General features: G+C 32.8%; 1 protein-coding gene and 1 non-coding gene across 2 annotated transcripts; one reads left to right on the plus strand and one right to left on the minus strand.

Moving 5' to 3' along the window:
• The first annotated feature begins 13058 nt into the window (after nucleotides 1-13058).
• LOC107893924 (alpha-1,4 glucan phosphorylase L-2 isozyme, chloroplastic/amyloplastic) lies at nucleotides 13059-19941 on the plus strand. The gene is made up of 15 exons (XM_016819070.2): nucleotides 13059-13802; nucleotides 14122-14351; nucleotides 14461-14562; nucleotides 14815-14991; nucleotides 15188-15463; nucleotides 16031-16302; nucleotides 16449-16566; nucleotides 16665-17060; nucleotides 17166-17318; nucleotides 17585-17713; nucleotides 18053-18289; nucleotides 18437-18513; nucleotides 18805-18991; nucleotides 19081-19281; nucleotides 19578-19941. The coding sequence occupies exons 1-15, from the start codon at nucleotides 13607-13609 to the stop codon at nucleotides 19692-19694; spliced, it is 2868 nt and encodes a 955-aa protein (XP_016674559.2). The 5' UTR covers nucleotides 13059-13606; the 3' UTR covers nucleotides 19695-19941.
• A 5606-nt stretch (nucleotides 19942-25547) lies between these two features.
• LOC121225872 (small nucleolar RNA R71) lies at nucleotides 25548-25654 on the minus strand. The gene has a single exon (XR_005923775.1). It is a non-coding gene; the product is annotated as a small nucleolar RNA R71 (small nucleolar RNA).
• Nucleotides 25655-72089: the final 46435 nt, after the last annotated feature.

Consider the following 72089-nt stretch of genomic DNA (forward strand, 5'->3'; position numbering starts at 1 on the left):
TCCTTTGCATGTGGCAGCATCTGTTTAAGTTCCTCCACCTTGACGAGAATATCCATGCCCCCCCTTGCAGCTTCCTCTTTTGCTTGTTTGGCAGCTGCCTCTTGAAGTTCAACTTCTTTCATCAAGTTCATAATCGATTGCATGGTCTGAAACAAAATTTTCTGAACCAAAATCTCATAAGTTAGCAGTTCATCCTCCCAAAATAGCAACAAAAAAACACATTAGAAGTTCAAAATTTCAAAGATCAATTCATTCATCATGCTGCGATCAACGATATAAGGGACTAAGTTCTAGTATTATTAGCATTGCATAGGATCATTCTCAAACCCAAACAGCCTCCAAAGTTGACAAAAGAAAGTAACAAGTTTAGAGCAAAGAGTACCTTGTTATCTTTAGCATCTTCAATGTTCTCTTCAAGTAGATCAATTCTACATGTTTGACTTGATCTACTAACAACAGTGTTGAAGGTCTCATCCTCAACATCACTCATTTCACCAATGCAACCCTGCTGGGATTTAAGCCCTACAAAAATTTCTGGCAATTGTTCTTGAGAGTATGACGGAACCAACATGCTCACAACATTTTCTTCACCGACCATGGTTCCATTGAATGAACTGTTTCTGCATAAATCTTCATTAAAATCCATGGGTCCATCAAAATTTAACTTATCATCACTGCTGCCATTCTCCAAAAGCGGGGTCGTATCATCAGCCGAGGTGAATGGGGCAACCTGTGGCGTCCTCGGAAACCCATCTTCAATGTCTCTGGTTTGGTCTTGACTTGATGAACATGAGAAATCAAGAACCAAAAGTCAAGGAAAAAACATTAGAAGCTATAGTAAGATCCATTAAGGTTCATGATAACTAGTTTTAGAATCAACTTAGAGAAATTTCCATTGAAATAGAAGAAATAACATACAGTTCACCCCTTTTTTAAACTCAGAAACAATAAACTATATTATAATCCTTACTGAAGTTTGATAGTTAAGTAAGTGAAAGCATTTGATAATTCCAAAGCCCAGAACCCAAAAGATCACATAAAAGAATTACATACAGCTCATTTGACTGCATTTATCTTTCTTCCTCAATAAAAATGGAAAAGCAAAGAAATTCTGATCAGTCCTCTCATAAAAATTTTAACTCCTAACATAGTACTAGATTCATCAAGATGATGATCATGACAGTTTTCCCAGAGACTTCCACTTTAACACCAGAAATCAAGTAACAATAAATTGAATTCCAAAAAAATAACAGAAATAAGGGCATGGGTATTGACAATTAAAGGGTAAAGAGAAAACCAAAATCAAAATTTGACCCAACAAAATAGAAGAAATGAAGCTTTTGGGAATCACCTGAAAGAAGTATAGTTATAGAATTTAATATCCAAACACATGAAAAGAAGTGAAGCAGAGGAGAAAATGGTTTGTCCCAAACGAAGAGCCAAGCTAGCGCTAGTTCCCAATGCCCCTGGCACTTGCTCCATCATCTTTCAAGTCAGCTTACCTCTCCGTTTCTTCATCTTTAAATTCCCAAACAAGAAAGAAGAAAACAGAGTTCCAAAGAAAGTGAAAGAAGTGGTCTCCGAAATTCCAAAAAATTATGCTTGCAAAAATGGTTCTACCTTTAGGTTTTGTTTCTATGATGAAGACCTTGGAAGAGAGAAATAAGAAAAGGAAGAAAGTGTTTTTTTTTAATTCTGAAAATAGGAGTTATATTGTTTTGACATAGTTTCATTCATGTCTGTTTCAATGTCTGTGAAACCCATCTTCAATGTCTTTTTCAAGATTTGCATATAGACAGAGGGAGCAAATCGGCAGAAAGGGTAAAACAGGGAGGGTAAACTGAAGGGGCAGCTAATCTGCACAAAAGAGAGGATTAGAAATCGGTGGTTTTCATCGATTAGGAAAGTAATGTATTACACGCGTATTACAAATACATTGAACCAAACGACGGAATAAAAAGGGATTAGGTAGGGCCCACCGATTAGGGGTGTATTGGCTAACCAAACATGGTGTAAGTGTTGTGGCCGGGTGCATCGGTTCAGAGGATTAGTGAATCAAACAGAAAGCAGTGGGACCAAAAGTGAAATTAAGGAAGCTTGATGAAGGGACTAAACCTACAACTCTAAATTCGGTGTCTGCATATGTTAGACAAGCAATACAGAATGATGGATATATCTTATGTTAAAACGATAAAACCACCACTCCAACCCTACTTTGATTTACGTGAATTTTCATGGAATGAGATCATTCTATTATCAATCCTTTATAATCTGCGATCTATGCGGATAAGTCCTGCTTTAAGTTTCTATTTTTTCAATGCAATTTCAATTATTATTTATTTAAATATTTTTAAAAATAATTTCTTTTGTTTTCATATAGTTATTTATTGAAAAATTATGTCTTCATTTTAAAGGAAATTATTATAATATATATAAGAATTACATTATATGTTTCATAAAAAAATATGCTGCAATTTAAAAGTAAAAAAAAAGAAAAAAAAAGAGAAATATAAAGATTTATTTAATTATTATTTCCGAAATAATCAAAGATACACAAACTTCCATTAAAAAAGTACTCCTTACTATTTTATTTTGCAATGCTACTTTTATTGGAATGTTGCAATTTATGAATTATTTAAATACACTAAAAATTGTTTAGTAAAAATTGGTAAAAAAATAGTTTAAAATACACAAGTAAATATTTTTATATTAATATTTTTAAAGATTTAGCTAAAGGTAGTTAAAGATTACAGTATTTTCCATTAAAAAAGCTTCCACCCAGTGTATATAAAAAAGGGGTAAAAGGTCAAGTTGGAACATAAAGTGCGAACATAGAAGACTATACAACAATGGTTTTAAAAGTTCAATTGTAACACTCTATTCGTTGTCCGAATCATGGGATGCTACATTTGTTGTCGGAACAACTACAATCGGTTACATACAAAATCTCATCTTTAATTGTTAAGTTATGAGTATTACAAGCTTAAAACACGTTATATAATCATTTTTGGATCATATACGAGTTATGAAAGTTTAATAACATCACGGGTCAAATTAGGATTAAACTGAAAAGTTTTCATATTATTTCATGTGGGAGTTGCGACTTCCAGGGCTTAGTATCGCGGCATTGAAGACAGTAGTCAAGCTTTCTAACAGTAGTCAATTGTTACCGTCTGGATGTTGGCTTCACTTTCTCGGGGCTTTGAGAATACCTAAACTTGCACACAGAATAAACAAACCGTATGCTAAGCGATAAGGATCAATGATACTTTCATGATCCAAGATATTTCAAGACAAATACATGTATATATGCACTCAATATCTAACCAAATCATGTTCTAAAATTTCAACCATTCTCATAATCTTTCAATGCATGAAAGCATAATTATAACCATGTTAGAACAACTTATTCAACATTGCCATATGCATGACTAACTCTATTTATTTGTCAATTATCAGTCATTAACTATATACCGATTCAATATCATTCATGAATCAAAAACATACATTTATTTACCTTTATTAGTGTGTCATCTAGCGTCATATTCAATTATCATTTACCTGTTTAACTATCTTTCAACCTCTTTTCTGTAGTCATTTGACTCATTCACGTTCGTTTCGACCCCCAGGGCTCGTTTTCAACTAATTTGCACATTAGATTACTTACTTTATTTATCACAATTCACATATTCATGCAAATAATCTCATATCATCATGCCATCTCATTTATATGCCATTTACCAAGTTTACCAATTATGTGACTCGAACGGTTACACGGATCGTCAACCAACACACCAACTGGAACCGAAGTGCATCATCAAATAAATCGAAGTAAAGGAAATTGGTACATCAAGTGCATACTGGAATACGAAACACATCATTGATGCACAAAGCACATATTGGCACACAAGGTGAATATTGATGCATAAGCATGTAAACCCATACTCAATCCAATAATATGACCAGGGGTGTTCAAACTTCGATTAAAATTGAATTAATCGATCAAACCGATTTAATTTGGTTAATCAGTCGATTAACCAATCTAGTTCAATCGGAGGTTGATTAAAGGTTTTTTGAAATTTTGGTTAACGGTTAATTCGGTTCAAAATTGGGTAATTAATTGAATTAATTTAACTTAATAAATAATATTATATATTATATGCATTAGGTTATTATTAGTCCAGTTAATTCGGTTAATTCGGTCAAATGAACATTATAATTTTATTTTTTATATGTCTTGTACTTGTTTTAACAAAACAAAGAAACAAAATATATAAATTTCGATTAATTCGGTTAACCAATTAAATTAACCAAAATATTTCAGTTCGGTTATTTTTTTAAAAAAAAATTTTGGTTCGATTAACGGTTAAAGGATTAAAAAGTGTAAGAAAATATAATATCGTATGTAGTATTAATATGTCAGGAACAATGATAATGCAATACAATGCAATAGCAGTAATACAATAGAATACTTGTAATCAGATAGAGTTGAAAATTAGAAGAATTTTGTTAAGGCCTGTATAAACAGTTTCCTTGAGACAGATTCAACCTCTCCTTAGTGCTTTGAGTAACATTGGACGCCTGTCTCCTAGGATACAACAACAAACGATCACAGTAGTAGCACAACAACAGTGATCAATTGAACATAATCTTGCCTTTCTCTATCACCAGGAGAAATGAATTTAGAAGGAATTTTTTATATTGATGGTTTTTGATTACGTGCTTTTGAAATCTCCTAACTTGGCTTTATATAGAGGAGAGGAAATGAATGAAGAGATTTAGATTGATTTATGAAGAGATTTGTTGAAAAATTAATAGATATAAGTGAATAGAGACAATGAATGAAAATAAATGCAATATTAAACCAAGAGATACAATTGTTCAAAAGATGCAATTGTATGAAAAAATGCAATATTAAACCAAGAGATACAGTTATTTAATTTGAGCATCAATTTATCATTCATCACTCAACAATTATTTAATTTGAGCATCAATTTATCATTCATCATTCAACAATTATTTTCCCACAATCCCACAATCCCTTATGAAAGTGTATTTACTTTACTAGCTGACCAGTAGACGTGATGTCCTTGAACTGTTCTGTCGTTTGTGTAAAAGATGATATTCCACACTCAAATACCTCAATGGCAAGATTTTTTGTTCTGATGGGTATGTTCATATGGTCGTGAACATCTTCTTGGTTTTACAAGAGCTTAGAGAACTATGCCCCAATAGTCTTCTTGAAGCGGCCCCACTTCACTATCACATATTTGACTTATGTTGTTTGTTTCACCAAAACAAACAATGGTCATTAAAAGCATTGCTTAACCTTTTCTACATTTTAATAACTATTTTTATTATAGGAATGAACTCGGGATAAGAACCCCCACAATGACCTTACAAGGTCTATGCAAGTAGGTTGTCCCATTGAACCTAGATCTTGGGATCTCCGGTCAACTAGGTTTGGTTTTCCTTCACATAGCGCCTTAAATATTCATGGGCTTTAGTCTATTCCTTTCGATGTTTTATAAACTTTATATTGGTTTAACCCTTTGGTTAGCAGATCCGTAGTGTTATCTTTTGATATTACAAAATCAATAGAGATAACTCCAGTTGATATCAGTTGTCTAATGGTATTGTGTCTTGACTTACCATTATACATTACGCTCTGTGCTTTACCAATTTGTTGTTTGGTTATCATAATATATGCATATTGTGGGCATAGGCTTTGGTCATTCAGGAATATCCTCTAAAAAGTTTCGTAGTCATTCTGCTTCTTTTCTAGATTTGTCTAGAGCTACAAACTCAGATTCCATCATGGATTTGGTTATAATCATTTTCCTTGAAGATTTTCATGACACAGCTCCTCCTCTTAATGTGAAAATATAACCACTTATGCTTTTGGTATCTTGAATATCAGATATCCAACTAGTATAGGAAAATCCTTCTAACACAGCAGAATCTCTAGAATAATGTAATCCATAGTTCTGAATATATTTGAGATATCTCAGTACCCTCACAATCGCTTTCCAATGGTTCTCCCCTGGATTGCTTGTGAATCTGCTTAAACTTCTTACAGTGAAAGTAATATCAAGTTTAGTGCAACTCACAAGGTACATTAGACTGCCTATAACTCTTGTATATTCCACTTGGTCAACACTTTCACCTTTTTTTTGGATAAATGTTGACTTATATCTATTAGAGTTATGGTTACACCAAAACTAGCCTTGACAAATTTCTCAAGAATCTTGTCTACATAGTGTGATTGAGTCAATACGAGTCCTTCAGATGACCTTTTAATTTGGATGCTCAAAATCATGTCAGCAAGTCTCATATCTTTTATGTCAAATCTTGAATTTAATAAGTTTTTGGTACGTTTTACCATTTCATTGTTACTTCCAACAATGAGTATGTCATCAACATATAAACATAGAATTACATATCCATCAATAGTGGTTTTGACATACACACATTTGTCACACTCATTAATTTTAAATCCATTTAATATCATGACACTATCGAACTTTTCATGCCACTTCTTTGGTGCTTGCTTAAGCCTATACAAAGACTTCACCAATCTATAGTATTTTCTTTCTTGCCTCGGAGCTACAAGACCTTTAGGTTTTTCCATGTAAATCTCCTCATCAAGATCTCCATTTAGAAAAGTTGTTTTAACATCCATTTGATGAACTTCTAGATTCCACAAAGTGGCAATAGCAAGTATCATCCTTATAAAAGTTATTCTTAATACAGGAGAAAATGTATCAAAGTAATCAATACCTTCCTTTTTTCTATAACCTTTTATAACCAATCAGGCCTTGTACTTATCAATTGTTCCATTTGCTTTTATTTTTCATTTGAAAATCCATTTAGAATTTAGTGGTTTAATTCCATGAGGTAGATCCACTAATTCCCACGTATGATTTTTCATGATGGAATCAATTTCACTCTTGATAGCATCTTTCCAAAAAAATGCTTTCAGATGAGCAAATAGATTCACTATAAGTTTGAGGTTCAGTCTCTAGCATATAGGTTAGAAAATCTGATCGAAAGGACTTTTCCACCCTTACCCTTTTACTTCTTCTTAGCTTTGCCTTTACTTTAACTTCTTGTTAAAAGTCTTGACTGTCAACAATCTTTGAAGTCTATTTTGTTGAACTTGACCCATCTTCCTTAATCTTACAAAAGAATATATATTCAAAGAAAAGGTATTTTTAGATTCCAATATCATATTATTATGAATTTAAGGATTCTTTGATTTATGTACAAGAAACCAATATGCATTGATATGACATGCATAACTAATGAAAATACAATCTACCGTTTTAGGTCCTATTTTTATTTGCTTTGGTAAATGAACCATTACCTTTGCAAGACACCCTCACACTTTTAAGTAGTTATAGGAAGGTTTCATTCCCTTCCATAACTCATATATTGTCTTGTTCTTTTTCTTGCAAGGCACCTTATTTAAAAGGTAATTCGTTGATAAAACAACTTCCCCCCACATGTTTTGTGACAACCTAGAACTTCCTAGCATTGCATTCATCATTTCCTTTAGGGTTCGATTTTTACGCTCTGCTACCCCATTGGATTAAGGAGAGTATGGTGGTGCTTCATAAATAATATCATGTTGTGCACAAATTTTACCAAATGGTTTAATATATTCACTACCACGGTCACTTCTCGCCCTCTTAATTCTTTTATTAAGTTGGATTTCAACTTCCTGCTTATAGAGAACAAATTTCTCTATAGCTTCATCTTTACTTTTAAGTAAATATATATAGCAATATTTTGTGCTATCATCAATTAAGGTAACAAAATATTTATTCCCTCCTCTAGTTTGAATAAACTTTAAGTCACAAATACCACTATGCATTAGATCAAGTGATTCAGTATTTCTTTTAACAGGTTGAAATTAAGACCTTGCTACTTTTGCCTCAACATACTTTTCACATTTATTATTATAATTAATGTGAAATGAAGGAACGTGCTCTAAGTTAATTAATCTATGTAAACTATTAGAATTAATATGTCCGAGCTGACCATGGCATAAATCAAATGACTCAAGCATATAACAGAAGAAGAAGCATTATTCTTATTCATAGTATTAGTTTTTATAGAGATAGCATCGAGTTTCCACATATTTTCACATATCATTTAATATATATCCCCTTCCCACAAATGTTCCCCCTTTTGAAAAAACTAACTTTTGGGATTCAAATACCATCCTAAAGCCATGCATACTTAAGAGGGTCCTAGAGACAAGATTCTTGCGTATGTCAGGCACATACAACACATTTTGAGGTTTTAACTTTTTGCCAGAAGTCAACTTCAAAATCACAGTGCCTTTCCCATTGATCTTGGAAGTTGCAGCATTGCCCATATAGAGTTTCTTCCCTTTCTCATAAGGAACCAACTCAACAAAGGAGTCCTTATAACAACAAATATGACGTGTGGTACCAGTATCAAGCCATCATTCTATTGGATTTGAATCAACCAAGTTGACTTCAGAAATTACAGCGCAAAGGTCAAGGTCAGATATTTCCCTAGAAATCTTTTCCACAATGTTGGCCTCATTTGTTCTAACCCTCTTTGCAAGCTTAGAATAAGATGACTTTTGTCCGATCTTTCTAACCCTTCTTGGAAACCTATAACTGGATAACTTGTGTCTCATTTTATTGCAATTAAAGCATTTTCTTGGAATTTTGGCTTCTTGAAGACACTGCCTTTTGGTCCTAGTTTAGACCTAGTCTAAGAACGTTTTCTTTTCTTGGAGTCCTTATTGACTTCCCCTATGTTTGCCTTGGAAAAGTTAGGATTGGTTACTTTGTTTACCCTTTTAGTCGCACCTCGATTGTCTTATTCAATTTGAAGTCTGACAATTAGATCTCCCACTATCATTTCATTTCTCTTATGCTTATGATAGATCTTAAAGTCATTTCAAGTAGGGGAAAGTTTTTCAATAATGATTGTCACCTGAAAGGATTCACTTTGATAAGCTATAAAAGTAACATATTTTAATCTCATTCTTAATGTGTTCTTGGATGATTAATTATGCAAATTAGTGAATTTGATGCTCTTAATCCTTTAAATTCATGTTTCTATACTTAGGAGAGAATTTGGGAGCGAAAAGAGCGAAAAATGAGCCAAAATTGTGTGCCACACGGGCTAGATACACACCCATGTGCCAGCCCGTGTTGATTTCGCACCCTGCTTCCCCAATACTCAGAAAAACATAACTTTTAGGCTTTCTAAGCATTCTAAAGTCTATAAATACCAATTAGAAGAAGACATAAGGGAGCCATCAAAGAGGATAGAAGAAAACACTCGAAGAACGCCATTAGAATCAACTCGGAAGTGGATCTCCATCAAGATCGAAGATCTCATTTTAATTTCTTTCAAAGTTTTTATGAGTTTTTTTTATGTCTTGTGTTTATTCTAACTTTGAGATGTTTATGAACTAATTCCCTAACTATCTAGGGAGGATGAAACTTATGATGAATCCTTTTATTTAATTTCTGTTTTTACGCGATAAATACTTTATTCTTGTTTTCAATTATGTATGCTTATTTCTTTTTTTTTTAATATTTCTGGGATATTAATTCATATTTAATGTGCTTAATTCAATGGAGCAAAAGTCTCTGTTTAAAAGTAGATCCAGCATAATTGAGTGGAGTTTCATGCAATCCTAGAAATAGGATGACATAAATCTACCGGATTAGAGTCAAATCTAATAGGGGAATCCATAGATCGAGTTAATACGACGATAGAGGTTTTAATTAGAAAGAAATTTCAATTAATCAACCTAGAGTCAGTTGTTCTTACTCACGAAAGAGATATTAACATAATTTAGGGATTTCTACGGATCAAGACACAAGTGAATAAATCATTTAATTTAGATTCATAATAATAGGTGAAGTTTAGGTGGATTTATTCTTGGGTATTGTCTATCTCACTGGTTAATATTCCTTTATTTCTTTGAATCATTTTTTGTTGCGTTCTTAGTTAAATTAGTTTAACAAATTTAGATTAAAACACATCACTCAAAATTGTCAGCTAAATAATAGAAAAACGATAACTACTAATACTTTTAGTCCTCGTGGATACAATATTCTCTACTCACCATAGCTATACTATTGTTCGATAGGTGCACCTGCCTTTATCGTATTTATAGTTATTTTAGTGACCATCACACTTATATCCATCCTTTCTATAAGAATACCATGAATGATTAGTTGGAATTCCTGCACCTGATTTACAACAGCTTTAGAATAAACTATTACAAAGTTTAAGAACTTGGCAACTAAGAATTTCTTAGCACCAACATCTTTAGTTTTGTATTTATGGTCCATCGATTCCCATAATTCCTTAGTCTTTTTCTTGATACTATATACTTCATAAAGTTCATCAGATAAACTGTTCAAAATGTAGTTACGACATAAGAAATCAGAGTTGTTTCATGCTTTGACAATGTTGAAGGCGGTAATAGCATCTTCCTCATCCTCTCTAAAAATAGGAGGATCATCCTTCAGAAATTTTATCATATTCAACATGGTCAAATGGAACAAATTTTTCTATTTTCATGTTTTAAAATTCTCTCTGATGAATTTTGCAGGCTTTTCATTGTAACTTATAGTCACAGGTAATTTTTGGCTCGCAACCTGAGTCTAAGCAATGACAATCGCCTCATCCTTTGAATTGGATGAGTTGTTTGACGTATGAGACATTTTTTTTTGTAATTGGAATGAAGAACTAGAATCTATAAATAAATTAAAATTCGAAATAGAAGCATAAACCAATCTTAAATAACCAATCTTAAATAAGTTACGATGGTAACCTATACGTCTTAGATTAAAACTATAACAAATATTTTTTTCTTAAGATTGTAAGAAAATATAATATCGTATGTAGTATTAATATGTCAATAACAATGATAATGCAATACAATGCAGTAGCAGTAGCATAATAGAATACCTGTAATCGGACAGAGTTGAAAATTAGAAAAAGAATTTTGTTGAGGCCTGTATGAACAATTTCCTTAAGACAGATTCGACCTCTACTTGGTGCTTTGAGTAACATTGGACGTCTGTCTCCTAGGATATAACAACAAACGATCACAGTAGTAGCACAACAACAGTGATCAATTGAGCACAATCTTACCTTTCTCTATCACCAGGAGAAATGAATTTAGAAAGAATTTTTAGTATTGATGGTTTTTGATGATTTGTTTTTGAAATCTCCTAACTTGGCTTTATATAGAGGAGACAAAATGAATGAAGAGATTTAGACCGATTCATTAAGAGTTTTGTTGAAAAATTAATAGATATAAGTGACTAGAGACAATGAATGAAAAAAACTGCAATATTAAACCAAGAGATACAATTGTTCAAAAGATACAACTGTGTGAAAAAATGCAATATCAAGTGATACAATTGTTTAATTTGAGCATCAATTTACCATTCATCACTCAACAATTATTTTCCAACAAAAATTTTGGCTAATTCGGTTAATACTAGTTCGAATCGGTTAATCGATCGGTTAACCGTTTGAATACCCCTACCTATGACATGCCAACTATATTCGACACAACTCAAACAACTAATAGGTACTAATGTTCAATTTCATTTTGCAATTCAGTCCACATTAGATCTCATATCATTTTCATAATTACAATCTCATTTCATCATCAAATACATATATTTCATATTATATAACATATTTCATTTCAATTTCTATATCACATATCACAATTCAAGTATTTAATGTCATTTTTCATTTTAGTCACCTATCCTGATAATCCATACCAAAACTCAACATAACATTTCATATCATCAAGGCATACTCACCTTGACATGCTCTCATTCAACTAACATATATATGCAAACAATTAATTCTATCTCGAATTATAAAAAGTACAAACCATGGTCTTGTGTCACTAGTTAACAACTTTCGCTTTTCCTTTCCTTTCCAAAGGTTTCACGTTGATGTCAGTTATGGGCAGTCAAAATATAACACACTATCAATTTCCAATCAATTTACAACCAAATATCAATTCATGCATATTTTGTAATTTATTCAATTTAGCCCTTAAAACCAAGACAAGCACAACTTTCAGTCTAAAGCTTTAAATTGAAATCTGATTTCACAGCTATTCATTAAAGACTTTATACTTTCTATTTCTACCATAATTTCATAATAGGTTTTCTTTTTATTAAATTTGGTCCCTGATGTAAACAAGCTAACAATCAAGTTTGTTAAGCTGTACAATTTAGTCATTTTCATAACCTAAGCTTAATTTCTATCAATTTCATACCTAATTCATCCAATTCTCAACAATGGTAACTTATCAAAATCTCACTAATTAAACAAATTGATATACGGGTTACCTCAATCAAGCTCTCATGATAAAAAAAATCTATAAAAAAATGGCTAAAAACTTACTTGTAATGTTGATCGAATGTTACTTCAGTTTTGAAGCTTTTCTTCTTAACATAACAATGGTGGATGGTGGCATTTGGGAAGAATATGATGACTTTTGTCATCTTTTCCCACTAAGTTTTACTTATATACTAAGATTAATTTTAGTTAATCTTAATTAGTTTACTTAATCATGATTAATTAAACTCTAATATTTAATTAACCTATGCTAATGATAGTTAACATCAGATCCCACTATCATCCATTTTGAATTGGTCTACTAGCCATTTTAGTCCTTAGGATAATTGCTATTTAAGTCTTCAAGTCTTTCCCTAATTAAAAATCTATAACAATTAATTTTTTACAATTTAATCCATGAGTTTAAATTAACCACATTTTCGACTAAATCTTTAAACACATATTTGTGTAAAAATTTAAATCATTTAAATAAATAGGGTGAATAGGAATAGATTATGTGAGAAATTTTGGTAAAAGCTAAAAATTTTGGGGTTGGCTTGACTAGAATTTTCATAAAGTTTCTATTTAAAAGCATCACATTTTTTCCTCTTTGCTGCAAAATATCTAATATAACGACAAGCCATGGCCTCTACTTAGGATGGTCCCTCCCTCTCTGCCCTTTCAACAACCAAACATGCTTCAACTTCTCCTATGTGACCAAAATCTCCTGTTTTCCCCTCTTCCAACGGTCTTAATTTAATTTGGTTACCTCATCCTCCTTAACAATTAACCTCCAACGCAATCTTTGATTTTTTTATTTGGTCAGAAATATCTGGTTTGAAACATGCTATAATCTCCATTAATGGCATCATTATTACTTTTATCAAATGCTTTTGACTGCAAACAAGATGTTAATGACACCCATTTCACTAACAAACAAGAGAGTTACTACAAATCTAAATAACACTTCATTAAGCAAAATGGCATCCGTTAATTTCAAGAACACGATATAACTATAGTGTTAATTTCCCTCGTTTATAACATGAGAAATTGAGATAAGGATGATGATGATGATGATGAAGCGCCAAAATGAAGATAAGACGACAAAAGCAACACTCTCTCTTTCACTCATTTGTTCTTTTTTTTTAAATATCATAGAAACATTCTTACTCTTTCTGAACTGAAGGGAAAGGTAGTGATTGGTGGAAACTAATAAAGAAAACCAGGAACAATGGCGTCTCTACCTTTCTCTGCAACCAGTTTTCACTCCACCTTCATTTGTTTTAACTATAAAGCAAGGAACCCAAATTTGTTCTTCCTAAAAAAAGGTTCAAGCTTTACTTTTTCAAGGAGAAAATTCATTATCAAAAGTGTTGCCAGTGACCAAAGGCAGGACCTCAAAGAAGAAGGTCAAATCACTGAAGAAGGTTACTTTCACTTTTTAGTCACTTAATGCAATTTCATAGTATTTTTCTCTTTATAAACCTATTAGTAGGCAGTGAAGGGAAGGTTTTGAATAGTTTCGTAATGGAGGCTTGAAGGGTTTTGTACCCTAGATTACTTGGTTCAAGAATTCCCTAATATATAATGCTAAAGTGGCTTTTAGGGTCCTCTTTTTATCTTTGTTTTTCACTTCTTTCCACTAATGGATCTCAAAACCCCCTAAATATGTTGATCATGGTGTTTTATTGATCTTTTTGTTTGGTCATTTGAATCATTAATGTGATATGTTGATGTGATTTGCAGCTTCTTTAGATACATTTGTTCCAGATTCTGCATCCATTGCATCAAGTATTAAATACCATTCTGAGTTCACACCCTCATTTGCGCCGGACCATTTCGAGCTCCCCAAGGCGTTCAAAGCAACAGCCGAAAGCGTCCGTGATTCGCTTATTATAAACTGGAATGCTACATATGCTTACTATGAGAAAATCAATGTGAAGCAAGCATATTATCTTTCTATGGAGTATCTACAGGTTAATTTGGCCTTAAATTTGTCCACTTTTTCCTGATATTTATTTGGTTTTTGGAACCAAATTACTTGGCCAAATGTTTGTTAAATATTCCCAGTCACCATTGATGCAGGGTAGAGCTTTGCTGAATGCCATTGGTAACTTAGAGCTTACAGGAGCCTATGCAGAAGCTTTGAAGAAACTGGGACACAATTTGGAGGATGTAGCTAGGGAGGTTAGATCCTTCATGATTTTAAAAACACTTATATTTAGCATAATTAAGACCGGAAGGTTGAAAAAAGTAATGAACTTGCTTAAAATGGGAAATTTAATTATCCAAGAAAGACCTGGCAACTGTAATCAGTAAAGGGAAACAAAACCTTTACATGTTTTACTTAATGGTGAATTCCTTTCAAGCAAATTCATTATGCTTTGCACATTTTTGCTTTATTTGAGTTACTGAAGTTTTCAGTTTCTTGCTGACCAGGAACCAGATGCTGCACTTGGCAACGGTGGCTTAGGACGTTTAGCTTCCTGCTTTTTGGACTCCTTAGCAACATTAAATTACCCTGCTTGGGGATATGGACTTAGATACAAATATGGATTGTTTAAACAGTATATTACAAAAGATGGTCAGGAGGAAGTTGCAGAAAATTGGCTTGAGGTATCTTTTAATTACAAAATTATATTAAAGTTATGTGTCCAACACGAATGTTCTCAAAATTTTCTATATATTTGGAGTATCATATCCCATTATCGGTCTGAATATGTCTTGGACAAGGTACTTCAGGCATATCTTAAGAGTCTAGTTAGGACATTTTCTTGTTTTCTTAATTATTATTTATTGCTTATCAATGCAGATGGGAAATCCATGGGAAATTGTGAGAAATGATGTGTCATACCCTGTAAAATTTTATGGTGAAGTCATTTCAGGCCCTGAAGGAATCAAAGAATGGGTTGGAGGAGAAGATATAACTGCTGTTGCTTATGATGTCCCTATACCAGGATATAAAACTAAAACTACAATTAACCTCCGACTATGGTCTACTAAAGTTGCACCAGAAAAGTTTGATTTAAGTGCTTTCAACGCTGGAGATCATGCCAAAGCTTATTCAGCAATGAATAATGCAGAAAAGGTTTGAATTCACACTCATTCATTCCTTCATGCTTTTGATGCACTTTAAAGCCAAGAAGTTCTTGTAGTCTTGGGAGAAACAGGACAATGATATTGTGTGATGACCGAGATTTGGAACTCTGGCTTGCACACTGCCTGTATCGAAATTCGGTTGTCACCTTGAGTATGCTTACATCAACGGAATTGTCTTCTTTAGACACCAGCAAGCCCTTTAACTTTTCTCACTTGAAGGTGCACCTTCCTTTTAAGGAGAGGTCTTTAGGTGGAATCAAGGGAGGGTAACAAAGCTTTGAGCGCCTGCAGGATTCAAAGAGGACAATAATTTTGATGTAGGCATATGTAAGCTGACAGCCAAATTCCAGTAAGTACGGTGATATGGGGGAGATGTCCAAATTCCAGTCGTTACACGTTGAATTTGAGTGCTTTGAATCACATATTCAATCTGCCTTCTGAAAACATGTTTACACTACTGAAAGTAGTCTGGAATTTTCTTCATAATTGATCCATTCATTGTTAAAAATAGTAATTCTATCTCTCACATGATGCTATAATCTCTTTTAACGACCAGATTTGCTACATATTATACCCTGGTGATGAGTCACTTGAGGGGAAGACTCTTCGACTGAAGCAGCAATATACATTATGCTCAGCTTCTCTCCAGGACATTATTGCACGCTACGAAAGAAGATCGGGAGAGTTTTTGAATTGGGAAATTTTCCCTGAAAAGGTTGCAGTTCAAATGAATGATACTCACCCAACACTCTGCATTCCAGAGCTGATACGAATATTGATTGATGTCAAGGGTTTGAGCTGGGAACAAGCCTGGAATATCACCCAAAGGTAATTACTCTCTTTGACTTACATATCATAAATCTTTGTAGTTATTGACTTACATCCTTGCAAATAAATGAAATATAAGCTGCAGTACTAAGCTGGCTTCTAGTTGTAGTAGATTGTAGTTATATTAATGGTGACCTTTCCACCAGAACTGTTGCATACACAAACCATACAGTTCTACCTGAGGCATTGGAGAAATGGAGTCTGGAGCTGATGGAGAAACTACTTCCTCGACATGTTGAGATCATTAAAATGATTGATGAGGAGGTAGCTTATAAGCAATCTTGTGAAATTCTCCTCCTTTTCTTTAAGATCATATATTCTTTTTCGTATAACCTAACATCTGTTTGTATTTGGTGTATAAGCTGGTTCAAACCATTATTGACGAGTATGGAACCGAGGATCTGGATCTGTTGCAAGAAAAACTGAAACAAATGAGAATTCTAGATAACATTGAGTTGCCTGAGTCAGTGGTTGAAATGATTGTTAAACCAGAGAAAAGTTCAGTTGAGGCCATTGAATCAACTGAAGAGGATGATGTTTCTGATGAAGAAACTGAACCTACAGCTGAGGAAGATGAACTTGAGGAAGAGGAAATCGAGGAGAAAAATGAGGTGCCACCAATCATTGAGCCAGATCCAAAACTTCCCAAGTTGGTCCGAATGGCTAACCTCTGTGTTGCCGGTGGCTACGCAGTGAATGGTGTTGCCGAGATTCATAGTGAAATAGTGAAAAATGAAGTTTTCAATGATTTCTATGAGGTTGCCATCCAGAAACAGTCCTTTCCCATTCAATGTGTTCTCACATACTGAATCATTGGTTTTATTTTAGGACTTCTGATATACATTTATATTGCTTTGTGGCAGATGTGGCCTGAGAAATTTCAAAACAAGACAAATGGGGTTACACCAAGAAGATGGATCCGCTTCTGCAATCCAGATTTGAGTAAAATTATAACAAAGTGGACTGGATCGGAAGACTGGGTTGTAAATACAGAGAAGTTGCTCACACTTCGTAAGGTATGTATATCCAAACTCAAAACTTGATCGAATGTTTTAATTCATCAACTATAGTATCCAATCCATATAGTTTTATTACCAGAAAGTTTTTGCTAAGAAGGGAAATGATGTGCATTTTGGTCCTGTTATATTCTCATTCAGTTGGTAGTCTTTACATACATACAGTTGAGGAAAGAATATATAATTATATTGTATATTTTTCATTAAACCTTCATTATACTGGCTTTATGCACATTGTTAGAAGGACTAATGAGCATTATCCACAGTTTGCTGATAATGAGGATCTTCAATCTGAATGGAGGGAAGCAAAACAAAGAAACAAGGTTAAGGTTGCATCTTTCCTCAGAGAGAAAACTGGCTACATTGTCAATCCCGATGCAATGTTCGATGTGCAGGTTATTCTTCCTAGTTAATACTAATTCTTGTCTTCACTCTGTCATAGCTAGATTTCCCAATATCCATGTCTGAATATGTGTGGGATACAACTACACGTGTCAAATGCTGATATTTTAAGTAAAATGAAGGGTCGGGTAACATAGTTGCAAATCATTCAAATTGTACAGTTAATAGTTGGCTATCAAGCTCAGGAAATTGTTCATGCATACAAAAAACTCTGTTAAAATCTAAAGATGGACACAACTCCTTAATGATGAAAAAGAAATTATCCCAATAACAGTTGTGGCTTATCTTCATAAGTTATGAATTAATAGTAGACCTAAGGGATGTAATTGCAGGTAAAGCGCATCCATGAATACAAGCGGCAGTTATTGAACATTATGGGGATAGTTTACCGCTATAAGAAAATGAAAGAAATGAGCCATGAGGAAAGAAAAGCAAGCTTTGCTCCTCGGGTATGCATATTTGGAGGAAAAGCTTTTGCTACATATGTACAAGCCAAAAGGATAGTGAAGTTCATCACAGATGTTGGAGCTACTGTGAACCATGATCCTGAAATAGGAGATCTTCTAAAGGTATCTTATATGGTGAACTCTTTTTTTATTTGAGTTAATTGCTTTTGCATTTTGGTCATATATGTTGTTTGTAACTATATAAGCTTTATTGTTTTTCATACCTATTTGCAAATTATGCTTTTAAGCTTAATGTTGTTCTTTTGTTAGGTTGTCTTTGTTCCTGATTACAATGTAAGTGTGGCTGAAATGCTTATTCCCGGTAGTGAGCTGTCTCAGCATATAAGGTTATATTTAGCTCCTTACTTTTTTCTTTGTATTTGATTTCATCTGACATCTTCCAAAAAATGGTAATTGCTTGGAAAAGGGTTCTTAAAAGACCCCATAGCTTCAATCAAACCCATTAGAATTGGCTGTGAGGTTCTTACTTTTGAATTCAATCAATGACTGTGAATAACATACAACTTAAGCATAATAAGTCCCTGCAGATTGTTTAATTTGCAATATACTTCTGGAAACCAGTTGGTTGTTACTGATTAATGTAGCTCTCTGGCTAACACATTGTTTCAATTGTTTAGTACGGCCGGAATGGAGGCTAGTGGAACCAGCAATATGAAGTTTGCAATGAATGGCTGCATCCTTATTGGAACCTTAGATGGAGCTAATGTTGAAATAAGGCAAGAGGTTGGAGAAGATAACTTCTTTCTCTTTGGTGCAGAGGCTCACGAAATCGCAGGGCTAAGGAAAGAAAGAGCGGAGGGAAAGGTGAACCCTTAGGTTTTCTCTTTTGCAAAGATGAAAATTTGGTTTTATGCAATCACTTTTCTTATATTTTGTTTGATCTCTTATTGCAGTTTGTGCCAGACCCGAGGTTTGAAGAGGTGAAATCATATGTAAGAAGTGGTGTTTTTGGTCCCTACAACTATGAAGAACTGATGGGATCCTTGGAAGGAAATGAAGGGTACGGTCGTGCTGATTATTTCCTTGTTGGAAAAGACTTTCCCAGTTACATTGAGTGCCAAGACAACGTTGATGAGGCATATAGAGATCAAAAGGTGAGTACCATTTGGTAACTCTTGCATATGTTTTCGAGGAGTGATCTTTGTACATAGGTAGTTCAACTATTGCTTAGTATGATCTCTTTGAAGCTCATATATATAACTGACTGATCATTATACCAAGCCCCTTCACCCCTATAGTTCCAAACCTTCTCCAGTATAAACTATCTAGCTAGCTTCGAAAGTTTTTATCGTGCATACTTTTAAGTGTGTATTTGCTTTCTTGGTATTCTCTATCATCATACTTGCATTGCTACCTTTTGTGATTTAATTCATTCCTTTTTTTTTAACAGAGATGGACAAAAATGTCGATTTTGAACACAGCTGGCTCATACAAGTTCAGCAGTGACCGTACAATTCATGAATATGCCAGGGACATATGGAGGATTGATCCTGTTGTGCTGCCATGATTACTGGTGAACCCCTAGTTTAGCCTATCCAATACCTTCCTCCCTTTTTTGAAGTATAGAAGTAAATGTTGCTGGTTCTCAATATTATACCTTGTGATCACTTTATAATATTTTAGGAATAAAATATAATGGAAAGCCTGGAACTGAAATCTGCCAAAATATATGCAGACTGCTGTTAATTGCTATGATTTACAGTGATCAAGAATCTTATTAAAGGTTCAATAAATGCCAAATATTGCAGCTCCAATCCCCAAAGACCTGACTTTGAACTGGTTTTGTACTTGCACCTCTATTGGGAACCATATAACTTGAGTTTTTCCCCCATAAAATTTAACTATTACTTTAAAAAATCTTCCTTGTTGAGCCCTGCATAACAGTAACAATGGCATTGCAGGATCTGCAGATTGGGCTCTTAAGCTCATCTAATTAGATCTTCATTAGTTTTTTTCCCCTTTGGGATCTTAGCTTGGGAATTAAAAAGAAGGGTTGTAGACGTTGAAATTTGAATCTTAAACTTACTAAATGTCACCTCTTAGGGGTGAATATGTGCGTGTATATACGCACATATATATGAACCGATTTAGTTAAGCATGGAGTTCAGCAAGATCAAGAAGTTAGTGGCTATTACCTTAATCTATCAGCTAAACTAGGTAAAACACCAAGAGTTGTTTAAACTTGAACTAACCAGAACTCAGTGAGCTTAATTAGCTATATATATATTATATATATATATATAGGGCTAAGATTATCCTAAATCTGAAGATCTCCAAGGACAAATATAAGGAACCTTAGCTTGTTTTTAGTTGTTATTTTAGAAGCAAATAAATACAATAACTCTATCAACGGACCTGAGACCGAGAGGTTTTAGAATCCCTCAACAATTTACCTTTGTTGATGACCTAAAATCTCAAGCAAATACATATATTTTTAAATCTCCATCAGACAACAATGCCATGGTCATCATCACCATCAACCCCAATTCTTACTTGAAAGCTTACTCATTATGTAACAAACAAATTAAAAAGAATTTTTATTTTCATTTGATATCTATCTCTCTTGCACCAGAGATCAGACCAGATGCATAATGAGAATCTACTTTTTAATTATAAGACAGTCTGATGTAGACTTAAAGCCTGTTTGATTTGCTTCATAGAACAATTATAACCGCAAAAAACCATATGCAAACTTTGAAAGGGATGATACTATATTATACTTCCACACACTTTCCTGCATGTTCTACACTTTTTTTAATATATATATATATATGGTCCCCTTAAAAGTTGGGTTTAGAACCCTAAAAGAGATTTTAGTGTTCGCCAATAAAGTGCGAAACTTAGCAAATTAAATATATAGTTTGGAATAACTCCTCAAGCTTTGAAAAGTTGCTTTGGGTATAATCAAAGTCACCTATGTAGTAGAGTCTCTAAAAGCGTAGCCAATGCAACTAACACCCACTTTATTTAGCAGATAAAAAGGGCAGATTGCTTAACTTTAATTTAGTAGTTAGATATTCCAAAATATTTCCTCTCAATCACTCTCCTTACCCCTTCCTTTTTTTCTCTTTCTTCTTTTTCATTACCTGCAATGAATTAGGTCTGTTTCCACCTCCAACAATTTTTTTTATTAAGCATGCACAAAGTGAGTCAAGGGGAGAGACACAATGATATACAGATACATACACACATATATATAATGGCTTATCTAGTTGAGGCAACACGTAGAATTGTTTTTCAAGCTTTTTTCAGAAGCTAAACTTTGAAAAGAGTTTGACCTTAAACTAGTGCTTTGCATTTTCAGCTCTTGATCCCTCTAAAGAACTCATTAGTTCTATTATAGGGTTATTTCCAAAAGACGTCCTCTAACTATGGCCTGAATTTTAGATTGATCCTCAAAGTTGAAATTCCAAAACATTTTAATTAGCAAATGAAGCCTTTGATACGGTTGGCAAAGGCTCAGGCTCTAGATCTTGAGTACCCAAGTTTGTATCCTATCCCGCGCAATTGTGCATTTGTGTGTTTTAGTCCGAATCATTATTGTTTTTCTTTCGTTTGTGCATTATAATAGTTTGATCCTATTTTGTAATTGCTTAGGCATGTACGTGTAATTATATTTGTACTTGTAAAAGTTTTTGCTTAAAAAAAAAGAATACTAATTGAACCATCAAAGTATTAGTATTGTATCAATTAAGTGATTCTCTTACTCTTGTCTTCATCTATTATATATAAATTCAGCCATCAAAGTGTTTTTTTCTTTTTAGGTATATCAACTCTTCCAGTTAAATTGAATAAGTAATTAAGTAACCAATACACATAAATTCCATACTATGGGAACTCCAACATAGGAAAATACATTCATGTACCTTGATAATCCAATTATATATAACCAGGAAAAGATAGGAGCTGGGCCTTTCAAGTTTGAAGTGGTTTACTCAAGGCACTTTGATTGCAAAATATACAGACAATTGGGAGCTTATCCCTTACTGAAAAACACCACAGATGAAGCTGGCAAAGTGGTCCATCTTCCTTGTCGATCGACACATTGATGTGCATAATATAATATCATTACATAGTAAAGCGACCACCTATCTACTTAAACATTCATTCAATCAATAATGATCTCTTTTAAGAGAGAAAATTGTTTAGCAAGCTATGTTATTTGTAATTGAGTTGATAGTTGATATGCATGCGTGTGATATCAGCTTCGGGTTTATTTAGTATTCGGTAGTTTAGAATTTATGAGTTGAATTTTTCAGACGGATATTTGTTTGAATTGTTTGAAGTGTGAATGGTTTTAAATTGGTGTCATTTGAAATTCGATATTATAAAGCATATCAAATAAAACTATATAGAGATAGATGGATAGTACTGAGATGGTTGTTTGAAGAATCATGGCATTGCGATTGCCCACCACCATATATTGTAATAATTATGGATATGAATGAAATTTCATAATCAGGGAATATATATATTTATGATGGATACTTTTCCTTTTTATTATTATTATTATTATTATTATCCAGATTCATTGCTTCTGGTTTTGGAGCAATCCCCATTTGGCCCACTTGCTTCATCGTTTCCTCCTTTTCCCAAAAAAATAACTTTCTCAAATCCAAATACAGATTGGTCATTACATAAGAAATGTTAAATATAATTACCCCAAATAATATTCTAATCATTATGACTTATTAATGATTAATTTATATTCAAATTTTAGTTGATATCCATTTTTTCAATAAAAAACTATTCTTATTTTGGAAAATGTAAAAGATGAAGGTAGTGAATGTTATTTAACGTAAATTTTCAAATATTTTTGTTAATAATGTTAAAAATTTACGGGTATCATATATTAGGTTAAAATACTCATCATCATCTTCACGTTATAATGTTTTTTTTACACATGACAGCTTTTATTTGAAGCATTTGTTTACAAATTGAGTACTTGGATAAATTACTCTTTTGATCCTTCCCCTTTAATTTTTTAAAAGTTATTCCATGCCTTTTGTTAAAGTATTTTCTTTATAACTTTTTATATATTAAATATAAAGTTGAATTTAAATAAATTATTTCTTTATTTTAAGATTTTACTTAATTGAATTAACTTTTAATGTTATCATATTAAAGTTAATGAATATTAAATTGTTAACCTTAAAATATAGTTTTAAAAAAAATACATATTAGGTGAATAAAAAAAAATCAAGAGTGAGGAAGGAAGTGATGCTCATCTTTTTGTTGAAGACTATAATACCAAGAAGGTGCGTTTCAAGGACAATAGGGGTGATGTGGTGTCTGGTTTCGACATGGTTGTGGATCGGGTTCTGTTTGTGGTTGTGTCTTTGAGGGATAAGTGATAAGCTGTAAAAGTAACATATTTTAATCTCATTCTTAATGCGTTTTTGGATGATTAATTATATAAATTAGCGAATTTGATGCTCCTAATCCTTTAAATTCATGTTTCTATACTTAGGAGAGCCTTTGAGAGAGAAAGGAGCGAAAAACGAGCCAAAATCGAACAAATAGAGTTGTTTCCAGGATCCACACGGCCTAGGCATTTCCACATGAGCTGGCCATATGCCCGTGTGAGCCACACGGGCTGGCCACACACCCATGTGCCAGCCCGTATCAATATCGCACCCTACTTCCCAAATAAGAGGAAAAACCCAATTTTTAGGCTTTCTGAACATCCTAAAGTCTATAAATACCAATTAGAAGAAGATCTAAGGGGGCACTCAGAGAAGATTGAAGAGAATACTCGAAGAACGCCATCGGAATAAACTCAGAAGCGGATCTCCTTCAAGATCGAAGATCTCCATTTAATTTCCTTTGAAGTTTTATTCAGTTTCATTATGTCTTGTTGTTATCCTAACTTTGAGATGTTTCTATTCAGTATTATGAACTAAATCCCCTAGATACCTAGGGAGGATGAAACCTGTGAAGAATCTTATTATTTAATTTCTATTTTTATGCGATAAATACTTGATTCTTGTTCTCATTTATGTATGCTTATTTCATGTTTTAATATTTTTAGGATATTAATTCATGTTTAATGTGCTTATTTCAGTGGAGCAAAAGCCCCTATTTAAGAGTAGATCTAACATAATTGAGTGGAGTTGCATGCAATCCTAGAAATAAGACGACATAAATCTACTGGATTAAAGTAAAATATAATAGTAGAATCCATAGATCGAGTTAATGTGAGGATAGGGGTTTTAATTAGAAAGAGATTTCAATTAATCAACCTAGAGTCAATTGTTCTTACTCTCGAAAGAGATATTAACCTAATTTAGGGATTTCTACGTATCAAGACACAAGTGAATAAATCGTTTAATTTAGATTCAGAATAATAGGTGAAGTCTAGGTGGATTCTTTCCTGGGTATTGTCTTTCTCATTGGTTATCTTCGATTATTTTCCCATTCCATTCTCTGTTGCGTTCGTAGTGAAATTAGATTAGTAAATTTAGATTAAAAACTATTGCTTCACTTTATCGGCTAAATAATAGGAAAACGGTAATTACTAGTACTTTTAATCCTCGTGGATACGATATTCCCTACTCACCATGGCTATACTATTGATCGATAGTTGCGCTTGCCTTTGTCGTAATTATAGTTAGTTTAGTGACCATCAAGTTTTTGGCGCCATTGCCGGGGGCTAAAATATTAGGAACACTTGATTTTTATTAATTTATCAATTTATTTTTATTGCATTTTATTTTTGTTTTTAGTTTAATTTTTGTTTAATAATTTTTATTTTATTTGCTTCTGGTAGATCCCTTTAGTTTATGACTAGAAGAAGCCCGTCGGGACATTATTATTTGACAGTAAGATTGAAAGTATAGCTCGCAGAAATCGTATAGAAGCAAGGCAGAGTCGATAGAGTATAATAGACGATTAGGAGGGCATTATTATTATTACTGAGGAGATGGGTGATAATTAGAATAATCAGTTGCCTCCTATGGTTGTTGCAAATTCTGCAAATTCAAATCCTGTTCCTCGTACTATGTACGATTATGCCAAGCCCACTTTAACTGGGGATGAATTGAGTATTGTGAGACCTACTATTGCTGTGAATAATTTCGAACTGAAGTCGAACACTATTCAGATGATACAAAAATTTGTTCAGTTCGATGGTTTGCAAGACGAAGATCCAAATACTCACTTGGACAATTTTTTTGAAATCTGCGATACTTTCAAGATTAATGGCGTTTCTGACGGCGCCATTTGCCTACGGTTGTTCCCTTTCTCATTGAGGAACAAAGCTAAACAGTGGTTGAATTTTTTGCCACGAGGTTCTATCACTACATGGGATCAAATGACCAAGAATTTTCTACTGAAGTATTTCCTACCGGCTAAGATAGTCAAGTTAAGGAATGATATCTCTTCCTTCATTCAGATCGACTTAGAGACCCTATATGATGCATGAGAGAGGTATAAGGATTTACTGAGATGGTGCCCTTACCATGGATTACCTCTATAGCTACAGGTTCAAACCTTCTACAACAGTTTGAATCCCTCAACTAGGCAGTTAATTGATGCAGCAGCTAGTTGTACTCTGAATAATAAAACAACTGAAGCGGCTTATGAATTTATAGAGGAGATGTCACTGAATAATTATTAGTGGCAAGTCATGAGGACGAACTGATGAAAGCAGCCGGTGTTTTTAACTTAGCTGCAGTCACCATGTTATCGAATTAGGTAGAACTTTTAAATAAGAAAATTGATGGTTTATGTGTTTCTACGCAGGTACATCCGGTGATGCAATGTGATGCAAATGGAGGTGGAATAAGTAATCCGGAATATTTACCTTTCGGTCTTAGCATAGAGAATGAGCAAATAAATTATATGGGTAATAATTCTAGACCTCAAAATAACCCTTATAGTAATAACTATAATGCAGGATGGAGGAACCACCGAAATTTCTCATGGGGTGGTTAAGGAAACCAAAGACCACAACCCCCTCCGGGCTTTCAACAAGCCTATCAGCAAGAGAAGAAATCGAACCTTGAAGAGATGTTGGCAAAATTTATTTCGGTGTTAGAGACCCGTTTTCAAAACAACGAGACAGCTTTGAAAAATTAGCAAGCGTCAATTCATGGGCTCAAAAATCAAATTGGACAGTTTGCTAAATTGGTTTCAAAAAGGCAACAAGGTAGTTTACCTAGTAACACCGAACCCAACCCAAAAGAGCATGTGAAAGCAATTACATTAAGGAATGGGAAAGTGTTGGCTGAACCCGAAAAGAAGCTGCAACAGGCATCTGATAAGGCAAGCGATGAGGGGGTAAATCTCGAAGTAATTCAAACACCGGTACTTAAAGAATACAAATCACCAATCTCATATCCGATAAAGTTGAAGAAAGACCGCATGGATGAACAATTTGGTAAATTTCTTGAACTTTTCAAACAGTTGCATATTAACTTACCTTTTGTTGAAGTTATTTTGCAGATGTCCACATATGCAAAATTTTTAATGGAGCTATTAACAAATAAAAGGAAGTTTGAAGAGCTATCCACTGTGGAACTCAATGAGGAATGTTCAGCTATTCTCCAAAATAAACTACCAACTAAGTTGAAAGATCCAGGAAGTTTTACTATTCCCTATATTATTGGTAGTTTAAACATTGAGAAAGCATTAGCTGAGTTGGGTGCTGGCATTAATTTGATGCCTTATAAAATGTTTAAGTAGCTTGGTTTTGGGGAACCAAAACCCACTAAGATGAGTATTCAATTAGCTGATAGATCTGCTAAATATCCTAGGGGTATTATTAAAGATATCATTGTAAAAGTAGATAAATTCATATTCCCTGTTGATTTTGTTGTGCTTGACATGGATGAGGATGTTCAGGTGCCTTTAATTTTAGCAAGGGCTATCATTTATGTGGGTGATGGTAAACTTGTGCTTAGGGTAGGTGAAGAAGACATTATTTTTAAAACCTATGATGCTATGTGACTATCTAGAGAAAAAGATGATTCTTGTTATTTTATTGACTCTATTGATCATGTTATTCAAGATTCATTACAATAAATTGTTCATAGGGACACGTTGGAACTATTTTTGGTTCAAGGAGAGGAGGTAGATGGCGATGATGTTTTAATAAGTAAGACGAAAATTGATTTAGATTCTAGTGAGTCCTCACTGGGACAGATAAAGTATGAGGACATTAAGGTAAGCAATGAATTGAAATTAAAACCTTCTATTGAAGAACCTCCCAAATTAGAATTAAAACAATTACCAAATCACTTAGAGTATGCGTTTTTTGGAAACAATTCTAGATTACCAGTGATTATTGCTTCAGATTTAAAGCCAAATGAGAAAGATGAGTTATTGAAAGTGTTGAAGGAACATAAAAGAGCTATAGCCTGGAAGACTTCTGACATTAAAGGGATCAGTCTTTTTTTTTGCACCCATAAAATTTTAATAGAGGATGAGTACAAACCATGTATGCAAACTCAAAGACGGCTAAATCCTAACATGAAGGAAGTCGTTAAGTCTGAAGTAATTAAACTTCTAGATGCTGGAGTTTTTTATCCTATTCTTGATAGTACTTGGGTGAGTTCTATGCAGGTTGTTCCTAAGAAGAGAGGCATGATTGTTGTAGCCAACGAGAACATTTTAATAGAAGATGAATACAAACCATGCGTGCAAGCTCAAAGACGACTAAATCCTAACATGAAGGAAGTCGTTAAGGCTGAGGTAATTAAACTTCTAGATGTTAGAGTTATTTATCCTATTCCAACGAGAACAGTTACGGGATGGAAAGTTTGTATTGACTATAGGAAGTTGAACGATGCCACGAGGAAAGATCATTTTCCTCTGCCATTCATAGATCAAACGTTGGAAAGATTATCTGGGCATATGTATTATTGCTTCCTAGATGGACTCTCTGGCTACTTTCAAATCCCGATAGCTCCCGAGGACCAAGAAAAAAATGACATTTACATGTCCATATGGTACGTTTGCTTATCGAAGAATGCCTTTTGGATTATGTAATGCTCCTGCTACTTTTCAACGTTGCATGTTAGCCATCTTTGATGAACTTGTAGAAGATATTATGGAGATATTTATGGACGACTTCTCGGTATTCGATAATTCTTTCCATCTTTGTCTTAAAAACATAAAACGAGTTTTAATAAAATGTGAGGAAAAAAACCTTGTGCTTAATTGGGAAAAATGTCACTTCATGGTTTGAGAAGGGATTGTGTTGGGCCATAAAATTTCTAGTAAAGAGATTGAGGTTGATAGAGGAAAAATTGAAACCATCGAAAAATTACCTCCCCCTAGTTCAGTTAAGGCTATTTGAAGCTTTTTAGGACATGTTGGGTTTTATAGAAGGTTTATTAAAGATTTTCTAAAATAGCTAAGCCTTTAACAAATTTTCTAGAAAAAGAAGTGCCATTCGATTTTAGTCAGGAATTCTTAGAAGCATTTAATACTCTTAAAGAAAAATTAATTAATACCCCGATTATGATTGCACCTGATTGACATTTACCCTTTGGACTAATGTGTGATGCGAGTGATTTTACAGTAAGTGTAGTTCTTGGACAGCGAAGAGACAACCATTTTTAGCCAATTTATTATGCCAGCAAGACGTTGACAGATGCACAAGAAAATTACACTACTATAGAAAAAGAATTGCTAGTTATGGTTTTTGCATTCGATAAATTTATACCATATTTAATATTATCTAAAGTTGTTGTTTACACTGACCATTTAGCTCTCCACTATCTTCTAACAAAATCGGATGTAAAACCTCGACTTATAAGATGGATTTTATTATTGCAGTAATTCAATTTGGAAATCCAGGATAAGAAGAGAGCTGAAAATCTTGCAGCAAATCACCTTTCCAGACTAGAGAATTCACATCTCAAAAAGCTTAATGAGAATAAGATAAATGACTCGTTTTCTGACGAACAACTCTTGGTTATAACCGATTCTGAAGTCCCTCGGTTTACAGATATCACAAATTACTTAGCTGCTAACATCCTACCAAAAAGGTTGACACATCATCAAAAGAAGCGATTCTTTGCCGATGTGAAAGTTTATTTTTGGGAGAATCATTTTCTTTTTCATGTTTATGCAGATCAAGTAATTTGGAAGTTTGTTACAAAATCAGAAGCGAGTAAAATCTTGGAACATTGCCACTTAGGACCAACAAGAGGACATTATAGTGGGACTAGGAAACCACATAAAACACTTGAATCAGGCTTTTATTGGCCCACACTATTCAAGGACACTAACATGTATGTTGCTTCTTGTGATAGATGCCAGAGAATAGGTAATATTTCTAAACATGATGAAATGCCTCAAACTTATATACTCTCATGTGAAATTTTTGATGTCTAGGACATTGATTTTATAGGCTCATTTCCTAGCTCTTTTGGTAATAAATACATCCTAGTAGCAGTCGATTATATGTCAAAATGGGTAAAAGCTCAAGCTTCACCTACCAACGATGCTAGAGTGGTAGTTTGATTTCTTAAAAAGCTCTTCTCTCGATTTGGAACACTTAGAGCGATTATTTGTGGTAGGGGTATGCATTTTTATAACGCTCAATTTGATAAAGTTTTTAAGAAGTATGGGGTGCATCATAGAACAACTACCCCTTATCACCATCAAACTAGTGGGCAAGTTAAAGTTGCAAATCGAGAACTCAAACGCATCCTAAAAAAAACTATAGAGTCAAATAGAAATGATTGAGTGATAAAAATAGATGACGCTTTATGGGCTTTTAGGTCTGCATATAAAACACCCATACAAACATCTCCTTACAGGCTTGAATATGGAAAAAGTTTACATTTATCGTTTGAACTCGAGCATAAAGCATTCTGGGCAATAAAATTCCTAAACTATGATCTTAAACTTGCAGGTGAGAAGAAATTGATGCAGCTGAACAAGTTAGGTGAGTGCTGAGCAAATGCTTACAAGAACCCGATCTGATCCTTCACATGTTATCTCCCTGACGAATGTAGAGATTCAGTCTGATATGTCATACAGTGAATTACCCATCCGAATTTTGACTCGAGAGGTTAAACAGTTGAGAAATAAGAACATAGCTTTATTAAAGGTTCTTTGGCAATGACACGGAATAGAAGAAGCCACTTGAGAACCTGAGTAAGCTATGAGAAAGCAATATCTGAACCTTTTTTCTGGTAAGATTTTCGGGGACGAAAATTCCTTTAGGGGAAGAGAGTTGTAACAGCCTGATTTCAGTGAAATTGGAACAGTGGTTTTAGGACCACAAATTTGAAGTCAAAATATTTATTTTATAATTATTTTATTGTCTACAGTATGATAGTAGTACCCTATAAAAATTTCGTTAAGAAATTTTATCGTTTACTTGCTCAATTTGATAAAAAGGACTAAATTGCGTAAAGTGTAAAAGTTGAATTCTAGTAGTTAAAGGATTAAATAGCTATAGAACCTTAAAGTATGAGTCCTTAATTAGTAATTAGACCATAAATAGTGATAGTGGATGTACATGGCTTGGCATTTGTGTAATTATTAATGTTATTAAAGGTTATATATGTAAATAGGTAAATAAATGGTAAATTAAATAAAACCAAATTAAAGATATCATCTTTAAGCTATTCTTCAACCGAAATTAGGGCTTTGGGAAGCTATTGTTGAGCTTAAACTTTCAGCAATTTCATCTTGTTCATAGGTAAGTGATTTTTGTCCCGTTTTTAATGATTTTTATATTTTCAAGATCATTGTAGCTTAATCTAGCTAGCCCGGGGACTAACTTGTAAAAATGTTAAAGGATTTAAGTTTTTTCATGAATGAATATTGATTTCTTTTGTTGTTTGATGGAAGAAAATGGATAGTTGTTGTTAGATGAACAACTTTTGTAAAAAGATTTTTGATGAAATTATCAATCAGGGGTTAAATTGAAAAATGTGAAAAACTCATGGTATAATTTGTAAATTAATGAAATGTGTGGGCTGTTATAAGTGTATATGATATTCAGCTAGGCTTGGGTAGGGGTAAAATTGTATGAATTTCCTTTTCCGAGCCTAAGGACTAAGTTGTAAAGAAATTAAAATATTAGGGGGAAAGTGTAATTTTGCAAAATGTGAATTTGGATTTAATTGAATAGATTAATTATTAAATTGATTAAATTTATTCATTTAGATCAAGATAATCCACGTACGACTTTAGATCTAGTTAAGAAAAAAGCCTCAGATTAGTCGACTTCATTTTCTACGTTTATTGTCGAGGTAAGTTCATACATTTAAATAGTGTTTTCAATTATGATATAAATACTATTATTGCATAATATTAAATTGTGTGTTGACGGAAAAATTCAACGACATAACAATGATCATCAACAAATGAAAAGGGATAGCTTCGGCTATCAATTATGAAAAGGGATGGTGATGACCATCAAATTATGAAAAGGGATGGCTTCAGGTATCGTACTATGAAAAGAGATGGCTTTGGCTATCGATCTATGAAAAGGGATGGCTTTGGCTATCAAATTATGAAAAGGGATGGTGACGACCATCGAACAATGAAAAGGGATGGTGATGTCTATCAAATTGTGAAAAAGGATAGCACCGACTATCGAGCTATGAAAAGGGATAACTTTAGTTATCGAATTACGAAAAGGGATGTGTTAACCATCGTATTATTACCTCGTATGAACTTCGATAAGAGCTTTCAATGTAAATTTCATTATTATGATGAAAGGTAGGTAATGTGTAGCATTGTGGAAATTAAGAGTACGAATACATATTTATGAGTTTTCGAATTAGTTGTTCCCATGTTGAATTTGGATATACATGCTTTGTGGTTGTTTAATGTATTAACAATTTTAGAGTATAGTTGTTACAAACTTACTAAGCATGGCATGCTTACTTTGTGTTTATTTTTTTCTATATTCGTAGTTATTAGAAGCTCGTTCGGGTTGGAAAGTTGTCGGAGATTTATCACACTATCCATCAGCTATATCGGTACCTATGGATGTTTTTATTTTCAGTTATAATGGCATGTATAGGCTTTTGGTTGTTGAATTTGCCATCTACTTGGCTTGTATTTAGGATTTTGTGTGTTAATGTAAACTTAGTTTAATATGTAAATATTTAGTCTTTAAGTGGTTGTTACCTTAGATCTTGATGCTTGGATGATTAAGGATGAAATGGTAATCTAAAATGGAAGCTATAAGTGTCTTGTGATGTGTTGGAAATGTGGTGAATTGGTACCTTACTTTATATGAAATATATGTACATTTTGGTGCTAGTTGTTGAATGAAAATTTTGGTATCAATTGGTATGTTTTAGTAAGTGAATTCAATGGTTTGGTTATTGATGTAAGATTAGTTCAAGTTTAGTTGAACATTTTAGTCAAATTGAGATTATATTTTTACAAGATTAAATGTTGAGTTGAGGTTCCCCATGGGCATATTGGTTGTATGATTGTATACATTAAATTTATAGCTTGATTATGCTTGAATTTGGTGGCTTGTTTTGGCTTGCATATATGTGAAATTTTGGTTATAGGTTCATGGCAAGTTGGGTAAGAAAATGGCTTTTAAAATGACATATTTTCGTCCATACGGGCAAAGACACGAGCGTGTGTCTTAGTCGTGTGTGACACATGGTCAGGTGACACAGCCGTGTGTCTCTTGTAGCTTTCAAAGGGTTACACAGCCTGGCACACGGGCCTGTGGGGTTATTTCGAATGGCACACGGCCTGACACATGAGCGTGTGGCTTGACCGTGTGACCAAAGTCAATAAGTTACACGAGCACGGACATGGGCTAAGACACGGCCGTGTGTCCCTACTTCGAATGCCCACATGGCCGTGTGACCCCTACAACTTTGAAAATTTTCCTTATTTCTTGAAAAATTCTTTAAGTTTCTGATTTAGTCCCGACTTGTTTCTAACGTGTATTTAGGGCCTCAAGAGCTCGTTTAAGGGACAATATGCATGTTTTGAATTGGATTTAATATAATTATTGATATGATTTGAAATGTTTGAGATTTATGTTCGTTTAGTTTGAAAACTCTGGTAATTATCCCTAACCCTATTCCGGTGACAGTTATGGGTTGGGGGTGTTACAAATTAGCTGATTAGATCTAGGCCAATTATTAATACATAAATTAATGATAAATTTAGTAGGCCTCATGCTGGAGGGTTTTCACTTAATTCCCCAAAGAGCAACGACAGTTTGGGCTCTTCTATGCCTTCTGAATTTGGTTTGGAGAAACCTGCTTTTAATTTGGGTAATAATAATTTTAACTCCTTTATTGATGAGTTCCATGCAGATTTGATTTCATGCTTCAATATTATATTTGAGGATATGCCTGAAAGAGTTGTGATTCTAAATTGGGGTGTTTTGAATCCAAGGAAACATTTTGCTGTCACCTTCAAGGAAAAAGGTGACCATAACATAAGCCTTAATTTAGGAAGTGCTAATTTTGCTAGTGGAATTCAGCTTAAATAGGGGATAAAAGGACATGGTTTTGGCAGCAAAAATGAGAATGGCCAGTATGGAAGAAAGCTTAATATGGTTATTAGAGAATGAGGAGACCAATTTATGGTTGTCGGATTTTCAAGAGTTCCTCTGGCAAATATGATGAATTCCATGGTGGAATTAATAAGTACTTAGATTAGAAAATATTTGTGCAAGGATTCCTTAGGTACAAAAGGAATACATGCCAAGGTTTCGGGTTTATCTAAAAAGTGAAAGGTTAGTCTTCTTTTCTTTGATAGCATTTATGAATTTGTCAATTTTCACTTGGAATTGTCAAGGTTGTGCCAGTGTCAAGTTCCTTTGTATTTTTTAGGAGCATAACTTGGAGTTCAAGCCTAATATTGTTGGTTTATTTGAAGCACAAGTTAGTGATGTCAAAGCAAATAGAATCATCGCTAAATTGGGATTTCAGTATTCTCACCGGGTGGAGGCTATTGGTTTTTCTAAGGGTATTTGGATTGGTTGGAAAAAGTCAGTTTGAGTGGAGGTGGTTTATAATCATTCTCAATTTGTTCCTGTTTGGGTTTTCGGTTGTGTGCCTGCTCAACCTTTTTATGTCACTTTTGTTTATGGTAGTCTTGTCGGCTAAAAGCAGAATAAGCTTTGGGAGGGACTAAAATTGACTATCCTGGTCGGTAATCATCCTTGGATTGCCATCGAGGATTTTAATGCATTGTTATCCACTAATGATAAAATAGTCGAAAGATCTTTTAGGAGAAGGTGTCCTTTTTTGGTGATTTAATAGAGCTATTGAACTTCAAGACTTGGCATTTAAAGGACCCTCTTTCACTTGGCATAGAAGATGGGTCTTTGAACATCTCGATAAAGTAATTGGAAATGGTGCTTAGTTTAATGTTTTTCCTAATTGTACAGTAACACATCTTTCGAGGTTGAAATCAAATCATCGAACTCTCATTCTCTCTTTAAAACTGAAAGATATTATGCCCGAAGTTTAACCTTTATATTTTTCGCAGGTTGGGTTGAACACCCAAATTTTATTGAGTTCATTAAAAATAATTGGGATTTTTATAAGAGTATGGTGGAGTCTCTTGATCAGTTTACATCGAATATAAAATCCTGGAACAAGTCTGTGTATGGTCACATTGGTGTTCGTAAAAAATGACTTTGTGGGAGCTTTCAGGTATTCAAAAGGTGATGGAAAGTGTTCTTCATCATGAGGAATTATTGTGGAAACAGAAAGCGAGATGTGATTGGTTATGCTTGGGGATCGAAACACCACCTTTTTCCATAAAAGAACATTACAAATAAGGAAGCATAATTGGATATTTGCCCTAAAAATGACGATGGTGAGTGGCTTTCTGAAGAACTTGATCTGTAGCTGGGGCAATTAGATTCTTCTAGAAATTGTATTGGGAGCATTCTGTTGGTATGAGTAATTTATTGGTTAGTAATTTCCCAAGGCTTGAACATATTGATGTTCTTCTATTGGTAAGGAGGTTTTGATGTCTTAGTTGAAAGCACCGAAAAGTGATGAATTTCATTCTTTTTTCTTCTAGAGTTAGTGGCATGTGGTTGGTAAAGCCATTTTCAAGTGGGTTCAAAGGGTGTTTGTTGTACAAGCTATCGATCTGGAGTTGAATAACACTTTAATTGTCCTCATCCCTAAAGTTTTTAGCCCTGAGAAATTCTCATTTTTGACTTATTAGTTTATACACAGTTCTATACAAATTGGTTATGAAGGTTATAGCAAATAGCTTCAGAGTTGTTTTCCAAAAAATCATTGCCCCTGAGCAGGCTTGATTCATAGCAGGAAGATAATGTTATTATTGCTCAAAAAGTGATCCATTCCATGAGAAGTAAACAAAAGAGTAGGAACTGGATGACTATCAAAATTGATATTGAGAAAGCCTATGATAGAGTCAATTGGGACTTTATTGATGGTTCTTTAAAAGCTTTAAGTATCCATGATTTTTCTTCACAATGTTATTATGTCTTCCATTACAGGTTTTACTTTGTAGGTTTCCCCACGCAGAAGTTCTGACCGACAAAAGGGATTGGTCAAGGGTTCCTTTTATCACCATATCTTTTTGTCCTTTGTATGGAGTGGCTTGGACATAGTATTCGATTAAGGATTAATTCAGGCTTATGGAGACCCATACTTCTATATCGGCCAGGTCTGGAGCTGTCTCATTTATTCTTTGATGATTATTTGGTTATTTTTGGTCATGTTAATATTGGACAAGCTAATAGGATTAAAGCTATCTTGGAGGAGTTTTGTGCTTATCTAGACATAAAATTAATGTGGGGAAAGAATTTATTTTTCTCCAATGGGGTTAATAAAGATTCTATAGAACGTCTAGGTGGTATCATTAGTTTTTAGATAGTGACAAATCTTGGCACTTACTTGGGAGTGCCCCTTTTTCACGAGAGGGTAACTAACAACTCCCTAAGGTTTGTTGTTGACAACGTTCGAAGCAAGTTGCATGGTTAAAATGCCAGGAAATTGTCTTTAGCAGATAGAGTTACTTTAGCTTAACCAGTTCTACTATCGATCCCCAATTACTTCATGCAATCCATGATGATTTCTATAGGGGTTTGCAGGGAGATTGAATGTATGGTCAGATAATTTATTTGGGGATCCTCGAGTAAGGAAAAAAATGGTGTCGGTAAGCTAGAAGGCGATGTGTCAACCTTGGTCTTGTGGTGGTCTTGGGTTAAGGTAGTTGAGGGATCATAACACTTCGTTCATGCTTAAACTAGGTGTTAATGTTGCAATTAATTCCTCTACTTTGTGGGTTAGGGTTCTCTGGCCGAATAATGGGATGGAAGAAGATTTGACTGAAAGTATTGCTCGAAGTAGGTGCTATTTTTTATGGAGTGCCCTCTCTAAATTCTAGCCTTTACTGAAAGAGAATCTATTTTGGTTTGTTGGAAATGGGTCTAAGATCAAGTTTTTGCAAGATCCATGGATTCTGAGTGTAGGAACTTTAGTAAGTCAAATTTTATCTCATAGTAATCTTGATTTGGAGTGCACTCTTAAGGATTTGATCATAGAGAATGGGTCTTGGAATCTTGACATTTTTCGATTATGGGTCCTTGAGGAGACTATTAGAAGAATTGTAAGCATACCTCCTCCTCATCCTTTAGCGGGACCTGACAAGATCACATGGATGGGCACCTCTACGGACACTTTTTCCCTTAAAAGTGCGTACTGGAAGCTAAGGAAAAGTTCTTGGGATCCTAAGGATACTACTTGGAATATCCTATGGAAATTTCAGGGACCCCAAAGAGTTAGACTATTCATTTGACTTGTGCTCAAACAAAGGTTGCTAACTAATGTGGAATGAGTGAGGCGCGATATTGGGTTGATGATCTTGTGTAGTGTGTGGATTTGATTCAAAAGACATTTTACTTGCCATTAGAAACTGTATTGAGGCAAAGGAAACCTGGTTTCAGATCATTCCTTCAGATAAACAAAGATGGTTTTTCTCAGGTAGCCTTCATAAGGCTAGTGTATGATTTGCAAAACAAGTAGAGTTTGGTGATGGAGGAGGTGGAATGAGTGACTCATGTTGGTATCCTAGCATGGCACATTTGGAAGAATAGAAACCTTTTTATTTTCCAAGGTATGACATGGAGCACTAGTGAAGCTTTTAAGATCTCTTAAAGTTGGGCTAAGCAACATGCTTCTTTGAATAAGAATAGCTTGTACAAGTGGTTACAAGAAAGGGAGACAATCCCTTGGAAGGACAGATGGGTTCAATTAAATACAGATGGTACTGCTAAGACGAAATCTTAAATAGCTGCTTCAGAAGGAGCTTTGCGAGATCATATAGGAAAGTGGATTTTAGGTTTCAACAGGTGCTTGGGGAAGTGTTTAGTTTTTTATGCTGAACTATGGGGAATATTTGATGGTTTGAACATACTGCAGAGCCGGAATTATGAGAGAGTGTTGATTCAGACTGATAGTGTGGAGGTTGCCAACGCTATTCAAGAATCTTCATTGTCATCCTTGAATTCTGCTTTAATTTTGCAGATTCATTTACTCTTGAAGAAGGTTGGTCAGTGACTATTACAACATATTCCTAAAGAAGAGAACAAGGATGCAAATTATATACCAAAATGACTTTTGATAGAGAGGAGGGTCTATTATTATTTGCAGTTCCACCTAGAGATATTTCATATGTTTTAAGTTAATGTAACTTTTTGTTTGTTCACACACAAAAAAAAAAAAACAAACACATACTAATATAATTTATTAAATTAAATTTATATTTTTAAATATAATAAGAATTAATTACATTCATTAATTAAAAAGTACAGCAAATATAAATATAAAATTACAAAAAATTGAATATTAACGATCTTAACATTAAAAAAATTAATTTAATAATATATAAAATAAATAACCTATAAGAAATTATTGATAGTATTATTTAAATTCTATTAATATTAATATTCAAGCTATAATAAATGTTTGCATTATTTTAATATTAAATACTTTTAAAATTAAATAATATTCATATAATTTATTCTAAATTAGTTAAATTTTTTTAACAAATTTTGTAATTACATTAATTTTTTAATAATTTTTAAATAAATTTATTAAAAATTTTAAACAAAATTAATGTTTTAAAAATATTATAAATTTAATATATACAATTGACCTTTGCATCGCAGGGAAATACAAACTAGCTTAAATTATAAAACTATCCAATTCACATATATATTTTTTTATCTTTTCTCATTTCTTAGATTTGCTCAAGGGTCGTGTCGCCTACTCAAGTTTGAAGGCCTGTTCAAAACATGGAAAGATTTAGACAAAAATATGAAACTCAAAGAATGGGTTTGGATAAAAAAAATAAGGTCATTTAAAATATGAGTCGGATTTGGGCTCCAACATTCAATGTTTGATCTTCATCCCTCTTGTTTTCTACTTTATAATATATATATTATGTTATATCTATACTATTAATTAAACTACGGACTAAGTTGATGTCATGAGCCAATCGAGCGAACACCAACTCGGTTAATGAAATTATGAAAATATCCTTCTGTATTTAAAATAAATTATATTATTCAAGAATATTTTAATCTTTTTATTAAAAAATCAATATTAGTGGGATTTGAAGCCATGACATTTGAGTCGATATAATTTTAATTTTACCACTCAAATAAGGCATTATTTCCAAATGTTTTGTAAATATTAATTTTATTATGCACATTTTATTACCTCCGTCAATTATACATATCTATACTATTATTTAAATAATCAGTGAAATTACGAAAATATCCTTTCATATTTAAAAAGATTATATTATTCTAAGGTGCTTTAGTCTTTTTATCATAAATTGTTTTGTGCATCGTATTACCCTTATCGATTGTATAACTATACTATTATTTAAACCCCTGACTGAGTTGATATCACGAGTTAACTGGACATCAACTCAGTTGAGAGATTACTAAACTACCCTTACATTTTTAAATAGGTTATACTTTTAAAAGGGTACTTTTGTCTTTTTACATTTTACGTAAAACCATTATAAAATTTGAACTCATGTCAATGTTTTATTCTATTTTTTCTTTACCACTTCAACTAAAATTTTATTCTATTTTTTTTATATATTCCAATGCTATTATCCAAATTGTTTCTCCCACGTCCATATATTTATACTATTATTTAAGTCTCTGATTAAGTTAGTGTCATGAGTCAACCGGACACTAACTTGGTTGGGAGGTTACTAATCTACCTTATGTATTTGAATAAGTTAATTCTTACAATGGAACTTTTATCTTTTTACAATTTTTTATAAAACCAGCATAAAATTTGTATATATTGGTGTTAACGTTAAAAGTCAACTAGATAAGCAATTAGAGTGCATTTAATATTCTTAATTTGATGTATTTACCTATTTAAATTTCTTTTTACTCTCATTTAAACTAGTTTTTTATTTGAATTTCGTATATATTGCATATGTGTTACTATTAGTTTCAAATATTACGTTTCATTTTTTATTACATGTTTTTTTTTTTGAAAAACACACCTATGTTCTAAATATGTGATATATATTAACTCTATAATGTAAACATTAAAAAATATAGATGATGTCTATGTTTAAAATTTCAATAAAATAAAAACATATAAATTAGGAAATGTTAAATTAAAAGTAATATATTTGTGCAGGTTTAGCTATTTACAAATATAAATGGACTTGAGAAAATTAAATAGATATAAAGTGTAGTAAATTTGAACAGGAATCCAACATGAGCCATGAATACAAGTGAACAATGTTGAAATATATTTATTAATAATAATGTTAAAATTTTACAATTATTTAAATTATAAAACCACCTACTTCGCTTCTTCCATTCTCAAATTCTGGCCCATATTGTTACTTTTAAAAAATAATAACCTATCAACTCTCATGCAAGTCTCATTTTATTTTTATTATCATCCATACAAAATGATATAGGTATGCTGTTCAATATTTTAGAATTGAAATGAAAAATCCTTTACTGATGAAATGTAAAAACATGATTTGAGAACCCCCCCCCCTTGTCAGTAAATTAAATATATTAAAACTTGACATTAATTTATAAGCAACAGAAGCCAAATCTCAGGTATAATGCTTAAAATCCCATATTAGCATTATTAGTAGTAGGATTGTCTTTATTATGTAGGCAGGAATATATATAATGTAAACAAAGCATCTGCCATAGGATTAGGGTTGTGACGGCTATCATTTCATGACAGCGAAAGTAAACCAAAAAATGGAAAATGAAAGGGGGATTGGTCCACTCACATTATACATATATATTACCTGAAAACTTTGATCATCTTCAATGGGATCCAGTGGCTTGCCTGCAACCTGTTTGGCAACTTGGAAAATAAGAGAAAAAGTGGTCCTCAAACCCTGAATGCGACTGCACCTGCCTAAGTTTAACTTCATTTCCTTCTTCTTCGTCATGTATAGATATCTTCATTTTAACAAAACAAAACCAGGGTGAATTTTCTAGGTTTTTTCTCAGCCATTGATACAAAGCTTTGAAGATACTGGCAATGCAGTTTGGCTTTTTGATGGTCTACTGCTTCACTACTAATATGATTAAACAATTTTTGAAATATATTTCCAAATTTCATAACGAGGTTTTCTATATGACTCAACCATTTATATATATATATATATATTATATGCAAGTAAATTTATGATATAAAATTTCAAAAGAACAAAAACTAACAACCCTATATTGAATCTTTTAAGAGTAACTTCGTCAAAATAGCTTAAATTTCATTTCCATTATATATGCATATAAATAAATATACATATAGAACAAGAGATATCAATTGTTGCAAGGCTAGCTTTATTAATTTCATATTCAGTAATGGCTTTTCAAAATCTCTCTCACAGTTGTTACATTACCATATCACTTTTATAAAAATATATATATTTTAACTCTTTATTTATTTTTTTCATCTTTTTTAGCTTTTAAACTTAAGTTATTTATCAAATCACCTCAAAAAAGATGAAAAAAAAATTAACACATGTTAACTTTACTGGCATGGCATATAAGTGGATACCACGGTAACAATTAATTACTTTTTAAAATTTAAAATTTAAAAATATATATATAAACTATTTAAAAAATTTAAAAATGTTAAAATTATTAAAAAGTCTAAAAAATATTTTTTAATTTTTAAAAATAATCAATTGTTAACATGACATCCACGTAGTAAGTAACCCACATATGGAAAGTTAATAGACGTTTAACTTTTCAATATATTTTGGGTGATTTGACAAAAACAGTAAGTTTAATGACAAAAAGAGGCATAACATTAAATAAAAAACTAAAATAACTTTTCTTTTTGTACATGTGGAGGACAAAATAAGTCATTATGCCAAGTTAATTTTAGCCTTTCTACTAAAAATTCTTTAGATTAGGTTTTATACATTAAAAATTTATTCAAATCATGACACCATTATAAGTTGTTAAATTATTGATAATTTAGACAAAATATATCATACATAACTATTTTACCAAAAAAACCCAACTATCCAAAAAAATTCATGTCTTTTTTAACTGGCTAAAAAAAATGCAAACTTAACAAATTTTTTTTCAACCACATGATAATTAAAAAAATACATGGATTATTTTGGGGGATGGTTGGGTTTTCTTATGGTCAGGTCAGATTATGGGTAAATTAGTTGGGTATTATATATTTTGTCCATATTATTAGTAACTTAGCACCAAATTATAACAGTGTCATGACTTGAACAAATTTTTCATATATAAGGATTAATTTGTAACAATTTTTAGTAGAGCGACTAAAATAGACTTTACATGGTAGTATTGGGACTCGTGTTAAACTTTGACTCTTATATATATTGGTATTCCAAGTTAATCAGATATCAATTTTATTAATAAAAGACTACTAACTCAATTTTTTTTAAAAAAATTACCAAATATTTTAGGGATAATTTTGTGTTTAAATTTTTATATATAACATATTTAAATAAAATAACTTAATCACTTTTTCTAAAAGAAAACATTTCACTTAAAATATTACTTGAATGGAGTGATGGTTAAATTTTTTTTCAAATACTCGTTTAACACGAGTTCAAATCGTATTATCCCATCCCCTACCTCTAATATTGTATAAAAAAATTTACTTTCTTAAAAATATACCATTAATTTTTTCCTTAAAATAAAAGACTACCATAAATTTTAAAATATATATATTCTATAAATTTTTTTCTTCACACTCACATAGTGAATGTGACAAAAGTTAATATATATATATAAACCCAAAATATATACACATTTTTTACAACCCACTTAAAGTAGCATGGAATTTTTTGTTAAGTGATATATTAGATATTACTTGTTAAGATCTAATGTTGTTAGTGTAGTAATATTATCAATGTATTTGTAATTTTTCAAACAAGTTTGTTTAATAAAATTTCATTTTTCTCATCAATATCTCTTGTATAATTTCCTCAATGAGTTTTTGCATGTAAAGCAAAATGAAAGAAAATATTAACTCCTTAATTATTTAACAATTAACTAATACTAAGTTGCATTATATGGTTGTATCACAATGCGAGAAAACAACTTATATTAGTAGATAGTCTAAATGGTTCATAGTCTAATCGAAATTGAGCAAATAAATTAAAAGATTATTATGTCATTTATTAAGTCCAATTAGGAAAATACCATATATTGGGTATCGGAGCAGATGACTCCTAAAAGCTGGAGACATAGAGTGGTTGTTTAGACTGACAGTACACCAAACATGATCCAAGTAGCATAATCCTAGATTCGTTTATGGGCTTATCACTTGAGACGTCTATAATATGACTTACCTCAATCCTACATAAGTGATGAACTATGTGTGTGTGTCTCGTATACTTTGTTGTATTAAAAGCCCGAGTTAAATTGGTAAAAGAGTTGAAAGTCGGTACATTTAGTATACAACTTTTGCATGACAAAACTTCACTTGCAATAGTGGAATTCATATCCCAATAAGGGTACATGATATCCTCTTATGGGCATTATGTGATAGATGGAAAAGTAACGTGGTCACAAATTATTTTTCTAAAGACAAATGAATGCGCCCCAGCGTGCATGCATTGGGGCTTAGAATTATGCAATTTAAATATCGAAGTGAAGTGCGGTATCTACAAGCAAACTTGTCAAATTGTAATATAGTTTTAGTTTACAACAAAAAATTGTGAATTATTCCAAGTATCGTACCCAAGGGATTGCTAGTTTGGTGAAAACTATTATTAAATTAATTATCAGAAATAATTACTAGTCTAATCGAATTATGAATTATTAGTGTCAATTCTAATTTAAGATGGAAATTAAACTAATGAAATTAAACTAAACCTAAACTAAACTATTGGAACTTCCTATTCCTAGTTTCAACGATGCGAGCTACTTAGACTATAATCGATCGAATTACTAATTATTAATTAAGTCGATAATCACCCACCATTGAGTTATTTACCACCCTTAACTAGGAATACGCACTCGATCTCATCTTCGATAAGAGTTATTACCTAAAATGTCCCTTCAGTCTCATTTAGGCATACAGATACCCTTTCGGTCTCACGCTCAACACAAGTCTACTTAAAGGCTTACCCAACAGAATACCTTTTTAGTCTCACTTGTCTAGATGTTTTACTATGGTTGTAAATCTTAATATACTAAGTTCTTTAGCAAACTTAAATAAATACCTAATTTCAAATAACTATTTGCTTAATCGAGTACTCAGTTAAGCAACCAAATCATGCAAAATATTTATCAAGCAAAAGTTGTATTCTTATATTCATATAAACATTCAATTAACCAAATTAATTAAAGACATATAAATAAAAAATGAGAAAGAGAATGCTCATGGATTAATCAATGTAAAAGCATTTGTCCCGAACATCCTCCACTCGCAATGTCTTAACTTTAGAATAGAAGAATTCCACTTAAGAAAACATAAAAGAAAACCTAATCTAAAGAACTAAAAACTGAAGAAAGAATGAAAAAGTATGAAAATTTTCTTTCGAACCCCTAATCTATTGTTTTTGAGCTGATATCTATAGTATTTGTGTAGTATGACCTAATTAGGTCAATTATAGGTTGATTAACAAGTTAAATATGATTGTGCTGACAAAAACACTCATCCATTAGTTTTGGGCCTCGTCGAATTGGTGTCCCGACACCCTATAGTTGATGTCGTGACTTTGAAGGTTGTATGCTCCCCCTTTGGACTCGAATTTGGATGTCACAACTTTGGCTTGTGGATATTGCGACATCATCTCTCATAGCTGACTTCCTGGATTCAAAGTAGTTGACTTTTTTAATTAATATGTGTTAGTAATTGACTTTTTTATGAAAGAAGATAAAATAGAACCATATTGGGAGAACATGTCCTTTGAGGGTAACACATATAAGACAAGGTCATTGGACAAGGACTTCATAAGTAGCTTTCGTAATGGTATATAATAAGGATAGCTCAGTCATAGTACTTTCATAGAATGACTCCATGACTAAATAATATTGTATTAATAGATAAAGAGTCGAAACTTAGTTACAAATTATTTAAACCATAATTATATATGTTCAACTGGTCCATTCACTAGCTTGGTATAACCTTGATGTTTTGCATTCAAATCAATGATATCAAAATATGAAAACGACAAATTAGATAAATAGATCGCATGTATTACTATTTGTTGTTAATAGTTTCCTCGCTATGAGCAAGAGACGACTTAGTAATTAAATTAATTTCTTCAAATTATTATTTAGGTACATTGTAATTAAATAATTGGAGTTCAAAGTGAAAATTAAATTAATTAGTCATCACAATTTCATACTAACAAGTTAATTAAATTTATTTAGGGTTTAAGGTTACTTTTCGAAAGTTTCTCATTTTCGAGCTTAATTTTGATTTAGCTCTTTTTTTCTTTATCTTGCACTCTTTCGTTTACTTTTTTTATATTACATACTAACTTACGTAATCCCTTCATTTCTTTTTTAACATACAAAGCCAACATAATATTTCTACCTAACCCTCAATGTTCATGGCCCGATGTCCATTACATAGTGTATTTTACAGAATGAAACCGAGAAGGATTTATTACTAGACACATTTAGGCTCAAGGCTTTGATATTAAGGCTTACAAGAAAAGGATACTTGAGGCTCAAAGATATGGGAACTAGGAGTACATAGCAGCAGGTAAGCTTTTAGGCTCTAGGCTGATTCAAAAAATGCCTAAGGTCTTTCCCGAATCAATCACATAATACCAATTCTTTCAAGCATACATCTATTTAAACGATCAATTAACAATTCAAATTATTTATCTACAAGGATCCATATACTTTATTCATCCTATGGTAGACTTTATACATTTTCATTTAGGTTATTGCCTCTACCCTATTATACACATTAACTAATTGAACTAATTAGTCTACACTTAAGAATAGAAAATTATCTAGTATCGTTCGAAATTTACAAGTTTTGCGATTTTATGTACTTATTTAATATTTACAACTAATAACTTATTACCTAATTGTAGTCAAAGCACCATGTAATTACACAAAATAAAAAATGAAAAATATTTTTGGTAATTTTGACAAAATTTAGAAAAAGACAAAAAATTAAAAATAAACATACAAACTAACATAAAAGCAAGAAAAAATAAAACACATAAAACTATTTTCATCCCTCCTACACACTTAGACTACACATTGTCCCTAATCTGTTCCCGAAAAAGATAAGAGGTTACCGGACTTTCCTAGAATGGAGCGTCAGACTAGCTTGGGGGTCCATATCCTCGTTAAAGCTCACGAATGTTGTGTAGTCTTTCAAGGTGATTCATTGCACATAGAACAAACACACAAAAACATCTAAACCAAATACGAAATCTAAAACTAGAAAGATAAGTCCCAAAAGATGGTGTAATTTAAGAGTGTACATGCTGCACAATTAGAAATAAAATGAAATGCGAAAACATGTAACTCTAGCAAGTCTCCTCATAGGCCCTCACTCGGTCCCGTGACTCTTTTACCTTTTCCCTTGACAATCGACTTCTTGTAAGATAGTCTGGGTCAGCTAGTCAATTCCCTAATGACGGGCCCCCTCATGGATGGTTGCTCGAACACAAACAAATCCTTGAAGTTGTCGTCTTTCGTAGCCTCATCATCCTCCTCCTCTCATTCTTCTCCTTCATGCTTGTCCTCTCCTATAACACCTGATACTTGATCCGAATTACCGGATTCAGATATTTGATGTTACAAACTAAAACACTTAGAAAAAAATTTCTATAGACGTGGAACAATTCTAAACTAAAATTTGTATTTCTTTAATTACTGTTTTAAAACCAAAGATTAATTAAAACGAATGTGTAATCATTACATCAGATTTTCAAAAGCAGTATATGGCATTACAAATTAAAATTGTGTTAAAGACAAACTTTTTCATGACATAGAACTAAGCGCTATATTCCTATTGTGCCTTCTGTTTTCATAGTACCACAACATGAACTATCACCTTGGCGCATTCCTGACTAAGTCCCTTCTGGTATATCAATAGTTGCCTCAAAACTTGCATCACAACTAGAAACTTATAAGTTCTAATGAACTTAGTAAATTTTAACAAAGGTTACCTTTGAACATTTGTTGCTAAGTTCATCAACTAAGAGATTCTAAAATACTTCTTAGTCTTTGGCAGATAATTTCCTAAACTTTAGGCGCATACCTATAAGCCAAACTTTACACTTAACCCCGTATGCACCTTTCACCCATTAGGCAGATTGCAGAATTTACCCTTCAACGCGGGTTCTATTTCTCACTCTCTAAAAAGGCAGAATTTGGATACATTCTTTAGAGTATAATTCAAGTTGAAGTTACTTTCGATGGATTCTCACGCAATCAAACATTGAATGCTTTATTTATAATGCTATACACAAAGTTATTCTTCTTGGCGAATTCTTATACAGGAAAATGTTGGATATTTATCTCAAAATGGTTTACAAATAGATCCTGTTTCTGGCGAACTCTTACCTTAATTCCACGGCTGTCGAAATACAAATCATATCATATCTTTAAATCAACCCAGAGAACAACAAATTCTAATAGATGCAATATTTTAAGACTTTCAATAGAATCCCAGAACACTAAATTACATAGCGAGAGATACTCACATTTGGCGGATACTGTAGAAACAAAGTAACCTCTATACTTAGCTTGGAAATACTCTGGTTTGGCAAACACTTACACTACCCATAACTTTGAGCACATCGAATTCTCTGCTCTGGCAAAACCATAGTAGATTAATATAATGGTTATATATAGAGAAACTCTTTCAAAAATTTCTTCAAACATATATTCAAACCTTGATACGAATATGGGCTAACAAATACTCGCCACTTAAGTGATAATGAACTTACCCCAAAGAGATTACAGCATACGCCATAAAGGCATTACAGAATATGCCACATAGACATTACCTAATACGCCACAAAGGCATTAAAAAATATGCCACAAAGCCATTATAGTATACGCCACATAGGCATTTCATAATATGCCATAAGGGCATTGCAGAATACGTAACATAGGTATTTCAAAATATCTTGCATAAAAGGCTATGTTCGATTGCCACCAAGACACCACATGAACTTTCGTGTTTGCAATATGGATTTTCCTAAACTCATCATCGTCATGTGAGGTTTGCCCATCATTCCCTAATACATACAGAAACCCTAGTAGATAAATGCGGCTCATCTACCCTTTCTATAATGTGTCATGGCCATGGTCTTTCCTCAAAATTGTCGTACCAAAATTTGTGTGTACTGTCCCGATGAACTTCATCGAATACCACTTCAGTGTCAAAATTCACATCACATAATTTTGCAACACTTCGTTAAACCTCATTTGTCCAACATTTTTAATCATGCGTCCTACAAATAACATAAGTACACATTCATGTAAGCTTTAATCATACCCATAACAAAATCATACTTCTTTACTTACTTAACACACATCAACATGACCATTCATCATAGTATATGCTCCATGTACACATATACAATTACTTCACAAGACTGCATGCACATATGCATACAACACATCACACACTTAAACTCACACAGGTACTAAACAAAGACCAAACATATACGTTCAATAGTCACTCAATGACATATGCATCATTACTGGAACATCAACCATAAGAAGAACTTTCTAGAATGACTTGTAAGGGTCGAGACTAAGAACTCACCTAAGAACTCACATTCATTTCAACTCAGAATTTCTATCTCGATGATCCTACCTAAACCGACAGTAGCAACTACATAAAAGATTACGAAACTTTTATTAAAATCCCATTTATAGATAATTTACTAGCATCTCAAATACAGATGGCCACCATGTAGGGCCTCTTACTCAGACCCTATTATTTTATGTCTCTTAACATCCTTACTCTTTCAAAATCATAACATGCAAAGCTATCAGACTTACCAGGAGGTTGAAACATCCAACTATTCTCCCAAAAACCTTAGCTTCCAGTTTAATGAAAAAGGAGAATGGAATATTTAGAATTAAAAAGAAGAACCAGAACGTAGTACGAAAGGAAGAAAAGAAAACCATATGAATGTTCCCTTCTTACCATATATATATTCAGTTCCTCTTAGTGGATCTTGACAAGTTTCGAATGCATACATAAATTGTCCTTTTAATACCCTACCAAAAGTGGGAAAATATAAAAGAGAATGTGGTATAAGTACTACTTGACTAGCCCAGTCCATTCAGTTAACTCCCAACAAATTAAGTTACAGAACCTATATTGCACAGTTTTCGAGCAAACTGGGTGTATGATAACTTCAGTGATAACTCTCATAAGGCGTGCTCTTAGGGACGATTTAAACCCCCACAGCTTTTTGATACTTAGTAAACACGTCATCCTCAATCTAAAACACTGAGGCCTACTTCTTTAGTTTTCGTACTTTTTCTTCAATTGGGAAACACCTCAAGACAAAAATACTTAGTTACTACACGGGCGGATACATTATGTGCCAGGATTTTTAACTCGCCAAAATTCTAAAAAAATGGTAAACTATACAAAAATATTGTGCCAAAATAGTTAATTTTCATATCTATTCATCTTTTTCTTGGATTAGCCAATTTTAAAGTGTGACATCTTTGATTTTATTGGCCTCAGACGAGTCACTTGATCGGTTGAGCCACTATATGCTTTCGACTCCCTGACTCACCATGAACTTGTCTATGAAGGGTTTCATTGCCTCCAACATTTGAGTGTTGTAGCGCAAATCTTGACCCAGCCTACGTTGCCACTGTGTAGGCTCATTGTCAATTTCTTCTTGGCAGTTTTCTTCTTTTCTACTAAGGGCACGTCAATCTTGGTTTTGCGTCTGTGATTCCACTCCTAAATTTTCTTCCTATGAAGCTTTTGGAATTGATGGAGCAATGAATCACCGCTGATGCTGCTAGTGCGACGATGGCACTGCTCGATGGACGCTATTTCTACACTAGCCTTACAGCAAAGATCAATGACTAAATGTGAGAAATAGATACACACTTTACCTCCAGCAATATAACGCTTTAGTTGTTGGTGGATCCACCTACCTACACAAATTCGTTTGTGCTGAAAAATAGGGTATAATAGGGCTGCTCTAAAAGCATTAACATTATTAGTGTCAAGTGTAGGGTAAAGACGAGTACATACAAGTTGCATCCAAATCTTTGCAATGGGGAACATTATCATTTGTTTAAAAGAGGGAGGTTGCCCCGTGGAAGCTTCCCACTTCCACTCGCTTCTACCTTCCATAAGGTAGTTCAGAACTATATATGTGTCTATGTTAGTAAATCGATTTAAATCGAGGGACGAAATATCCTTCTCCTTGTGGAACGTGATGCCATAATATTCAAAAATGGAGGAAAGAGAAATATCAACACTAGCATGCCTAACATACACCTGATCGAATCGAGAAATTTTCAAATTGGAGTAAAACTCCAATGCAATAGGTACTACGACAGGTTGATTAAGAAACATACAAAAGGTGTCTCACTTGCAAAAGCAGACAAGATCCCAAAATTCATCATTAAATAAAGAGGCCAGATCAAAATTGCGTTTAGGGATAAACGTTCATCCCTGAATTGTCTGATAAAAGTCTACAGCCTCTTTTTGTGCAAATTTATCACCGTCGATGTTCAACAACTAAACCGAGGTGGTTTGGGATCAAGGCCATTTTTGTTTTCTTAGAGGCATTTTTGTAAATTTCCTACTTTTAAGCAGGCAAAATTAAATTTACCAACTTGCCTCAAGCACTAAATAACAATCTAACTAAAAAAATAACAAAAGAAAAAATAAAACTAACAATCAAGATAACAAGAAATTTAAACAATGGAAAAATAAATAAAGCAAAAATAACAAAAAACTAAGAGATGAAAGATAAAAATAAATAAAATAAAACTTAAACTGAATTGGTTGCGATGGCAAAGTTGGTGGATTCCACAAAGCTTCGTGTTCTCCAAGCAATACTTGTAACACGTCAAACCCGATCATTTAGGTAGATCCAGGTATGATGTGTCACTACTCAAAAATCATCCATCTTTAAAACTGTTTCTAACGTAAATATTATAAAAATCATAGTGTTTGAAATAAACTCTTAATAAAATATGAAAAATAGAGTATATGCCAAATGGTGTATAAAATTTCAATATGGTACTTTATTAACCCAAAATAAAGTACTTTTAAATCATTCCATAAACTTCAATGAACTTAATTAAGTCATAATTCTTCAACATGAGTCTTAATTACAATTTCATTCCAAAATACAATTAGACATCACCCCTATCATCATGCATAATACAAAACAACAGAAGTCTCACAACAGCAGATGTCCTTTTATGTAATCTAACAGAAAGTCTTTCAATAGTAAGCTTGAGAAGGAAAAAAGAAACGAGGTAAGATAAAAAAAAAACTTAGTGCGTTCAAGAAGAAAACAGAACAATAATTATTAATTATTCAAGTAGATCGTTTCAAGGTATAAACACAATCACTCAATTCGTCAAATGGCGAGTACCATTCGTAGATAGACTATATACTAGTTTACTATTTATTTGGCATATACAATGCGCCCATATGACCATGTAGAAAAACCTTCTTTATTTTAGCCACGTACCCAGATCCATAATCATATTTGTATCATTCATTCCATTCATATTCCTTTGGTTTGTATCCTTTGTCGTAATTTATCAATCTGATTTGCTACATACATTTGCCCTACCAGAGGCTACACAACCATTTTCATGTATCACGATCTACCGGTTCAATGCATATTCCGTAGAAGGCATCATCATAAATATATTTCTTTAATATCATCTCCATGATTCAGACCATATCTTTCTTGACATAAGGGTGTGGCTTAAGCATGATGAAGGGTTCTTACACTTTAACATAGACCTTACAGACTCAAACTGACAACTCTGGACAACCATTTTTTTCATGTACACGTATTTCACTTTTGCAGAGTATAAGTACTTATCTTACAAGACATATAAAGCAAGAATACTACTCACATAAAAGTAAGAAGGAACTCACCAAAAATACAGCATCTTGAATAGAGAGCTAAAACAAACGTGAGAGTTGGTTGAATACAGCAGACCAAAATTCAGTAAGGTTTCTAAACTTAAGCTTTTCAAAGAGAGTGCAGAGAAAATCAAGAAGAAGATGAATACAAAGAACACACAATGTTTATCAGTGAAGACACTGATATCCTTATATACTTCAGCATAGAAACAAATTTTAGTGGAAGAATCAAATTATTCCACTCTTGATTTTTGTGATTAAGTGCTCTTATCATAATTTAAGTCTTATCAACAACAGTATCATAGTTTTATTCTAACCTGTTCTCACTAAGCAACTAAATAGTCTTATAAAAATAATAAACAAATCTATGAAACTAAAGATTTGATGACTTCGCCAAAACATCTGGGGTGGCGTATGCTTAATAGAAGAATCTACCAAACCATATATCTCACCCAAAACATGAAATTTGCCAAATCACGGGCTTCTCCAATCAGCGCATACACAGAATCCTGTACTTGGTCATCTAATACTTTACTTACTCAAAGTTATACATAGTACAATAAATAATAACCATAAATAAAGACTTCGTCAAACGGACTATTACAATTCAAGATAATAAAACCTATAAAAGAAGGAAAGAAACCAAAACAAAGTAGAAGGAAAGAGAAATTGCAAAGAAAATAGAAGGGATTGAAAATGAGATTGAGAGAAAATAGATAGAGGGGGTGTTTTTAGGGATTTAGGTTGGAAGATTTCAAGAAAGTGAAGGATAATGGGAGGTTTTGTGGGTTGGCAGGCTTTTTAAGCCTCCCAAAATTTGTGAATTACAATACCTAAATCGAGTATCACCTAACCCGACACGAATATCGTAATAACCGTACTTTTGGACCCTTCAAATTCTACTATGTCTGAGATATCGCAATATCGAGGGACCAGTATCGCGATATTACTGTGTAAAACCAAAATTTTAACTTTTAAAATTCTAGAGGTATCGCGATCCTAAAGGGTCGATATCGTAATACCTAAAACAATTTTTGGCCCCAATTGAAATTGCCCGTAAAATTGTGATTTCCCCCCTTGGTATCGTGATTTCACTGAACAAACCTCAAAATACTTACAAAACTATCAAATTTTCTCTTAACTCTTCAGAATCTGACCTACCAAATTCAAAATTAAACCAACATAAATTAAAACCTTAATCTAAACGTAGAAAATATGTGGAGTCCATGCTAAATAATTCAAATATTTCAAATTGATAGGTCAATTTCCAGTTGCGACAATTTAAAATTTCTTCTGACATTATACATAACACCCCCGTAGTGATGTTTGCACAAGGTCCGTAGCACCAACACACGTCTCGTCTTCTTCAGCCCTACTAGTTGATTTACTGATTGTCTCTTCATGATGCCTTATTTCCTCACTCGAATGCCTCAAATTATGGTCTCGAACCTATAAACATACACCACTTCAATTATTTCACATTCTTAGTTACTTGAACACTGCCTGAACGGCTTGGCATTCTAACTCATTATTAGCGGACATTTCCTTCACTTTAGGCTCGGGTTTCACACACCTAAAGGTCTCTCCCACTCCACCTACTTCTATAGCCATTTTTCTTTTGCCCACATCTATGGCGGTAACACCCCAAAATATATAGGGTTGGATGAAATAAATAACTAAGAAATGAATTAGTTTTGATGGTTATGTAGTTAATGCACTCCCTAAAGATCCTAGATTCCATCCACTCCTCTTCCATTTCTTTTCCTTTTGTTTTTAGCAAACTAGGATAAAAGTCTCTCTAAAATAAATATTAAATCGAGTGAAATTTTATCAAGTATGGGTAGTAGCCCAATGGTTAAGAACTCTTATTCTCCCTTGCATACCAAATTTGAGCCACGCTATTCTCCCCCATTTCCCTTTTAATTTGGACAAAAAGGGTAAATTACCTTGTAGCCTTTAGAGTTTTGAAGCCCTAAGAATTTAGCCCTTTTTCCTAATTCTAATTGAATTATTGTTTCTTTTTTCAAACCAAAACAACATTTTATTTCTTCTCTCATTTTTTCCCCCTTTTCCTCTTCATCATATTCTTTACAAAATATTTTCTCCCTATTTTTGAAATTTATTCTTGCTCTCGAATCAAGATCAATCCTCGATTTTAACTTATTTTCAACTAGAATCGTAATCATCGTTTGAAACCCCCAATCTTTTCCAATAAGCAGTAAGTATGCCTCATATCTCGAATTTGATCTTAAAACTTTATAGATTTTCTATCTAATGATAATCTTGTAATCAATTAAATGATCTTTTTCGATTTTTCCTCAAAACTCTGAATAATCTTGAAGAATCGTGAAATACGTTATTAATTCTTACACAAATGTCGTTTGAATGACCCATTTAGGTACCTCAGGTCAGATTCGAATATGAGGAACATCTCTTGAGATCCCAGTGACAGGAATGTGTTCTTTTACAAGTGAATCGAGGTAAAATTATGCCTAGGATAAGGCCACACGGTTTGTCACATAGGCTTGTGGGCCACTCGTGTGGACCACACGACCTTTCCCACAGCCATGTTCCCATGAAAACCTAGGTTGTTTCAATTCTCACATGGCCTAAGACCCTCCACGCGGGTACAGTCTGTCACACGACCTAGCCACACGACCATGTACCCCCTCCACATGGTCCAAGGCTTTCCACATGACCCGGTCACACGGCCATGTGTCCCCTACTTCTCAAATTTTACAATTTTACCCAAAAAATTTTAGGATTTGATCAATCTAGTCTTTAAATGATTTACAAACTATTTTTAGTGCTTTAATTTATTCAATTGAACCCCTAATAATATGAATTATGTTAGAATCCTTAATTTGATGGACTAATTTAATATAAAATCAATATGTATTTTCATGAATTGTGAATAATACATATGTCTATTGTTTTAGAGTTTGTGATTGTATGTATAGTATGCCTTATGCCATCGTTAAATCGAACACATAAAAAGCATGATTTTTGCTACTAAATTGATTTGTCACAAGCATATTAACTGCTACCGAATCGAACCGCTATGAGCATTTTGTTTGCTACTGTATTGTTATGCTAAAAGCATATTAAATGCTACTGTATTGATCTATTGAGTATGCCATATTGCACTGTATAGGATGAGACGTTATGAATCAGAGGAAGTATTGGGGGTTTATCTGCATTCATTTTGTTGTGTATCCACAGACATAGGCAGATTCCATTTAAGACGATCTATAACCACAGCCATAAGCAGATTCCACCTGCTACATTTTTGTTGTGCATCCACAAGAATTTGGTAGCTATTACTTGCAAACGTATTGTGCATCCACGACTACTGACAAATTTTACCTACATTATTTTTGTTGTGTATCCACAGCCATAGGCAATTCCATTTGTAGCATTTTGTTGTGTGTCCATAACGATTAGCAGTTAATCTGCAAATCATTGGTGGTTAATCCACAATTTGGTGTGTTAGTGTTGAGGTTCTAGGAAACTCCCATTGCGGTGTGTAGCGGTGAGGTAGGATCTTTCAAACAAAAGCAAAATTGTATGGCATATATGGAAGCATGTGCATACAAACCTGGAATTTCTAATATGACACATATATGTATATATGGATGAGTAACCTGTGAATTCGATATTATGAAATTGCTATTGTAAGTTCTAGGACGTTATGATGGTTAAATTGAAAATGTGATCTTTTGAACTGCTATTAGATTGCGATTATTCTATGTTATATTATTTAATATGTCTTACTGATTATTTGCACTTCTTGTGATTTTACTCACATTGAGCGTCGTAACTCGCCCTCCATTTATTTCCACCAAGTTAGGACAAGGATACGACATTCGGAAGTTCTCAACTCAACTTAATTATTAAAATATCTATATTTGGTTCTTGGTTTTATATATATTATTCAGACACTACTTTACTAAATTTTAAACTATCGCATAGGACATAGTTTTAAGTTTTTTTATATATACATAACTTGCACAACATTTATGTTATTTTAGGATGTCAAAATGTGATTATTAATTAGTTATGCATGAACCTTAGTTTCTAGTTAATACATATGTAAATATCACTTTTTCGCTACTAAAGTATATTTAAAAATTTGATTTGTAAATAAAACAGTAATTAATTAAGTTTTCTTCTAAAGTTAAATAAACATTTTAAAAATGACTCTTTTCAAAACTCCGATAGCTTACTGGGTAATTTCAATGGCTAATGTAATCTTCTGAATTCAGGTCTAACGTCTAGGCTAGGTTGGAGAGGTTACAATGGTGGCCTTAGAGATAGCTAAGAATGGTCTCCCTAATAGAATAAGTATCTTTAAATCCTCTTCAAAGTCAAGAACTATGAAGTCAACTAGTAAGATGAACTACCGAACCCTCACTAAAATGTCCTCCGAAACTCCTTTTGGGTGAACTAAGGACTTATCGGCTAGTTGAAAGGTTATCGAAACATTATCCAAAACTCATTTTAGGTTAACTAAGGACCTATCAGCTAGTTGAAGGGTTATTGAATTTTCCCTAATGTCACCTAAACTTAACCTACGGTAAATGGACAAGGGCATTAAGTTTATACTTGCTCCAAGATCATAAAGCCCCTTGCCAAAATTTACACCTCCAATCTTTATCAGAATGGTAAAGCTACGGGGATCCTTGAGTTTTGGTAGGACTCTCCTAGACACAACAACACTACACTCGGCATTAAGAGTGACTCACTATTCTCTCTCAATTTTTTTTCTAGACATCACTTTCCTAAGGAACTTAGCATATTTCGACACTTTTTCTAGGACATCAAGTAATGGGATGTTGACATTAAAAGCCTTAAACATCTTGAGGAAATCTAGAAATTCCTCATTGTCTCGCTTCTTCTTCTCTTCTAGTCTACTCGAAAAGGGTATGGGTGTTAGATTCAGTTATGGTGTTAGAACAGTTCTATTCAACTTGTGTAGGCTCACTCTCGAGTCCTTCTTTGTCTCCCACCCCATCTCCAACACTAGAAGTGCGAGTGCTCTCATCTTTTCACTAACTTTCTTTTCCCCACTAATTGGTCAGACAGGTTCTTTAACTAGAGCCTCAAATCTAAGGGCAATCGATTTGGCATTTTCTTTTCCTTCCCTCTTTGGATTAGGCTCAGTATTACTTGGTATGATAGAGGCTAATTTGTTTTGCAACCATTTCAAAACTTGGTCTAATTGATGACGAATTTCATGCACATCAATTTACACCACATGAAAACCTTCCTTTACCTTGCTTACCCTAATCGACAATGGAAGGTCACTACTATAGGTTGGTTTTCTTCCTTGCTCTTGGGGTACCCTAAACGGTAATGGAGGTTGATAAGGTGCATTAGGTATAGGAGGATTAAGGTTTCGTGCTCCATGATTGGAGGGGCCTCCTTGGTTCCCTCCCCATCTAAAGTTAGGATGGTCATGCCACCCCAGGTTATAGGTGTGAGAGTATGGAATGTATCCTCTATTCGCTACATAATTAGCCTTAATTTGATTACTCTCATTAGCATTTCCCCACAAGGGGCCTTCACTATCATGTCCTACATTAGAATAAGTTAGAAGGGGCTGATTTTGGACTTGTGCCTTGGTTGAACTCATCTCTAATTGATTGAGCCTTTTGAGGACTTGTTGATACTTGTCCTCACTACCAACCATATTCATGGTCGATTGTTTAGCTCTATATATGAACCGCTCGGCTAGCCACATATAAGAATTATTTTCCATGTCCTCGATGATTTGCCAAGCCTAAGGATAAGTTTTTGACATGAACGCCCCCGCAGACGCTCCGTCAAGACTAGAGTGCAATTTATCATCCAGCCCATTCAAAAAAACTTAAAGTTGTAAACAATCTTACAATCCAAGATATAGGAACTTATGTAGCATGAATTTAAAGCACTCTCAAGCCTTGTATAGCGGCTGCCCTTCCAATTATTGAAAATTTGTTATATCCATACAAAGTTTCATTATTTTGCTCGGGGGAAATTATTTTACCATAAACTTTCTCACTAGCTCATCCCAAATGTTAATGGAATCTACCAATTGTGAATCTAACCACATAAAGACATTTTCAGTAAGAGAGAAAGGGAATAACCCTATTATATTTACAGGTATCGCAAATTGTCAGAAATCTCTTAAGATGTTGATTCCAATCCTCATTCATTGACCCTCAAAATTGAAGGTTTGCTTGTATCATTTGGATCATTGCCAGTTTGATTTCGAAGATGTTAGCATCAATCGTTAGGTGATTAATGCTTTCTCGAACAACATCTAGATTGGGCATCGCATAGTCGTACAGGTACATTACTCTATGGATGGGTGCGGTGGCGGTTGAATCTCTACTTGCGGATCTTTGATAGCATAGTCTCTTTGTGGAAGTTGGGCATCCCACAGATGTTGCACCCTCCTCGCAGTGTAGTGATACATTTAGATTTCGACTCAAATGGTAAGACACTACCGATCTGAGTCATACAGCGCCTCCTACAAACACAAGAGAGTGAAACAAATTAACCAAAAATTGCAAACAAAATAAAAACAAAGTTGTAACTATAACCTCAACTTTCATCGGTTATCTCTCTAAGTACACACAATGGAAATAAAAATAGTTCAATCAAATGATGATTCCCTGAAAACGTGGCCAACAACTTGACCGCCTCTCTCTCTTAATCTCACGAATGACAAGAGAAAGTAGAAATCAACACTCGGGGATTAAAAAAATATAACTATCGTGACTTTACTGCAAATGTGACAAGTCAGTTGTAATATTTGTAGTGTTACAATGGAACACTGGAGTATTTCAATGATCAAACCCAAGAAAATTGTGGATTGAACCATTTCTAAATAACTTACGTGTATAATAAAAAGTCTAACCAACTAATAGAAAAAAGTTATATTATGGCGAATCATAAAGTCAAGAGAAATTAATCTATATTTTACTATCTAGCTAGCAATGACCAAATTGTAAAACATACAAAGTTACAAAATTAAAAATTAAATAACAAACAGTGGTTGGTTGACATTGATGTGGTTCACTAATCCTCGAATTAAGGATCCAAATCGCTTAAACTCCCAAAATGGCTCAATTTTACCTCTCAGTCTCCATTTTACCCAGATAGAGAAATTAATCTGAGTTATCACTCAATCTCACTGGTTAACCTAAGACTAATGAATTGGTGCCCAACAAGATCTCCTCTCGGTCTCACTTGCTTAAATGTTCCCTTAGGGTCATCAATCCTAAGTTTTGAAGTTCATTCAAATTAGTCCAATTTATTACGATTTAATTTTTCATCCAAAAATTAGCTCACCATATCTCTATCAACTAACCCCCTTAAAGGTTTAGCTACTCATGCCAGAAATAAAACTAACAACCATGAAAATGAAGAACAAGGAAGCCATTAAAGAAAACTTGAGAAAAAATATATATAAAAGATTAGATTTTTATGCAAGAAAAATTAAAAGGCATGTAAAGAGAGGCATTCAACAAGAAAATCTAAAGCAATAATTATAACAGGAACAAACTTTAACAAGTGTAAAGTAAAAGAAACAGAAACACATTAAACTAAATCTGAAAAATAAATATCTTACAACCAAGGTACAGGGACTAAAAATGCAAATAAACTTAAGTTATAGTGATAACTAACTTAACTAACACTAAGAACAACTAAAATAAGAAGAAAAAGTTGTTGGGAAATGTAAAACCTACAGCTAAGGAATTGAAAATAAAAAACCCTAGAACAACTAAAAGAAGAAACCCTAGAGAAAACTAAGCCTAAACTAAGCTAATGTGGCGCTTTTTCTCTCTCGTCCAAATTTTGGTTGATTTAGTAATTATTTTAACCTAATTCTTGTGCAAAAAATACCTTTGAATGGGAATTCAATGATTGGTGCTTCGGGTGGACAAATACTACCTTTTTTGTCTAATTTTGTCCCTTTATGATATCGGTATCGCGATACCTTGACCAGTTTCGAACTTGGGGGACTTTTTGGAGGGTGGATATCGCGATACCCAAAGTGGATATCTCGATACCACTGAATGGTGGTCTCCAATCCCAGGTCTGTTAGAGGTATCACGATTCCAAGGTTTGCATATCGCAATACCCTCTCCTTTGGTGCTATTCTCAGTTTATTTCAACCTCCAACACATCCCTACATCATTCAATCATACATTAGGGCCCCCAATGGCACTATTGGCCAAATTGGGTCTCAAAATAAGTAAAAATAAGACATTTACATTTATTAAATTAAAATTTAAAGATTACGAACAAGGCATTACTTTGCTTGAGAATAAGCTCTTTTACATCGGGAAAGCCTAATTTGTCATATCAAATTACAGCAAATCATAAGTCCCTTCACATAACGACTCCAACACTCTTAGATCCTGCATACAAGGTAGTAGAATCATAAGTTCAATAAACTTAGTGAGAACCTATACAGCCTAACTAAAAAAGGCTTTATGTATTTTTAGGAATAAAGTAAAATCACAAAATTTAGAACTCCTTCAGTATTTTAAGAAGTTCCGCCAATTTTTCTAGTGCAGTCGTTGCCTTTCATTCTCTGCCAACAATTGGCAAACATATCCACTAATTCGTCATGTTTGTGCTCTTCCAAATAAAAAAATTCTTCTAGAACTTGACACTATCCCGTTTCATCTCAGACAATCTCACCTTTCCTGGTTTGATTTAGTGAAGATATCCACATACGTGCCTATACAGATTGGTGACTACTATTGGCAGATGAGCAGATGTCTCGCCACTCCTACCGACTCCTACCTTAACCCATTAATTCCATACTGACCTAATATAGGCTTACTGTGTTACCCTGACGATTACTTTCTTAGGATTTAGCCTGTTGCATAGAACCCTCTATTTAAGGAAAATCCATTTAAAAATATCTTTATTCATGGCCTTGAATATAAGATTTGGCTGATGATTAAACACCCCTCCCTTTGCAAACTTGTACTTATAAGACAGCCCCATAGGGCCTTTCCTATTTCAGACCATTCGCTAGGAAACTCTCATTATCAAATCGTTCCCAACAGACTACTTCTTTCCTAGATTCTTTCTAGAAGACTTCCACATTTAATAGTCCCAAGTGGACTTTCTCGCGCTATATAGTCCTGATAAACAGCCTCTTTCTTTGTGAATCTCTGGCAGACTTTGCCGATCTGAGAGTTTTGGTGGACATTCCCTTCTAAGTGGTCTTGGACGAACTTCCCTCTTTTTCTGGCGAACCCTTTATCAATGACCACTTAGAATTTCAGATTCGATGAATCATTTCGTAAAAATGATAGTTCTACACCAAGCCTAGAGGACTCTTATTGACAAATATCTCCAAAGGAAATACCCTTTCCTTCCACATATCTCGCGTTTAAGATGCTTACAACAATTCCTCTTAATAACCTAGCTGCCCACGTTTTTGGATGTGTCAAGATCATCGTGTTAGATTACTCGCCACGCGAGTCATACAGTGACGTCCCCTTTTATTCCCTGATAGGCTTCCCTGTTTACTGTCCTAGCGGACTTCGTTTCAACATAAGATGTACTTGTTCGCCATTAAATTATGCCATGACTAAACTTGGACTTTTGATTCTTAAGAATCATTGAACCCCTTTTCAAGGTGTCAACCCAAATGACTTATATACCATTTGCACGGTGCCACCCTAAAGGACTTATATATCGTCGTCTCGGTGTCCCCCCGAAAAACTAGTCGATAATTGTTGTCACGGTGTCGCCTCAAAGGACCAATGGATTACCGATTCAAAAGGTCTCTTAACTCCCTTAAATTCCATAATAATCGGCCCATTCCTCCATTGCGCCAATTTTCTTATCTTCATCTACCCCATGAAGGTAACTCCCTCCGTACTCCGCATATTAAAACATGTATTTCACGCATAACATTCCAAATACTATTGCATCAAGGAGTAGGCCACACTTTAATACATCAACACATAGTCCTAACATACGGAACATGCTTGTAGTCTTTCATGAGTTCATACAACTTTAAACACGCATGACATGCTCATTCACCATAATCATGTACTACCAAAGGTTTAAAACAGAACTCAGAGAAGATATTGACACAAATCACACAAGCAAAACTCATCTTTAAATCATCCAAAAGTAAAATACAGAAACTCACCTAAAACCCTTCATCCTCACCAATTTAGCTTGCCCAAATGCCAGAGCATCCTTCGTCCTAGTAGGAGCAATTTCTCAGATTCTTTACTTCCAAACTCCGAATGTCATGATCACTACCCCATGCAGCGCTCTCCTTAACTTCTTCTTCTTCGAAGCAACCGAAGAAGATGATGCAGATGAGAAGAAAATTGTAAACAAAATTGAGAAGAATTCCTTTTGCAGGAATATCGCTCATCACCTAAATATATTCCCATTTGCACGGTTTCCATGGTCCAAAGCAACTGTTTGTTGCTAACCATTTTGTCTCCCACTAAAGAACTAGTCGGTTCCAACTTAACCGAATCAGGATTCGAACTTAACTATTCACTAATTAGCCACAAAACTTTCCCAAGTTTTCTAGTAGAGCCTGTCAACTTACCATTTTATTCAATTAAATCTCAACTCTCCTTTAAATTTAGGACTTAGTGAAAACCGGGTGTGACAGATACAAATGACAACAATATCAAAATGGTGTTATCTTCCAAAAATTCTCGCTAACCACAATTGAGTTGGTTTTGAAATGATATTAGAGAACTAATTATTTTTCAACAAGTAATGTATTGTACTGTTATTGATTTAATTATACTCTCAATCTCTATACTTAACTATATTTTTACGACTAATGTGTAAATTAAAATTTTTTGAATTTGTTGTCTATAAAATGTATTGTGAATATAAACGTGATGGTAAAAAAAAAGAATGAATTTATTAGTCACTTTTTCAAGGTTTAATATAGTAATGTATTGAATAAATTTGTTAAGCGCAATCGAAACTAAAGCAATGAAAAGCAAAAAGAAGAAATTTAAAATTAAAATAATTATTGTCGAGGTCCTTCATGTATACTTTTTCATACACCGAATGGTACAAAATCTTAGGGAATTAAAAAAAAAAAAACCCAACTTACGGATGTGGAAGTCTAAGAAATAATTCTAGAAGAACATTCAGGTAAAAAGAAATAAAATATATGCAATATTAAAAAGCAGGAACAAATGTAAAATAAAACCTTCAAATCTATACTAAGGAAGGCCTTACATGGCATTTGTCCATTTCTTTTTCCATTCCTATCTTAATTCTAATTCCTCTGAGATTATATCTTAAATATATACTTCAATTTTGAAATAATTTGGTACCTTAATTCTTATCTTTATTTCGAATAAAATGTAAATGTGATTTTTTTTAGAATTATTAACACTATTAACATTCTCTCTTAATTTCTAGCCTATTATAATGTCATTTTGTTACATGGATATCGAGTGAGTAATTTTTTTTTTAATTTCAAAATATCAGACCAACAATTTTAGGAATGTTAGCAAATAGACTTACATTTTTAAACTCAAAATTAGATAAATTAAATTCCTAAAGATATAAAGACTAAATTACAAATATATATATATAGTACAAAAACTAAAAAAAAAAAAAACTATATTACAACCTTTAAATTTTTACTTAAAAATAGTACAAGAGGTGAAAGGATGGTGAATGGACTTGGGCCAAAGTTCTTGTAGCTCTTACCACCAGCTTGCAAGCCTTCTTTATTCTTTTATTATTTTCATTTAAGATGTTTTTCACAATTTTAAATAGTAAAATATAAATATGAAATTATTAAAAATTATAAATTACAATCTACTAAAATTTTAAAGTGTTCCATTAATATTTTAATAATTCAACCATCAAATTTTATGCTCCTTTCATATAGATCATGAGTGTTAAGTTTGGCATAAATTAAAAATTTGTAACTATTTATTTTATGTAAAAAAAAAATTCAATCGTTAAATATATATATTAATATAGACAATAGTTCAGATCAACTTGCTAGAGATATCAAATCGATTAAAATTTTTACATGTATGACAAATTGAACGGTTGGATTATTAAAATATTAATCATATAAAAATTACAGAATGGTGTAAAACCACTTTAGTTATAATGGTGTAAGTGGATCCCTCTCGTTTATATAAACACATAATCATTTAAAATATTAATCATAGAAAAAATTACGAACTGGTGTAAAATTAAAGTGATTTTACACTGGTGTAAGTGGATCCCTCACATTTATATCAATATAATAATATATGATATGCATAAGATGAATTATTTGAATATATGTGTCATTTGCATCAACAAGTGGTTAGAAGGAGGGGAAATGGACATCTTCCTTAAGCATTTGAACCAAGTTTGAATCCTGAAATTGTCATTGTTGAGATAACTTTACCTTAATACCATTCGGGCCAAACAGGATTGGTCCTAAATCGTAAAACGGATGAAAACATTTATCTACTCTAATTTGAATAAAGATTAATCTTAAACCATAAAACAAGTCCAGATTATATGATGCTAAACCTCAATTATTATTAGGAATTTGGACCATGATCTCATATTTGTATTTTCTTTTTATAAAAAAAGTTTGAAGCATCTCTTGGACTACAACATTAAATTATTGATCAATACTTTTTTTTTCTATCATAAGAATAATGTCATAATCAAAGATATTTTTGGTAGGACTATAATTTATAGACGTCGTCACCAATTATGAAGTAATAAATATTATAATTAATTTAGGTGGATTCGTTAGGTCACTTTTTTTTTCTTTTAGTAGGGGGGAATAGTATCCCAATTTATATCTCTCTCTAAGCTTTTTAATTTTCTCTAGCCATTCATATATTATAATATCTGATTTTGAGTATGAAATTTTTAACTGTGTTATTTATAATTGTAATTTCACTTATGAGTGTACTTATAAAATTTTAAAGAAAATTATTATGTTATTACGAATAGTAGACTTCTTAGATGTCATAAGTAAAATTAATATAATATCGCATGCTCTTTAGTAGGGTCGAATCCAATAATTTTTCATTAAGGGCCAAATTAAAATTAAAAAATTTGAGGGTATGAAAGCTAATAAATTATGGTAAAATAGTTTAAATTGAATATTTATTTCTTTGGAGGACCATAAATGTAATTTTCCCTATTTGGTCAAAGCTAAAACGCTTAATGCATATTTTAGTCCCTGAAGTATACCACTTTTCTCACTTTGGTCTTTAAAGTTTTTTTAGTCCACTTCTGTCCCTAACATTATCAGACATTCCAAATTTAGTCCCTAACGTTATCAGAAATTCCCCCATTCAGTCCTTTGGACATTAAAAAAACCAGGTGGTATATCCAGCCAATCATATCTTGCCATTAGTGTAAGTTTTACTCTTCTTACACTTTTTTTTTAGTATTAATGGTAGTTAGTTAATTTAGTTATAACTGTAGCTAAGTCTTATTTTCATGTTTAGAACCTTTACTTTATTTGTAATGACACTTTTATCTTTGGGTTAATGTTATTTTAGTTTTCTTTCTTTTCATCTGTTAAAGATCTCATCTTTGTTATTCTTGTCTCTTTATCTTTGTGTTAGTTTCCTTTTATTTAAGTTTATTAAGTTAAAAACCAAAGCTTCCATCTTTTTGTTCAAGTTTATGTTAATGGGTTCCATGGTTGATTATTTAATGTTTGTTAGCTTTAATTTGATGATGGGTAGCTAAACCCTAGATGGTTGGTTGATGGAAATGTTAGGTAGTTGATTTTAGGTTTTAGGTACTAAATTGTAAAACTGGACTAAATTGAATAAACATCAAAACTTAGGAATGACACCCCTGAGGGAAAATCTAGATAAGTGAGACCGATAGATGATCTTGTTGAGCACCAATTCATTATTCTCAGGTTAGCTGGTGAGATCGAGAGATAAATCGGACTAATTTTTCCAAGTTGGTAAAGTCGAGACCGAAAGGTAAAATAGAGCCAAATTAGGAGTGTTAACAATTTAGATCTCTAATTCGTGAGTTAATTAACAACATGGAAATTAATTTTAACACCCCAAAATATATAGGGTTAGAAGTAATAATTAACTAATAAATGAGTCATAGTCTAGGTGCTTAAAAGCTTAGTATGCTCCCAAGAAATCCAAGGTTTAAGCCATACTATTCTCATTTTCTTTCCTTTTTTTTTCAGCAACCAAGGAACAAAATCAAACTAGAATATATATTAGTTTTGGTAAAAATGTAACAAGAGTGGGTAGTAGCCCAAATGTTTAAGCATTTATTTCCCCTTATTAGCCAAGTTTGAAACATGTCATTCTCTCTACCATTTATTTTATTTTTGGTAGAATAGGTTCATTACCCAAATAGCCCTTCCAATTCAAGAACCCTATGTATTTAATCTCTTCTCCTAATCACAAAAGAACTATAATTTTCTTTCCAAATTAAAACATATTTTCTTTGCTTCCTTCCCCTATTTCTTTCATATTTCTTTTCATCATCTTTTTCCTTATACAATTTTTGCTCCCCATTGTTGAGATTAGTTTCTTTATTCCTCAAATCAAAATCAATCCCGAGCGTAAATCGTTTTCCATCAATGGTTAAAATTATCATCGCTAACCTCCGAATTCTCATCAAAAGTTCGGTAAGTACTCTAGTTTCAATTAGTAGAACCCGTAAATTCTAAGATAACATTGTTTCTTGCTAATCTTCTAATTCAATTATGAATATTTTACGAAATCTTCTGAAATATTGATTTTTTCTTGAAATCTATTATTAATTCTTGCGTAAATGTCGTTTGAAGAACCCGATTTAGGTATCCCAGATCAGATCTGAACAAGAAGGACGTCGCTCGGTCTCCCGATAACAAGTGTGTTTTTCTTTACAAATGAATTGGGGCAAACTAAGCCTCGGAATAAGGCCATACGGCCAGCCACACAGGCGTGTGGACCACACGACCATGTTCACCCTAAAAACCTAGGAGTTCAATTCAGACACGGCCGGCCACACGGTCGAGTCTTTTTTGCACCTTGATTTTTCAAATTCCACATTTCCTCAATCTATTACACAGCTGTGTACCCCCTCCATAGGATCCAAGTCTTCCCACACGGTCCAGTCACAAGACCGTGTATCCCTTATTTCATAAATTTTATAGTTTTACCCAAAACTTTATGTTTTATGTAGATTAGTCTCTGAGTGTATCCCAAACCGGTTTTAATGTTTTATTTTATACAATTGAGTCACTGATAATATGAATTATGCTAAAATCCATGGTCTAATTGGCCGAATTAATATTATATTTATATGATTGCATGAATTGTGAATAAACATGTCTATTGTATTTGTATTAGTGAATTATCTACACAACATGTTGTATGATACTATTAAATTGAATCCTTGAAAAGAACATGTTTTGGCTACTGTATCAATTAGCTGAGAATATATTTAATGATGTTATTCTCTATCTGTTATAAGCATGGTATCCGTATATTTTTTGTTTTGTTATAAGCATGCTAAACCTTATTGCATGGGATGAGACATTTTGTAAGGAATTTTTAGCAGAATATTAATCTTCAAATCTGGTGGTTCATCCACATATTATCTGTTAGCTATTATCTGTAATTATGTTGTGTATTCACAACCATCTAGCAACGTATTAAACTGCAAAACTAGTGGTTCATCCACCCATTATCTGACAACTTTTATCTACATTTATGTTGTGTATTCACAACCATCTGGTAACGTATTAACCTGCAACTTTGTGGTTTATCCACAACTCAGTGTGTAGGGATGAACAAGTTCTAGGAAACTCTTAGGGTGTGTAGCGGTGAGGTAGGATCTTATCTGTTAAATCGAATATGTATGCATTCGTAAAGTATGTGCTTGAAATTCTGAAATTTCCGTTATGATATGATATATGTATATTTGTTTATACATTGTTAAACTATTATATTATTCTGATATATTGAATTTGCTAATGTCAATTATGATTTGTGCTGAGATTCTATATGTTTTCGGTTGCACTGATTTTCTTGTGATGGAACTCACACTGAGCTTCATAGCTCACTCCCTTTTATTTTCCAACTTTTTAGATAACCCACCAGGTTAGGACGCGGGCATGGCATTCGGCGAGTCTCGACTCGATTTTTATTTTATAAATTTATTTTAGGCTTGTTATTTGATTTATTATTATTATTATTCAAATTTTGTATTATTATTTTACTCCAAACTGTGGCTTGCGACTTAGGATTTGGGTTTGTTTTAATATTGCATGAAATTTAATTTGCAATTTAGGATATCAAATTTTGTTTCAATAATTAGCTGAGCATAAACCTGATTTTTATTAAAAACATAAATAAAAACGTCTTTTTTCATTGCTAAGTTATAATTAAAAAGTTAGGAATAATAAATCGACATTTAAACTAAGTTTTCTATTAAATTAAACAAATGATTTAAACATGATTGTTTTCAAAACTTTGATAGCTCTCCATGTCACTTTAGTGACTAATGTAATATTCCGAATTCAGGTCTAGCATCTAGGTAGGGTTGGGGAGGTTAGATCAACCAACTGCTCCCTGTTATCGTATTTGGTAGTTTTATATTTTGCTCTATTTACAATTTAGTTCTTTTCCATTGTAGTTTGTTAATTAGTTTAAATCAATCTCATTTATGGTCTGCCATAATGTAGTGCTTAGCGAATAGCTAGTTAGACTCCTTTCTTGCATGCATTTTTTAATAGAAATCACTAAATAGCTGACTCTGTTAGATTCGATCATTGAAATACTCCGATGTTTCATTGTAACACTACAAATATTACAACTGACATATCACACTTGCAGACACCGAACGTAGTTTTTGGTTATTCGATTGTCTTTTTAGTATTGATTTCTCTCCCCCGTTCACGAGAGTAGGGGAGAGGCGATCAACAATATATAAAGAAATCACACCTTTATTGTTCTAAACTTGTTTGTTTAATTAATTCAAATAAATGAGTTTGAATGGAATGTTAAAACTTCATTTTTTTATTTTTTTCTTAGTTAAAAAGATCTATTGGGGGTGAAAAAAATCAAAGGAAGAGAATTAATTTGTCCAAATTGTTGTGAAATGGAACGAAAACCAAGCCTAATCTTCAAATCAATGTGAAAAGCAAGAGAGTTGAGGAAGACAACGAGCAAAGGATAGGAAGAAAAGGTTGTGAATGAATAAATTTTTTAATCTATCAAAATTTTAAAATATATATAATTGGTTTTTAGTAGATTAAAAGAGATTTAATCCCATACATTTGAGTTTCTAATAAATAAATCTTTGTAACTAATAAACTTATCACATCTATAAAAAAATAAAAGATAAAAAATTACCCTAAATTAAAATTAAGGGCATTAATAGGTAAAAATAATATACGAGGGACTTATTTAGCTACAAAATAAGTATAAGAGTTTGTTTAATCATAGTATAGTAGTTTAAAGGTTATATATACATATTAGCCTTTATAATTCAGTCAATTAGAATTTATAATTGGTACATTTTTTAGGTGATAAATTTGGATAATTTTTTTAAATCATTCTCTATTACTTTCATATTTTCTTTGTTATTTATTCTCTCCATCTCTCTTTATTTTATAACACGTTATCAGCATGATCTTGTTCAAAGTAGCTTGATTAAGGTATGTAACTAGCTCGGTTTTTGATAATTTTTACGTTTTTGAGATTGTTGCTATGAAATCTACAAAGCCCGTGTTTTAATTTTTGAATTTGATAATGATTTTCTGTTTTGTTATTGATGATAGCTTGTGATTTTTGTTATTTGTTGTTATAAAATAAAAGATATGTGATAGATTATAATGTTTTGTCTTTGGATTTTTTATGAATTTGAGTAATTTGGGCTAAATCATGAAAATAAATTTTTGAGGGACTAAAATGAGAAATAAATGAAATGCATGGATTGGTATGAACATGAGGAAGGTTCGGCCTAAGCATGGTGTGTGCAAATTTTGCATGTTTTGTGTTTTGTGTAATTTGGACTAAATTGTAAAAAGTGCAACATGTTAGGGGCAAAATGGTAATTTTCCCATTTATGTGTTTTTGGGTTAAATTGAATAGATTTATGTTTTAATGAGTTTAATTTGAATATGTTTCGATCAAGAACCAAAGAAATCAGATTTGGATCGGGGAAAAACAAAAATAATCGAATAGTCGTTTATTTTTGTCTGTCGATATCCGAGGTAAGTCTATAAGCATATAAATGTTTTTAATTTTGAATATATGAAATTTTATATGCTGAATTAAATTTTATGAATATAATTTGTACTGGCCGAAAGTGTATAAACTTAGGAAAAATGGTTACGAGATTGTTTCGATCGAGTTACAATGTCGGAAAGTCCCGTATGAACCTTAGGAATATCTAGGATACGTATGTCATGACATAGAATTCTGTTATGTGTTGTCGTGTAAGACCACGTTTGGGACGTTGGCATCTTGTGATTTATGTGTAAGACCCTGTCTGGGACAGTGGCATCGATATGTGATTACATGTAAGACCACGTCTAGGACGATGGCGTTGTATGAAACGTTCAATTTTTTGAGTATCCTTTTTAATTCCGAATGGTTCAACGGGCTATAATAAGTTAAGATCGAGTATAAAAAATTCAGATTAGAAAGGCTTATGTATGTATTTATTCGAGTTATAAAAATATGGTAAGTTGAATGTATGACTTGATGATATAATATCATATATTAATGTGAATTATGTGTATGTATATGTGAATATATATATTCGGCCAAATGATGTTTATTTTTATTATTGTAGAAGCAAAGGTTGATTATGTTAATGGTTTATTATGCATTCGGCCTAAGTAAAAATGATGCAAATTATATATGTTTGATATATGAAATTATGAATTGGAAATATATATATGAAATTATGATGGCTTATTATTGTTTATTTAGATTAAATTATGTATAAGATTAAATGTCTCATTTGCTTATGACTTACTAAGCTATAAAAGCTTAATGTGTGTATGTTTGTTCTTTGTTTTATAGATTTTGAAAGTTGGTTACGAGCTCAGGGATCGTTAAGGAAGTCCGTCACACTATCAACCTCTATCTCGGTATTTTGAAAGTTCAAATTTTTTTTTAACATATGGCATGTATAGGCTAGTATTCATTTTGGTTGAATTTTGAAATTGTTTATATATAAAGCCATGTGAAAATGGTTGAATAATAATATTATGGCTTGTGTGTATTCAATTATGTTTTAATGTTATTTTGGAAGTGAGTTTTATGTTATAAAATGTGTGGTGGTTGTATACTTGTTTCGGCATTGTGAGGTATATTGTATGATTTTATTGTGTGGATTAGCATGAGTTGATTGATGATTATGTATTGAATGTGAATTGGTTATATAGCTTTGGTTGTTAATCGACATTATAATAAGTGTTTCAGATTAATTTTGTTAGTCGAATTAGTAAGAAACAAGTTGGCTTTTTGTGATATTTTGGTACAATGCATAATAAGTATTATAAACTCGATTTGATTCGGCATTAGTATTTATGAATTAGAACGAATTAGTTCGATTTCATGATTATATTAGAAACATGTCGTGTTGATATATGATTAGTTAAATAATGAATTAAATGTACGTTAGTAGTGGGCTAGTAATAAGTTTGATTAATGTTCTATGCTTATGAATTTGTTGGTTGTGAATTGATCACTTTATTATGATTAGTAAAATGGTATATTTTAACTTATAGCATCATTTGTACTATCTATGTGGTTAACTATGGTAGCCGAATAATCAAGGAATGGCGTTGTTATGTATGTATAAATTTTAACATGATAATTAGTCTATAATTTTAGTTTATGGTTTTAAAAGTTTGTGAATATATAATCATGTAATATGGGTTTATATGGTTAATTATGTACTTAGATATTCGACTAATGATGAGTTAAACAAATACTTGTGCTTATGTCATGATTGCTTGGGATTTGATAATTTATTATTAAATTGATAGTTTCATGTTTGGTATGGAATGGGTTATATATATATATATATATGATGGTATTCAATTATCAAATTTAACTCAATATGATTTTGGTTATGTATTTATATAGCATATATATATCGTATGTCTAAGAGGTATGTTAATTGGTTTGAAAATTGACTATATAAATATCTAATGTAAAATAGGTTGATATTCAATTACTGAAATAGTTGTTCTGTTATATGTTCTATGTATGAGATGTTTGATATATGTCAGAATATGTTTTTATTTATGAAATGCTATGATCTTAAGATCCAATATGTGATTAAGTTACGAATAATTGATGTGATTAAAATTTTTGAGTTTTGAAGCAAAGATATTT

Source organism: Gossypium hirsutum, chromosome D13 (genome assembly GCF_007990345.1).
Source record: "Gossypium hirsutum isolate 1008001.06 chromosome D13, Gossypium_hirsutum_v2.1, whole genome shotgun sequence".
In the NCBI taxonomy this organism is placed as follows: Eukaryota; Viridiplantae; Streptophyta; class Magnoliopsida; order Malvales; family Malvaceae; genus Gossypium; species Gossypium hirsutum.

Bases quoted from the DNA above. Each gene is read 5' to 3' on its own strand.
- LOC107893924 (XM_016819070.2), top strand. From the start codon at position 13,607: ATGGCGTCTCTACCTTTCTCTGCAACCAGTTTTCACTCCACCTTCATT. The intron at 14,563-14,814 runs GTTAGATCCTTC...CTTGCTGACCAG, and splicing joins TGGAGGATGTAGCTAGGGAG to GAACCAGATGCTGCACTTGG. The intron at 18,290-18,436 runs GTATCTTATATG...TTCTTTTGTTAG, and splicing joins AAATAGGAGATCTTCTAAAG to GTTGTCTTTGTTCCTGATTA.